This window comes from Papio anubis, chromosome 4 (genome assembly GCF_008728515.1).
Source record: "Papio anubis isolate 15944 chromosome 4, Panubis1.0, whole genome shotgun sequence".
In the NCBI taxonomy this organism is placed as follows: Eukaryota; Metazoa; Chordata; class Mammalia; order Primates; family Cercopithecidae; genus Papio; species Papio anubis.
The window spans coordinates 53,202,353-53,267,529 of record NC_044979.1 but is presented as its reverse complement, the minus strand read 5'-3'; the positions used below and the strand labels follow the sequence as shown (position 1 = coordinate 53,267,529).

Here is a 65,177-nt window from a genome sequence, read left to right as displayed (position 1 = left end):
CATCATGCCAGGCTAATTTTTTTGATGGGGTTTTGCCTGTTGGCCTGGAACTCCTGATCTCAAGTGATTTGCCTGCCTAGGCCTCTCAAAGTGCTGAGATTATAGGCATAAGCCACCACCCCCTGCCCAATTTGTTTTTGTTTTTTTGTTTTTTTACACAGTGAAATATACTATTACCAGCCGGGCACAGTGGCTCAGGCCTGTAATCCCAGCACTTTGGGAGGCTGAGGTGGGCAGATCACGAGGTCGGGAGTTCAAGACCAGCCTGGCCAACATGGTGAAACCCCCATCTCTACTAAAAATACAAAAATTAGCCGGGTGTGGTGGTGGACGCCTGTAATCCCAGTTACTTGGGAGGCTGAAGTAGACAATTGCTTGAACCCAGGAGGCAGAGGTTACAGTGAGCCGAGATCATGCCATTGCACTCCAACCTGGGTGACAGAGCAAGACTCTGTCTCAAAAAAAAAAAAAAAAAAAAAAGACCAAGATGTCTTTCAGTAGCTGAATAAACTGTGCTATATCCAAACAATGGAATATTTTTTGGTGTCAAAAAGAAATGATCCTAGCAAGCCATGAAAAGACATGGAGGAAACTTAAATGAATATTTTTTATTTAATTTATTTATTTTGAGATATAAATAAGTAAGGTGATCCACCCACCTCGGCCTCCCAAAGTACTGGGATTACAGGCATGAGCCACCATGCCTGGCCTTAAATGCATATTACTAAGTGAAAGAAACCAATCTGGGCCAGGCATGGTGGCTCAGGCCTATAATCACAGCATGTTGTGAGGCTGAGGCAGGTGGATCACTTGAGGTGAGGAATTTGAGACCAGCCTGGCCAACATGGTGAAACCCCATCTCTACCAAAAATACAAAAAATTAGCCGGGCGTGGTGGCACACACCTGTAATCCCAGCTATGTGGTAGGCTGAGGCAGGAGAATTGCTTGAACCTGGGAGGTAGAGGTTGGGGTGAGTCGGGGTCATGCTATTGCACTCCAGCCTGGGTGACAGAGCAAGACTGTCTAGAAAAAAACAAACAAACAAAACAAAACAAAATACCAAATCTGAAAAGGACACTCGCTATATGAATCCAACTAAATGACAAAATGACATTCTAAAACAGGTGAAACTATATAAGACAGTAATAAAATTAGTGGTTGCCAGGGGTTAGGAGAAAGGGAAGGATGAATAGGCGGAGCACAGAGAATTTTTAGGGAAGTGAAACTATTCTGTATGATACTGTAATGGTGGCTGCATGTCATGATACATTTGTCCAAGCCCATAAAATCTACAACAGGGGTCCCCAGTCCCACAAGCCGTGGACCGGTACCAGTCAGTGTGGCCTTTTGGGAACCAGGCTGCGCTGCAGCATTCCCGCCTGAGCTCTGACTCCTGTCAGATCAGCAGTGGGATTAGATTCTGATAGGAGCGAGAGCCCTATTGTGAATCGCACATGTGAGGGATCTGGGTTGCGTGCACCTTGTGAGAATCTAATGCCTGACAATCTGAGGTGGAACAGTTCATCCTGAAACCCATTCCTATCCCCTAGTCCAAGGAAAAAATGTCTTCCATGAAACCAGTCCCGGTGCCAAAAAGGTTGGGGACTGCTGATCTATAACACTAAGAGTAATGTAAACTATGGACTCTGGGTGATAATGTGTCACTGTAGGTTCATCAGTTATCACAAATGTACCACTTTGGTGGGAGAGAGGCTATGCACATGTGAGGTCAGGAGATATATGGGAAATTTCTATACCTTCCTCTCAATTTTGCTGTAACCTAAAACTGCTCTAAAAAAGCAAAGCCTCGAAAAAAAAAATCTCTGAGAGGCTGGGCGCGGTGGCTCACGCCTGTAATCCCAGCACTTTGGAAGGCTGAGGCGGGTGGATCACGAGGCTAAGAAATCGAGACCATCCCGGCCAACATGATGAAACCCCGTCTCTACTAAAAATGCAAAAATTAACTGGGTGTGGTGGCACGCGCCTATAGTCCCAGCTACTCAGGAGGCTAAGGCAGGAGAATCGCTTGAACCCGGGAGGCGGAGGTTGCAGTGAGCTGAGATCTCGCCACTGCACTCCAGCCTGGTGAAAGAGTGAGATTCCGTCTAAAAAAAAAATCTCTGAGAGTACAGCCCAACTCTTCATAAACAGATTTAAAGGAAAGATTTTTCACATTTCTTTGGCCATTAGACAAGGCTTACTCGTTTTGCATTTCAGCCAAAACTGCCTAGAACAAAGTACAAGTGAAACATGCATTTTTAGTTTTCTGTTTTCCAAAATGGGCAACCCTTTATTGGTTTTTGATTAAAATAACACAGAGGTGTTCAAAATCTCTTCCTAGTACCAACTTCTTCTAATAAACATGTAACAGTTGAATGTTCTCTTCAACTTCAAAATTCCATTCTAACATGTCCATTATGTATAACATACAGTATCCTGCTTTTAACTCCACCTCACACTACAGATTGCTAGGTGCCTATCACACACACTTTGTCTCTTCTTTCATCCTTATTATTGCCCACTATGCTGTCCACTTCGGATGCCTTTCTCCATGCCCCAGATAGTAGTTCACTGTTTTCTTTTTTTTTTTTTTTTTGAGACGGAGTCTGGCTCTGTCGCCCAGGCTGGAGTGCAGTGGCCAGATCTCAGCTCACTGCAAGCTCCGCCTCCCGGGTTCCCGCCATTCTCCTGCCTCAGCCTCCCAAGTAGCTGGGACCACAGGCGCCGCCACCTCGCCCGGCTAATTTTTTGTGTTTTTATTAGAGACGGGGTTTCGCCGTGTTAGCCAGGATGGTCTCGATCTCCTGACCTTGTGATCCGCCCGTCTCAGCCTCCCAAAGTGCTGGGATTACAGGCTTGAGCCACCGCGCCCGGCCCTTAGTTCACTGTTTTCTGTGCTCCCTCAGTCATTGCAAACATTTCTGTTGTCAAAACTGTACATTTAATCTTAAATTATTTATTTCCCTGTCTATTTCCTTTATCAGAAAGATTTTTCAGAAGCCAAAATTTGGGTTTAGGACATTCTTTTTTCTCCTTTAATTTTATTTTTAATTATTATCAGAGTTATACATGTTGCAATTTAGAGTCAAATAATTCTGTAGAAACTTCATAAGGTTTGCAATGAAGCAGCAGGGACTATATTCCCACTTCAGCCCTCACCTGTTTCTATCTTCTCAAAGGCAGTCATTTCACTTCTTTTTTTTTTTTTTTTTTTTTTGAGACTGAGTCTCACTCTGCTGCCCAGGCTGGAGTGCAATGGCATGATCTTGGCTCACTGCAACCTCTGCCTCCCACATTCAAGCTATTCTCCTGCCTCAGCCTCCCAATTAGCTAGGACAACAGGCATGTGCTACCATGCCTGGCTAAGTTTTGTATTTTTAGTAGAGATGGAGTTTCGCTATGCTGGCCAGGCTGGTCTTGAACTCTGGACCTCAGGTGATCCCCCCTGCCTTGGCCTCCCAAAGTGCAGCGATTACAGGTGTGAGCCACTGCGCCCGGCCCATTTCATCTCTTTAATTATTTTGATATTTATCTTAATCTCTCCATATAATGTGTTTATATTGTTATTTCTTGATTTTTCAGTTTTAGACATTATTTACTGACTTCACTTAATGGAAAATAAAGACTTAGCTCTCTTTTCTTCCCCTCTCTCCAACAAACTTTCCATCCCTTGTATTGTACTTTTTTTGGATTTATGTTGACTTCATTATGACTAGGTAAATATTATTCACATTTTAGGCAAATAAGAAACTATGATTATTTCTCCTCTGTACCACTTTTGTTTTTCCACTAGTTAATAATGATTTTATTTTAGTTTACTATTCATCACTAGACCAAGCCCAAACTCCTCAATGATTGTGTAAATCTCCCCTTTCCAGAGGTTTAGATGAGGTGTTCTATTAGTTTCATCTTTCTGAAGCAGTCTCTTGTGGAACCTTCTGGCCGATGCCAATCTATGCCTATTGCACAGTTGTTCTCAGGGCATCTCTGTTCCTGTGTTGCATCTTTCTGTTTCCTATATCCTATGTCGTCTTTATTTTTGGTTTACTCTCTTATTTTAGTGGAGTACAACCTTCAGTAGCTTCCTGAGAAAGGAGAAATAAATGAAAGCTTGCTGGGCACCGTGGCTCACGCCTGTGATCCCACTTTGGGAGGCCGAGGCAGGCAGATCACCTGAGGTCAGGAGTTTGAGACTAGCCTGATCATGGCAAAACCGTATCTCTATTAAAAATACAAAAACTAGGCCGGGCGCGGTGGTTCAAGCCTGTAATCCCAGCACTTTGGGAGGCCGAGGCGGGTGGATCACGAGGTCAGGAGATCGAGACCATCCTGGTTAACATGGTGAAACCCCGTCTCTACTAAAAAGACAAAAAACTAGCCGGGCGAGGTGGCGGGCGCCTGTAGTCCCAGCTACTCGGAGGCTGAGGCGGGAGAATGGCGTGAACCCGGGAGGCGGAGCTTGCAGTGAGCCGAGATCGTGCCATTGCACGCACTCCAGTCTGGGCGACACAGCGAGACTCCGTCTCAAAAAAAAAAAAAAAAATACAAAAACTAGCTTGGCATGGTGGTGGGCACCTGTAATTCCAACTACTCAGGAGGCTGAGGCAGGAGAATCTCTTGAACCCGGGATGCAGAGGTTGCAGTGAGCCGAGATCGTGCCATTGCACTCCAGCCTGGGTGACAGAGTGAGACTCTGTCTCAAATAAATACATAAATAAATAAATAAATAAAAAGCTTTTTTTTTTTTTTGAGATCTTTAATGTCTATTTTTATTCTTGACTACAAGAGTGGTAAAAAAAAAAAAAACCCACATTTTTATTCTAACTTCACATTTGATTCATAGTTCACTAAGTACAGAATTCTACTTTTTGGCCAGGCATGGTGGCTCACACCTGTAATCCAGCAATTTGGGAGGCCAAGGCAGGCAGATCACTTGAGGTCATGAGTTTGAGACCAGCCTGGCCAACATGGTGAAACCCCATCTCTACTAAAAATACAAAAATTAGCCAGATGTGATGGCGCACACCTGTAGTCCCAGCTACTTGGGAGGCTGAGACAGGAGAATCGCTTGAACCTGGGAGGCAGAAGTTGCAGTGAGCTAAGATCTTGCCAATAAACTCCAGCCTGGGTGACAGAGTGAGACTCTGTCTCAAAATAAAAACAAAGTGTGGGAAGATAAATGTTGATAAATATTCTAGGAAAAACAGCAAAAAAAAAAAAAAAAAAAAAAAAAAAAAAAAAAGGCTGGGCATGGTGGCTCACCCCTATAATCCCAGCACTTTGGGAGGCTGAGGCGAGCAGATCACCTGAGGTCAGGAGTTCGAGACCAGCCTGGCCAATGTGATGAAACCCCATCTCTAATAAAAATACAAAAATTCGCCGGGCATGATAGCAGGCACCTGTAATCCTGGCTACTAGGGAGGCTGAGGAGAAGAATCGCTTGAACCCCAGAGGCGGAGGTTGCAGTGAGCCAAGATTGTGCCACTGCACTCCAGCCTGGGCAACAGAATGAAACTCTGTCTCAAAGAAATAAACAAACAAACAAATAAATAAATAATAAAAGGAGCACTCACTTGTGAAAATGGGGAGGATAAAAATAAATAAATAAAATAAAAAGAGCATTCAGAGATCAAAAAATATGACAGCAGAAATTAAAAGCCTCCTGGGTTCAAGCAATTCTCGTGCCTCAGCCTACTAAGCAGCTGGGACTATAGGTGCATGTGCCACCATGGCCAGCTAATATTTTGTGTTTTTAGTAGTTACACATTGTATACCTGTATCAAAACATCACATGTCAGACGGCTGGGCAGCCATGGCATCCTATATCGATGAACACGACTGTGAGCCATCGGACCCTCGAGCAGGAGACTCAAACCAACATGGTGCTGGAGCTCGCAAGGTCAATTTTCAATAGGATGGACTTTGAAGACTTGGGGTTGGTAGTAGATTGGGATCACCACCTGCCTCCACCAGCTACCAATACTGTGGTTGAGAACCTCCCTATGGCAGTTATCAGAGGCTCTCAGTCTGAGCTCAAGTGCCCCATGTGTATTTTGGAATTTGAGGAGGAGGAGACTGCCATTGAGAGGCTTCCCATCACCTCTTCCATTCCAGCTGCATTCTGCCCTGGGCCGCAAGAGCAAAACTCCATCTCAAAACAAAACAAAACAAAAACAAACAAACGACAACAAAAAAATGTGCACGATAAATACATACGATTATGTTCCCATAATAAATAATTTTAAAAATCGTATCCTTTTCTTGTTTTATGCTTGCAATAGTTATTTGTAGCTCAGGGTATCGATTATATATCTCTGTGCACATGCATTTGATTTTTCTTCTCACCGTGTGGTTTCTGTTTCCGCTGGGGGTTGCTTTTTTCCCCCTTGTTTGTTTTGGTCTCTATGGTACTCTTTCCCTGTTTATTTGTTTATGAGGCTGTCAAGTCCACAGGTCCTCTAACACCCCTTGCTGCTAGGTAGCTCCCTTTCCTCATCCCTAGGAAAAGACAGGGTTTTGGGCAAAACACATGTTAGATGCTCTGTTCTCTTCATTTAGCTCCCAGACGCTTATAACCACCTCTACACCCTCTAGGCAGGAAATTAGAAGCTCATCTCTAGGGACTCTGAACAACCTTTAAAGAAATATCTGAAGATACTGATATTCATTGGAAACCCCCAACTAAATATTCGAACCAAATAACCCTGCACCGAAGCTCCTAGTCAACAAGCCCCTACACTCTCAGAACATCTGGATATTGTCTAAAATAGAAATTTAAATGATTCATAATGAATTTAAGGCGTTGGGAGAGGGATATCTTAAAGTTCCATCTCTGGAGCGCCTTGGGGGCGGGTGCCAGCTTCCTGAGCGGCCGTTCCGACCTCCGGCCAGGAGGCGGAGGAAAAGAGCAGGGCCGGCGGCTGCGCGGGCAGAGCCTCTCTGGGCTGAGAGGAAGAAACCAGCGAGACATAGAGAGGAAGTCGCGGTGGCGCTCAGTCCTACGGCCTCCGAGACTGAGGAGGTCAGTGTGTCGCTGGCCTTAGGCAGGCTCCACAGGCCACGCTGGCTGCGAATGGAGCCCAGGACTCGCGTGGAGGCGAGATGCTGCCAGCCGGCGAGATCGGCGCCTCTCCTGCAGCCCCGGTGAGACGGCCCTGGCGTCCCTGGGAGGGGACATTGGTGGCCTACTGAGGTGGCACAGACCTCCCGGGGAAGATAGTCCCGGTGAGGTGACCCTGTAATCTTGTGAAGGTGCTTCCCGCAGCTTAGATTAGAGGCCCTTGCAAGACCTCCTAGAGGAGGCGGTAGTCCCAGTGAGGTGGCTTTGGCGGCCCTGGTGAGATGACAGATTTCTCTAGGGAGGTGGCCCTAGTGGGCAGGCAGGGTAACTCCAGGTCCTGCGGAGGTGACACAGACCTCCTGGGAAGGTGGCAGTGGTGGCACCAGGGAAGTGGCACTTTGGGGTACCTGATTGAGACGGCCCTGGCCACTCAGAAGAGGGGAGAGCGTCTGGAACCTCTCTGGCCTCCAGTTGGTGCCCTTTGGGAGCCCCGTATGCTTTCCATCCACGACTTTAATCTTAATGTGCTTGTCACACCTGTTCTCCTTTTAGTGCTGCTCTGAAAGTGGTGACGAAAGGAAGAACCTCGAGGAGAAAAGTAAGCCAGCTGCAAACACCTAAGCTCTTTCTTCCCAGCTATCCCTCCCAAACCCAGCCTTCTAGGGTCTGCAACAGAGAAAGGTTCTTTGCCTATCTTTTAGATGCAGTATCGTTTTGTGCGCAATATGCTTATATGGTAATACTGATGACCATGTTACACATATTTTTGTCTTTCTAAAATTGTAAAATATGGGATGCTCGGGAGAAGAGCACTTCCCGATCCATACCTAGTACAGGGACTGGAGTGTTTTCGCTGGAAGTCTGCCTATTATACGGGACTCAGAATGGGGCCTGCCTGTCATTTTAATGAAACATCAACTTATTAAGCATCAGGAATTTGGAGGGGCCCATGATCTAGGACAGATGACCACCACCTTAATTGGGTTCAAAGGAGGCAAATGATAATTGTTTAGTTCGCTTTCAGTAAATTTCACCCTCAGTAAATTGGCAGTTTAAAATTGCTCTGGGAAGAGCACAACGGATAACTTGGGTTCTGGATCTTGGACTGGACAGGAAAGGAGGAAAAGGTCAGTACCACCATTTCCTCCCTAGTACAGGAGTATATGTCAGGGATGTGGACTTTTGCCATTTTACTTTAATGGCAGGTTATTGCCAATCAAGGCCTCTTTAGGTACCTTTGAAGTAACATTTTTTGGGAGAGGAAGGGGAAAAGCATGTGATAGCTCTGCTATTGGAATATTTGGTTCTTTTGACTGTGGCAAATAGTTGGGAATGAGTATTAGTAAGAAAAATGGTGCCCACCTTACCACATGGCCCTTAGGAGTAAGATTTGCCCTTAACATTGGCGGCTAGTAGAGTCCGCCTCAGAAAGAAGACTCTAAGCGGTCCATAGCACATGACTGTCGTAACTGCCACATCTCAGCTCCTTTTTCTTGAAGGATTTGAGAGTGCCTTGTATCTCTCAGTTAAACCCTTCCCTTTCCACTTTCGCCTCATTCAGATGCCTGGAAAGTAGTCGGATGCCTACTGAGCTGTCATTTTAATAAAATAATAGATGTAGACTATCATATCAAGGACTTTGTCCTTGTTCCTCTTTCCACGGCTCAGTCAAACTGCTTTGCAATTAGGAGTGCTCTTTACAAAAAATAGAAAAAGAGACACATAAAAACCTCCCAAACCACTGGTGTGTCATTTTGAAGAATGTCATTTTGCTAAGAATGTACTATGCCACATTTGAATGGTTACACATCAAGGGTGTAATTTTTTTTTTTTTTTTTTGAGACCTAGTCTCACTCTGTCTCCCAGGCTGGAGTGCAGCGGTGCGATCTCGGCTCGCTGCAAGCTCCACCTCTGGGTTCAAGTAATTCCCCTGCCTCAGCCTCCTTAGTAGCTGGGATTACAGGTGCCTGCCACCACACTGGCTAATTTTTGTATTTTTAGTAGAGGCAGGGTTTCACCACGTTGGTTAGGCTGGTCTCCAACTCCTGACCTCAGGTAATCCACCCTCCTCGGCCTTCCAAAGTTCTGGGATTATGGGCATGAGCCACTGCGCCCGGCGGGTGTAATTTTTTTAAAAAGTGAAGGTAGAGTTTCCTCCCTAAGGTACAGCAACTGTAGCATTCACAAATATTTCCTGCCTCCATTTGTCTGCAGATAACCACATAACTCACTTGTTTTATTTAAGATTAAAAAAAGGCATTTTGAGTTCTGTACATAATAGTAGATTATTATACATTACCATTATATATCAATGTATAATATAATTAATATATAATAATATAATTTATATTAATATAATTAATACAAACTATATAATTTGTATTATGTAGTCCCATTTATAACCTTGAGATGTAGGCTGGGGCAAATGTTACCATTTGTTTTCTAGTTGGAAAATTGAGGCATAGTGTTATGTTAATATTGCCTCTCCTACCCAATTTAGAATTGACAATTTAAAATTGCTCTGGGAAGAGCACAACAGATAGCTTGGGTTCTGGATCTTGGACTGGACAGGAAAGGGGAAAAAGGTCAGTACCACCTCCTGATTCTCACAGCATGTGAAAAATCTTTTAATTCAATTCATATAAGTTAAACAAAGGAAATTTTGTTTGTTAGGGTGTAGGGGTGGAGAGAGGAACATACTCTGTATAGAACACATTGGTATATGTCAGGCCTCTGAGCCCAAGCTAAGCCATCATATCCCTTATGACCAGATGGCCTGAAGCAACTGAAGATCCACAGAAGTGAAAATAGCTTAACTGATGACATTCCACCATTGTGATTTGTTTCTGCCCCACCCTAACTGATCAGTGTTCTTTATAATGTCCCCCACCCTTAAGAGTTTCTTTGTAATTCTCCTCACCTTTGAGAATGACTTGTGAGATCCACCCCCTGCCCCCAAAACATTGCTCTTAACTCCACCACCTATCCCAAAACCTATAAGAACCAATGATAATCCCACCACCCTTTTCTGACTCTCTTTTCGGACTCAGCCCGCCTGCACGCAGGTGAAATAAACAGCCATGTTGCTCGCACAAAGCCTGTTTGGTGGTCTCTTCACATGGACACGTGAAACAGTATACTGTTAATCTTTACATAAATAGTTGAACAATATCTGACATTTACATTTTGCACTTAGGCATATCATTATTTAGATATTAATATTAGTAAGTCCAATATGTACTGGACTTATTAAATGTCACAAAACAGGTAGTTTATTTGCCATGGAAAGAATCTCACTTCATACTATTTAGTGGTTGCATTAGTCATTCATTTTGATTTTTGTTCTGTCATATTTTCTTTTTTCTGTTTCTGACAAAGATATCTTCGTACAATGACCTTTGAAGCTTAAAAACAATTTTTTTTTTTTTTTTTTTTTTGAGGCAGAGCCTCACTTTGTCGCCCAGGCGTGATCTCGGCTCATTGCAACCTCTGCCTCCTGTGTTCAAGCGATTCTTCTGCCCCAGCCTCCCGAGTAGCTGGGACTACAGGTGTGAACCACCATGCCCAGCTAATTTTTGTATTTTTAGTAGAGACGGGTTTTCACCATATTGGCCAGGCTGGTCTTGAACTTCTGACTTCGTGATCTGCCTGCCTCAACCTCCCAAAGTGCTGGGATTACAGGCATGAGCCACCGTGCCCAGCTAAAACCTTTTTACTTTTTTTTTTTTTTTTTTTTTTAAAGAGATGAAGTCTCACTCTGCAGTCCAGGCTGGAGTGTAGTGGTGCAATCATGGCTCACTGCAGCCTCGATCTCCCTGGCTGCTCAAGCAATCCTCCCACCTCAGCCCACCTGAGACTACAGGTGCGTGCCACCATGCCTGGCTAATTTTGTTAGATGAAGTCTTGCTTTGTTGCCCAGGCTGGTCTAGAACTGCTGGGCTCAAGTGATCCTCCTGCCTTGGCTTCCCACAGTGCTGGGATTACAGGTGTGAGCCACTGCGCCTGGCTTTTTAAAAAACATTTTAAAACAAGAGTCTTCCTTTTGATGTTGCTCTAGACCATACTACTGGTTCCTTACACATTTCAAAAAGGTATTACGCCTTGTCTATTGACACCTGTGATTACTGGGTCGCACTTTAGGAATTTTTCCTTTAATACTTCCCTCAGCTCTTAAGCATTTTACAGTAGTTGGTTGATAGAGTGCTTTAGAGCTATTCATCTGGGCATTTGTATGTGTGTGTTGTTCTTTAAATTATTAACTTTGTTTTGTTTTGGTTTTGTTTTTTGATACAGAGTCTCTGTCTCTCAGGCTGGAGTGCAGTGGCATGATCTTGGCTCACTGCAACCTCTGCCTCTTGGGTTCAAGGGATTCTCGTGCCTCAGCCTCCCGAATAGCTGGGACTACAGGCCTGTGCCCCCATGCCTGGCTAATTTTTGTATTTTTAGTAGAGACAGAGTTTTGCCACGTTTGCCAGGCTAGTCTCGAACTCCTGGCCTCAGGTGATGCACCTGCCTCAGCCTCCCAAAGTGCTGGGATCACAGGTGTGAGTCACCATGCCTGGCAAAATTATTAACTTTTGAAGGTAGATACACTGCTTTTACATGTTTTACATTTTCTTTAACTCCATAGTACATAATGGCGTTGAGTAATTGTTATTCTTTTGTTTTAGGTGACATAAATGTTACAGTTCTTATTGGAAGTAAACAAGTCAGTGAAGGTACAGATAATGGTGATCTCCCTTCTTATGTGTCTGCATTCATAGAAAAGGAAGTTGGAAATGACCTTAAATCTTTAAAGAAACTTGATAAACTCATAGAACAGAGGACAGTAAGTAAAATGCAGTTAGAAGAACAGGTAAGTATTGAAACTCACTGAAATAATTATCAATGGTATACTTTTTACAATATAATGTCTATTATATATAGAATTTTAAAGATACAGAATGTGATAAATAGTCTATTGTAAACTGTTTAAAAGGACTTAAGAACCTACAATATACTACCTATTTTACAAATTAGGTAAAAGACAAAGTTCCTACTGATATAGTTTGTCTTGAAAACATATTGAGACCTAACATTTTATATAGATTTTCACAGAGTGACTTTTTTTTTCCTTTCATTCTGTTTCTAGTGAACATACAGTGACTTTTTTTTTTGAGGCAGAGTGTTGCTCTGTCGCCCAGGCTGGAGTGCAGTGGCCGGATCTCAGCTCACTGCAAGCTCCGCTTCCCGGGTTTACGCCATTCTCCTGCCTCCGCCTCTGGAGTAGCTGGGACCACAGGCGCCCGCCACCTCGCCCAGCTAGTTTTTTTGTATTTTTTAGTAGAGACGGGGTTTCACCATGTTAGCCAGGATGGTCTCGATCTCCTGACCTCGTGATCCACCCGTCTCAGCCTCCCAAAGTGCCAGGATTACAGGCTTGAGCCACCGCACCCGGCTTCATACAGTGACTTTTAAATTGCTTTTACAAGCAAATAATTTCATGGCATGTAAAAAAATATATACCATGGTGTAAACACCATCATTTCAATTTTTTTTTTTTTTTGAGATGGAGTTTTGTTGCCCAGGCTGGAGTGCAATGGTGCCTCTCGGCTCACTGCAACCTCCGCCTCCCGGGTTCAAGCAGTTCTCCTGACTTAGCTTCCCATGTGGCTGGGATTACAGGCATGTGTCACTCTGCCTGCCTAATTTTGTATTTTAGGTAGAGACGGGGTTTCAACATGTTGGCAAGGCTGGTCTTGAACTCCTGACCTCAGGTGATCCACCTGCCTTGGCCTCCCTTAGTTCTGGGATTATAAATGTGAGCCACTGTACCTGACCACATTTCAAATTTTAATAAATACACACATAGGAAGAAGTATAAAGTGAAAAGAAGTATAACATAATGGTTATTTCTGGGTGGTTGGTTGACAAGTGATGTATTTAAAAAATATTTCTAGGCCTGGCACAGTAGCTCACACCTGTAATCCCAGCACTTTGGGAGGCTGAGACGGGTGGATCACCTGAGGTCAGGAGTTTGAGACCAGCCCGACCCACATGGTGAAACCCCGTCTCTGCTAAAAGTACAACAAAAAAAATTAGCCAGGTGCGGTGGCAGGCACCTGTAATCCCAGCTACTCGGGAGGCTGAGGCAGGAGAATTGCTTGAACCCAGGAGGCGGAGGTTGCCGTGAGCTGAGATCGCGCCATCTCACTCCAGCCTAGGCAACAAAAGCGACACTCCGTCTCAAAAATATATATTTCTATGTATTTATAGGTTTTTTTTCTTTTACAATGAACATACCACTTAAAATAATTTTTTAAAACCCAATGAGTATAAGCTTAAACAAAAAAATAAGTAGTCCCGTCTACTTGGAATGGTGTGTTTGTCAAAGATAAACATTTTTTTCTTTTTTTTTGAGACGGAGTCTGAATCTGTCGCCCAGGCTGGAGTGCAATGGCATAATCTCGGCTCACTGCAACCTCCGCCTCCCGGGTTCAAGCGATTCTCCTGCCTCGGCCTCCTGAGTAGCTGGGACTACAGGCACGTGCCACCATGTCCAGCTAATTTTTGTATTTTTGGTAGAGACAGGGTTTCACCATTTTGGCCAGGATGGTTTTGATTCCTTGACCTGGTGATCTGCCCACCTTGGTCTCCCAAAGTGCTGGGATTACAGGCGTGAGCCACTGCACCCGGCCAACATAAAACATTTTTATTGGGCTGGACGCAGTGGCTCACGCCTGTAATCCCAGCACTTTGGGAGGCCGAGACAGACGGATCATGAGGTCGAGATCGAGACCATCCTCGCTAACACAGTGAAACCCCGTCTCTACTAAAAACACAAAAAAATTAGCTGGGTGCAGTGGCAGGCGCCTGTAGTCCCAGCTACATGGGAGGCTGAGGCAGGAGAATGGCGTGAACCCAGGAGGCAGAGGTTGCAGTGAGCTGAGATTGCGCCACTGCACTCCAGCCTGGGCGACAGAGCGAGACTCCGTCTCAAAAAAAAATTTTTTTTATCATATAGCTACTAAATTAGGTTAAGAAAATTCTGTGTGGGTTATTTCCAGCTTTTTGATCATCTTATGTTCTCCCGTCCCTATTACCTTAGGCCTCCACAGCTTCCTGTCTTCCCACCACAACTACTGCTAGTCTTCAAGTTTAGCCTAGCTTTGTCTGCCTTTTCACTCCTGCAGGCAGGTTGTGTGGACCCAGTTGGAGGAAGTCATACAACCGAGTAGGTTGGTGCCAACCTATGTGTGTGGTCTGTCACCCTGGCTGAGTATTCAGCCCCACCAGCAATCCTTCCATGGGAAGGTCAGCTCCTCTGCTACTCCCCTCAGCTGTTCTTTCAGATTCTCTTTGAGACATCTACCCAACCTGTCCATTTTGCCCTTTCCTTTTCCCAAGCAGAAAAAAATAGAGGCCTAGCATGAATTTAGTGGCATTGAATTCAGTCTGTTGAAGTCTATCCCACAATCCACAAATTTATATGTAGTCATTTTTAACCTCCTCATTCAGCAGAGGATCATTCTAAGGCAGACCTTATACCCCAGGTTCTGTCTGCCACCTCAGTGAACTTGTGTCACTCTTATAATTTTACCCTGTGTTCATCAACCAGTCCTATCCCTTCAGCGTGTGCATATGGACAGGTCTTTTCTATAAAACCTTAACAAACAAACGAAAAAACCTGTGATCTTTTAGCAGGTATTAGTTCTTTCCTTTGATTGTCAGGCTTCAGAAGGTAACCTTTGTTATCTATGTCTACTTTTTAATTTGCCATTCATATTTGACCCACTGTAGTCAGGCTTGTTTCCGTAATGACCACAGAAACTTTTACTGAAGTTCCTTATTGAACCTTAAATTCAGCATGTCCAAAACTGTACTGATCCATTTTTTAGAGACATGTCTGTCTTGGTTAGATAATGGCACACTATCTGCCTGTCACCCAGACCTGAAGCCTAGGAGTCCTAGATTCCTTCTTATCATTCTCTATCTCTGTCACCAAGTCATCTGAGTTCTGCCTCAACATCTCTGGTGTCCATCCCATCTTTCCCACTCTTCTTTTTTTTTTTTTTTTTTTTTTGAGTAGGAGTTCCTGCTGCCCAGGCTGGAGTGCAATGGCACGATCTCGGCTCACTGCAACCTCCACCTCCCGGGTTCAAGCGATTCTCCTGCTTCAGGCTCCCAAGTAACTGGGATTATAGGCATGTGCCACCACGCCTGGCTAATTTTGTATTTTTAGTAGAGGTGGGGTTTCTCTATGTTGGGAAGGCTGGTCTCGAACTCCCGACCTCAGGTGATCCGCCCGAAAGTGGATCTTGGCCTTCCAAAGTGCTGGGATTACAGGCGTGAGCCACTGCGCCCGACCCCATCTTTCCCACTCTTGCTGATACCATCTTAGTTTAGGCAGGTTGGGAGCTTTGTAGAAATGCAGAATCTCAGTCTTACTTCAGACTTACTGTGTCTGAATCTGTATTATAAGATCTCTAGGTGATTAATGTGCACATTCATTAAATGTAGCCTGTCCATTTTATTGCATTAATCCCACTGTTGAAATTATTTGCTTACAACTCTCTTGTATACCAAAGGGATCTTAAGGACGGATGCTGTGTCTTGTTTGTCTAAATATTTCTAGCGCAGTGCCTGGTACAGAATAAGTATCTAATCACTGTTGATTGAAATTATTCTATGATGTTCTTTGTATTTGCTGATGACTAGTATTTGTATATGTTTTCCCATATACTATAAGAAAAATTCATTTAGTAAATGCCATTTTCTGTCTTCTTCTTTTTTTTTGAGATGGAGTCTTGCTCTGTTGCCCAGGCTGGAGTGTGGTGGTGTGATCTCAGCTCACTGCAACCTCCGCCTTCTGGGTTCAAGTGATTCTTCTGCCTCAGCCTCCCAAATAGCTGGGATGACAGGCATGCGTAACCATACTCAGCTCATTTTTGTATTTGTATTTATTTTACTTTATTTTATTTTTTGAGACAGAGTCTCACTGTGTCACCCAGGCTGGAGTGCAGTGGCGGGATCTCAGCTCACCAACCTCCGCCTCCTGGGTTTACCAATTCTCCTGCCTTAGCCTCCTGAGTAGCTGGGATTACAGGCATGTGCTACCACACCCGGCTAGTTTTTGTATTTTTAGTAGAGACAGGGTTTCACCATTTTGGCAAGGCTGGTCTCAAACTACTTACCTCAAGTAATCCACCAGCTTTTGCCTCCCAAAGTGCTAGGATTACAGGCATGAAACACTGTGCTTGGCCGAATTTTTGTATTTTCAGTAGAGACAGGGTTTCACCATGTTGGCCCGGCTGGTCTCGAACTTCTGACCTCCAGTGACTTGCCCGCCTCGGCCTCCCAAAGTGCTCGGATTACAGGCGTGAGCCACCGCACCTGGCCAGTAAATGCCATTTCTAAAGGCATTGCCTGGATATCGTCTCATCAAGTCAGTGGTTCTTAGCCTGGCCTTAATTCAGAATCACCTGGGGGTGTTGGCAAAATATAGATGCCCAGCCTGTTAGAATGAGATCTTTGTTTCCATTTTTTTTTTGAGATGGAGTCTCGCTCTGTCACTCAGGCTGGAGGGCAGTGATGCAATCTCAGCCCACTGCAACCTCTGCCTCCTGGGTTTAAGAAATTCTCTGCCTCAGCCTCCCAAATAGCTGGGATTACAGTCGTGTGCCACCATGCTCAGCTAATTTTTTTTATTTTTTAGTAGAGACAAGATTTCCCCATCTTGGCCAGGCTGGTCTTGAAATCCTGACCTTGTGATCCACCCACCTTGGCCTCCCAAAGTGCTGGGATTACAGGCGTAAGCCTCCGTGCCTGGTCTGCAGTGTTTTTGTTTTTGTTTTTGTTTTTTCTTTGAGGAGTCTCGCTCAGAGTGACAGACACCCAGGCTGGATGGAGTGTGGTGGTGCAATCTCGGCTCACTGCAACCACCTCCTCCTGGTTCAAGTGATTCTCCTGCCTTAGCCTCTCTAGTAGCTGAGGTTACAGGTGTGTGTCACCACGCCTGGCTAGTTTTTGTATTTTTAGTAGAGATGGGGTTTCACCATCTTGGCCAGGCTGGTCTCGAACTTCTTTTTTTTTTTTTTTTTTTTGAGGCGGAGTCTCGCTCTGTCGCCCAGGCTGGAGTGCAGTGGCGCGATCTCGGCTCACTGCAAGCTCCGCCTCCCGGGTTTACGCCATTCTCCTGCCTCAGCCTCCCGAGTAGCTGGGACTACAGGCGCCGCCACCACGCCCGGCTAGTTTTTTGTATTTTTAGTAGAGACGGGGTTTCACTGTGTTAGCCAGGATGGTCTCGATCTCCTGACCTCGTGATCCGCCCGTCTCGGCCTCCCAAAGTGCTGGAATTACAGGCTTGAGCCACCGCGCCCGGCCTGGTCTCGAACTTCTGACCTCAAATGATCCGCCCGTCTCGGCCTCCCAAAGTGCTGGGATTACAGGCGTGAGCCACCATGCCCAGCCCTTGGTTTGCTTTGAAGGAAAATATTTAGTAGGTAGAGCATGTATTAATAAATTTTCTCAGCTGGGCGCGGTGGCTCACGCCTGTAATCCCAGCACTTTGGGAGGCTGGGGTGGGCAGATCACGAGGTCAGGAGTTTGAGACCAGCCTGACCAACATGGTGAAACCCTGTCTCTGCTAAAAATACAAAAATTAGCCGAGCGTGATGGCACACACCTATAATTCCTGCTACTTAGGAGGCTGAGGCAGGAGAATCACTTGAACCCAGGAGGCGGAGGTTGCAGTGAACTGAGATCATGCCACTGAACTCCAGCCTGGGCGACAGAGCGAGACTCTGTCTCAAAAAATAAAATAAAGTAAGTTTTCTCTAGCTGGATCCTCTGCTGAGCCTATGGAGGTAGACCTCTAGATGCTTACTGGAGGCCAGTGTATTAGGTCCCTTCCTATACATGTATGTATGCATATATTTTTAATTTAATTTTTATTTTTTTGCTTCACTTATTGTTTTCAACACAAAGGCATACTTCTTCCTGATATTTATATGTGTATAAAACAGCATTTTATGTTTGGGTTTGATTGGTACAGGATGAAGAAATCAAACTTTTTTTTTGAAGGTGTTGATGGATGATTTTCAGTTCTGTTACAACAAATGTGTATTTTGAAGGGAATGAACTAAGAAAAAAGGTTACATACAGACTGGGCAACATAGTGAGACTTTGTTTCTATTTAAAGAAAAAAAAAAGAAAAGCCAGGTGTAGTGGTGTATACATGTAGTCCCATCTACTGGGGAGGTTGAGGTGGGAGGATTGTTTGAACCCAGGCAGTCAAGGCTGCAGTGAGCTATGATGGCACCACTGCACTCCAGCCTGGGCAACAGAGTGAGATCCCCTCTCAAAAAAAAAAAAAAATTATGAAAATTTTATCTGATTGCTGCTATTCTTTCTTTCTTTTTAAAAATTGTGGTCAGGTACTTACAATTTCATCAGAAATTCCTAAAAGAATTCAAAGTGCCTTAAAAAATGCAGAAGAATCAAAGCGATTTCTTAATCAGTTTCTGGAGCAGGAAACTCATCTCTTCAGCGCCATTAACAGTCATTTGCTGACTGCACAACCCTGGATGGACGATCTTGGAGCCATGATTAGCCAAATTGAAGAGATCGAACGTCATCTTGCTTACCTTAAATGGATTTCACAGATTGAAGAACTAAGGTAAAATGGGCCTCTTTGTTCTCGTAATTACTATTTTCCTTTGAGGCTTCTGTCTTAGAGAGTACACGTGTGCCATTAAATAATTGAGTTAAAGATTATAATAATATAATTTTACCAGTTGTTATGAAAATAGCGTTATGATAATGATTCTTTTCCTTTATTGTGAGTGAACATAAACTTTTCAGGGAGTTTAATTAGCATTTGGAAGAAGGTAATGTAAGTACGTTACACTTTTAAGTCTTTTTTTTTTTTTGAGATGGAGTCTTGCTCTGTCACCCAGGCTGGAGTGCAGTGGTGCCATCTTGGCTCACTGCAAACTTCACCTCCTGGATTCACGCCATTCTCCTGTCTCAGCCTCCTGAGTAGCTGGGACTGCAGGCGCCCGCCACCATGCCTGGCTAATTTTTTTTTTTTTTGCATTTTTAGTAGAGACGGGGTTTCATCGTGTTAGCCAGGATGATCTCGATCTCCTGACCTCGCAATCTGCCAGCCTCAGCCTCCCAAAGTGCTGGGATTACAGGCGTGAGCTACCGCGCCCAACCAAACTTTTAAGTCTTACAGTTGGATTATGAATACATGATAAAAACTATTCTTTGTAATGCCGAATTAATAAAACACACAGTTTGGTAATAGGTATTCCTATTTAATTTTTAGAACTGGTCAGTTAATGAAATGAATTGCTTTCTTTATAATTTGAATATTTTTCAGTGGGAATCATAAGAGCTACACAGTATTCTTGGATGAATAACAAGAGTTCTGCTACCTCTGGGTGGGAAAAACAAAAAAGGAAGTAAGGCTTGACCTTAGTTCTTGTTGAGTTGAGCACCTATCACTGGTGGTTAGCTGTATCTAGTTTTGCCTTTCAAACAACCTGAAGTAGCATTTCCACCTAGATTAGTAGATGATAAGGTCCCCCCATCCTTGTGTTGTTTTAACTAGTACTTGCTGCGCAGCTGTCAGCAACCATTAATGTTCCCTGGAAAACCTAAGGGAGAAAAGTCATCCAAGAGTCTTAATGTCGTGTTTCAAATGTATCATAGTTAATAAACCTAATATTATTTTGTTATGGATATGTTATGTATTTCTTTTTCTTGCATATATTTCCCAAAATTAAAAAAAATTTACCCATCAGTGTAATATAGAAATCTTTGTTTTTAGGCCGGGTTGGGTGGCTCACACCTGTAATCCCAGCACTTTTGGAGGCCGAGGTGGGCAGATCATGAGGTCAGGAGTTGGAGACCAGCCTGACCAACATGGTGAAACCTTGTCTCTACTAAAAATTAAAAAAAAAAAAAAAAATTAGCCAGGCATGGTGGCGCACGCCTGTAATCCCAGCTACTCGGGAGGCTGAGGCAGGGGAATTGCTTGAACTCGGGAGGCAGAGGTTGCAGAGAGCTGAGATTGCACCATTGCACTCCAGCCTGGGCAGCAAGAGTGAAACTCCGTCTCAAAAAAAAAAAAAAAACACTTTGTTTTGCATATAGGGGGGGTTTTACATATAAAGTGATATGCCTAAGATTGTAGTGTTGATTCCAGAAATTGATTAAAAAGCTTACTTTTTAAAGCATCTCATTCTTGTTTAGGTAAATTATTTGCAGTGAAGGAATTTTAAACCTTGCTTTATTTTACTGCATTTCTCCTTGTCCCTCAGAAAGGAAATACCAGCAAGGGGCAATGTTAATAACTTTATTAAGTAAAATACGTTATTTGAAATCCTCATTCTTGTAGTAGCCAGAGTAATAGATTAACTAAAATAGGGGTATGGTTATTGGTAACCTTTTCTTTTTTCTTCTGTTTTAAAAAATTATTTTATTTATCTTATTATTATTATTTTTTTTCTAAGACGTAATCTTCCTCTGTCGCACAGGCTGGAGTGCAGTGGCACAATCTCAGCTCATTGCAACCTCTGCCTCCCGGGTTCAAGCGACTCTCCTGCCTCGGCCTCCCGAGTAGGTGGGACTACAGGCATATGCCATCACGCCTGGCTAATTTTTGTATTTTTAGTAGAGATAGGGTTTCACCATGTTGGCTAGGCTGGTCTCGAACTCCTGACCTCAAGTGATATGCTTGCCTTGGCCTCCAAAAGTGCTGGGATTACAGGCGTGAGCCACTGCACCTGGCCTTGATAAACTTTTCAGGTATCTGAATTGTTTATAAGGGAAATATGCCGAGGGATTTGTATTAGAAATAGGGATCAAATTCATAAGCAGGTAAAGCACATTTATTTTTCTCTCTTTAATACTGTGCTATTTCCCTGAGGTCTTTTATGATGATATTTTCATTTCCAGCTTTCCTTTAGAGCTTCTGGGATTTTTCTCATCTCTACATTTCTTTATAATGGCCTGTTTTTATTCTGATGTACATCGTCCTTTTTTTAAAGTAGTTCCTTCTTGCTAGAATTAGCATCCTTATATTAGCTGTTTCTTGGATACTATAGCATAGCACTATCACTCTGAGTGAACCTTGTTTCTCTAGCTTTTCCTATGCTGTAAATGTCATTAATGCTTTAGTGTTGTGAGGAAATCTATTTCATTCCTTCCTTGAAAGCGGTACTCCTGCCAGGCGTGGTGGCTTATGCCTATAGTCCTAGTACTTTGAGAGGCTGAGGTGGGCAGATCGCTTGAGCTCTGAATTTCATGACCAGTGTGGGCAACATGGCAAAACCCCATCTCTGTTAAAAGAAAAGAAAAAAAAAGGCCAGGCGTGGTAGCTCACGCCTGTAATCCCAGCACTTTGGGAGGCCAAGGCGGGTGGATCACAAGGTCGAGATCGAGACCATCCTGGCTAACACGGTGAAACCCCGTCTCTACTAAAAATACAAAAAACAAATTAGCTGGGTGTGGTGGCGGGCACGTGTAGTCCCAGCTACTCTGGAGGCTGAGGCAGGAGAAGGGCGTGAACCTGGGAGGCGGAGCTTGCAGTGAGCTGAGATCCGGCCACTGCACTCCAGCCTGGGCGACAGAGCGAGACTCCGTCTCAAAAAAGAAAAAAAAAATTAGCCAGGCTTGGTGGTGAGGACCCATAGTCCGTGATTGTACCACTGCACTGCAGCCTAGGTGACAGAGTGAGACTGTCTCAAAAAAAAAAAAAAAAAAAAAAAAAAAAAGCAGTACTCTTATATTCTGTGTTTGTACATTTGAAATTCTTCTGTAATATTTGTGTATTTCTTTTTTTTTGTTGTTGTTGAGATGGAGTCTCACTCTGTTGCTGAGGCTGGAGTGCAGCGGCACCGTGTCAGCTCACTGCAACCTCTGTCTTCTGGGTTCAAGCAATTCTCCTGCCTCAGCCTCCCGAGTAGCTGGGATTACAGATGCCCACCACCACGCCCGGCTAGTTTTTATATTTTTAGTAGAGATGGGGGTGGGGGTTCACCAAGTTGGCCAGGCTGGTCTCAAACTCCTGACCTCAGGTGATCCACTCATCTTGGCCTCCCAAAGTGCTGGGATTACAGGCATGCGCCATTGCGCCCGGCCTCCTTTTCTTTCTTTTTTTCTTTTTTTTTTTTGAGACGGAGTATCACTCTGTTGCCAGGCTGGAGTGCAGTGGTGCCATCTTGGTTCACTGCAACCTCCGCCTCCCGGGTTCAAGCAATTCTCCTGCCTCAGCCTCCTGAGTAGCTGGGATTACAGGCATGTGCCACCATGCCCAGCTAATTTTTGTATTTTTAGTAGAGATGGGGTTTTACCATGTTGGCCAGGATGGTCTCGATCTCTTGACCTCGTGATCCGCCTGCCTCGGCCTCCCGAAGTGCTGGGATTACAGGGGTGAGCCACCATGCCCTACCTGGAATTATATTTCTTTGAAGTGGGAAATCAAGTTCAGCTGGGCAAAGTCGGTAACAATTGAAGACCATCATACTTGACCTTACCAGATGCTACCACATTATTCCCTTGGATTAAGATACTGAAGACTTCTGTAAAAGGCATATTTGTCAGAAATGAGGGGTGCCCAAAGGAAGATGACACAAAACAGGCCTTTCAGGAGTAGTAGGAAGGGAAAGGTCCCGGGAGGTGTCCTGAACATAGGCTGAGGCTGCTGCTCATAGAAGAATGCAGAAGTAGTAGAGGACTATAGGCTCCTGGGGAGGCCTTGGTAAAAGGCCTCAGGGTGGTGCTTTGTTAAAAAACAAAGGCTACCTTAGGGTGGTACTTCATTCTCCCTTGGATGTAACTTTATATAAAACATGAAGAAAAAGCACTTTTTCCAAATTTAAAATTATTCTGAGCAATCTGTTCTTTAAATTTGCTTTAGGCTGGGCACGGTAACTCACGTCTGTAATCTCAGCACTTTGGGAGGCCGAGGCAGGTGGATCATTTGAGGTCAGGAGTTCAAGACCAGCTTGGCCAACACGGTGAAACCCTGTCTCTACTAAAAATACAAAAATGTTAGCCAGGCGTGGGGGTGCATACCTGTAATCCTAGCTACTGTGGAGGCTGAGGCTTGTTTGAACCCAGGAGACAGAAGTTGCATTGAGCCAAGATCTTCCCACTGCACTCCAGCCTGGGCAACAGAGTGAGACTCTTTGTCTCAAAAGAAAAAAAAATTGCTTTACTTTGTTTACAGTGACAACATTCAGCAATATCTGATGACCAATAATGTACCGGAGGCAGCCTCCACTCTAGTGTCTATGGCAGAACTTGACATCAAGCTTCAGGAATCATCCTGTACTCATCTTCTTGGTTTCATGAGAGCCACAGTTAAATTCTGGCATAAAATTCTCAAGGACAAGCTTACAAGGTAGGGAATTTACCCATATTTTGTGGTAATTGCTTTCCGATGGGTATTTGGTGATCGTTTGGTGATGTACTGAAATGTATGTGTTGCTTTTCTATTGCAGTGATTTTGAGGAAATTTTAGCACAGCTTCATTGGCCATTCATTGCACCCCCTCAATCACAAACTGTTGGCTTAAGTCGACCTGCCAGTGCCCCGGAGATGTACAGTTACCTGGAGACACTGTTTTGTCAGCTTTTGAAACTACAAACCTCGTATCTTTGTTGCAGTTGAAAACTTACTAAAATTTCTTTTTTCTAGAATGGGTTTGTGGCTGGAGAGTAAAACTTTTTCAAAGTGGCCAAGAAAGCCAAATAAGAATCCTGTGTTTGGACTTGGTCTGTAAGTATCCACTGAGTGGTGGACTATACTCTTGCAAAGTGAATTGCGTGTGGGTGTGAGGGCTGTAAGGAAGAGTTCCGAGATACATGACTGATCCTAGTTCATAGCACAAAAAGGTCTCTTGGGGCAATAGAACAAATGGGCAATTGGGAGGAAACCTTAGTAACATAGCGTGAATTTAATCAAATGATACTTGAATTTTTTTTGTTACTATTTTAGGAAAGATTTATAGATTAATTCTGATACCATTTTTGTGCTTTTTTTTTTTTTTTTTTTTTTGGAGATGGAGTTTCGCTCTTGTTGCCCAGGCTGGAATGAAGTGGTGTGATCTTGGCTCACTGCAACCTCCACCTCCCAGGTTCAAGTGATTCTTCTGCCTCAGCCTCCCGAGTAGCTGGGATTACAGGCTTGCACCACCATGCCTGGCTAATTTTGTATTTTTAGTAGAGACAGGGTTTTTCCATGTTGGTCAGGCTGGCCTCGAACTCCTGACCTCAGGTGATCCACCCGCCTCACCCTCCCAAAGTGCTGGGATTACAGGTGAGAACCACTGCACCTGGCCCTTTTTTTTTTTTTGGATACAGAGTCTTGCTCTGTTGCCCAGGCTGGAGTGCAGTGGTGCGATCTCAGCTTACTGCAAGCTCCGCTTTCTGGGTTCACGCCATTCTCCTGCCTCAGCCTCCCGAGTGGCTGGAACTACAGGCACCCACCACAACGCCCGGCTAATTTTTTTTATTTTTAGTAGAATCAGGGTTTCACTGTGTTAGCCAGGATGGTCTCGATCTCCTGACCTTGTGATCTGCCCGCCTCAGCCTCCCAAAGTGCTGGGATTATAGGCGTGAGCCACTGCGCCTGGCCGTACCTGGCCCATTTGTGTGCTTTTTTTAAAGACATGGTCTCACTTTGTCACCCAGGCTGAAGTGCAGTGGTGCAGTCACGGCTCACTGCAGCCTTGACCACCCAGGCTCAATTGATTCTCCCACCTCTTCTTCCTGAGTAACTGGGACTACAGGCAAGTGCCACCATGCCCAGCTAATTTTTGTAGAGACAGGGTTTTGTCTATTGCCCAGGCACATCTCAGATTCCTGTGAAGGGGCCCAAGTGATTCGCCTACTTCAGCCTCCCAAAGTGCTGGTATTACAGGCATGAGTCACTATCATCATGCCTGGCTTTTTGTGACTTTTAACTGAATGTAAATTCAATATAAAGTTATATTACATATTATTTGCATCATAATTAACTCTACTGAGTATCTGATACATTTGTTGAAAAAATTTATTGTGTATGTATACATACATATGTGTGTGTGGATATTAGGTATGCTTTTGATTCTTTTTCCTTGACTTGATTATGTCAGAGATGAATTACTTACTGAGCCAAAGCAACTTCCAGAAAAATACTCTCTTCCTGCCTCCCCTTCTGTCATCCTGCCCATCCAGATTATGCTGACTCCTCTTCAGAAGAGGTTCAGGTATCACTTCAGAGGGAACCGGCAGACTAATGTGTTAAGCAAGGTGTGTTTTGCCAGCTCTTGTCCTTGGTTTTTATTAGTAACAAATGTTAGAGTTTCTATACTTTTGCTGGTTTAAGTTAAAATCTGACTCTTTACATTTCTGTTTTTTTTTCTAAAGGGCTAAATTCCTGTTTTGTCACTGCTCTTCATACATACAATTGAGGAGTTGTGTTCATATACTGTAGGAAAATATGGTATTTCTGCTCTTGGGCATCAGATGTTGCTGAATTATCATTGCAAAACAAATAAAAAAAGCAAGGCAAATATTAAGCACTTGGTATTTCTTTTTTTTTTTTTTTTTGAGTCAGAGTCTCTGTCGCCCAGGCTGGAGTGCAGTGGCGTGATCTCAGCTCACTGCAGTCTCCACCTCCCAGGTTCAAGCAATTCTCCTGCCTCAGCCTCCCAAGTAGCTGGGACTACAGGCACATGCCACCATGCTGGGCTAATTTTTGTAATTTTAGTAGAGATGTGTTTCACCATATTTGTCAGGCTGGTCTGGAACTTCTGACCTTAGGTGATCCACCTACCTCAGCCTCCCAAAGTGCTGGAATTACAGGCGTGAGCCACCGCGCCTGGCATGCACTTGGTATTTCTGCCCTTAAACCTGTATAAAACATGTAGTTTTTGTAATGCAGACTAGCAGATTTTTTCTTAATTTACTTTTTGAAAATAAAAACCATAAGAAAATAATATTGAAATTATTTTCAAATGCTATTTCAAAAAATAATTTTTAGGCCATTAGTTCTTTGTAATACTCATGATTTTACATATTATTGAAGTGTTAGGTTTTATTATTATTTTTTTTTGAGACGGAGTCTTGCTCTGTCGCCCAGGCTGGAGCGCAGTGGCTGGATCTCAGCTCACTGCAAGCACCGCCTCCTGGGTTTATGCCATTCTCCTGCCTCAGCCTCCTGAGTAGCTGGGACTACAGGCACCCGCCACCTCGCCTGGCTAGTTTTTTGTGTTTTTAGTAGAGACGGGGTTTCACTGTGTTAGCCAGGATGCTCTCGATCTCCTGACCTCGTGATCCGCCCGTCTTGGCCTCCCAAAGTGCTGGGATTACAGGCTTGAGCCACCGCGCCCGGCCGAAGTGTTAGATTTTAAATATATATGGCGTTGTAAATTTATGAGTTTATTGACTTAAGTCACATTATTGAAATTTGTTGGGAGTACACTGGCAAACATTTGATTATTAAGCCTTTCAGTAGTTTAAAATTCAGAGTAGAAATTGTGCTCTTACATACAGGAATTTTCAACTAATTTTGTAAGTGTTGTGCATATACAATTAAATAGACTCATGTAATTGTAACTTTCTAATTGGAATGACTTACGAATTCAAACTATTTTCCTCCTTCCTTAGCCAGAATGGTACTTGGCTCAAGTACTTATGTGGATTGGAAACCATACTCAATTTTTGGATGAAAAGATTCAGCCAATATTAGACAAAGTAGGCTCTTTGGTAAATGCAAGGGTAAGAGACTCAGTCGTGTTTCTGTTTTAGAACTGTTTGTGTGCATGGATAACTTTTTATTTACATACCTCATGTTTGTGTATTTTTTTAGCTTGAATTTTCTCGGGGCCTTATGATGCTGGTTCTTGAGAAGTTAGCCACGGATATTCCTTGTCTGCTGTATGATGACAATCTCTTCTGTCATTTGGTGGATGAAGTACTGTTGTTTGAGAGGGAGCTACACAGTGTTCATGGCTATCCTGGCGCTTTTGCTAGTTGTATGCATATTCTGTCAGAGGAAACCTGTTTTCAGAGATGGTTGACAGTGGAGAGAAAATGTAAGTGCTGATGTAGCCAGAGGGTGGGGAGATATGTCTGTTTCTGTGAATATACATTTTTGAATACTTTTCTTCTCCAGTTCTGAGTAGGACTAGAGCCATCTGAAATTTTCTTTGTCAGGGTTTTCAGTTTCCTTCAGAGATAATATTTTCTTTACTTCACATGAAACTTCCATTTTTCCTGGAATTACACTCTACATGTTTCTAGAGTGGAATAGTCAAGCCAGTGGGGTGTTTAATTGTTTTATAGATTTTATCATAGAATTTTTCATTTTATTTATTTATTTTGGGACAGACTCTTGCTCTGTGGCCCAGGATAAAAGTGCAGTAGTTCGAGCTCAGCTCATTGCAATCTCCACCCCCTGGGTTCAAGGGATTCTTCTGTCTCAGCCTCCTGAGTAGTTGGGATTACAGGCACGCACTACCATGCCTGGCTAATTTTTCTATTTTTAAGGAGTGACAGGGTTGCAACATGTTGGCCAGGCTGGTATGGAACTCCTGACTTCAAGTATTCCGCCTGCCTTGGCCTCCCAAAGTATCAGAGTATTTTGTTTTTTTACTTTTTTATTTTTGAGATAGGGTCTTACTTTGTCACCCAGGCTAGAGTGGAGTGGGCTGATCATGGCTTAGTGCAGCCTCGACCTCCGGGGCTCAGGTGATCCTCCTGCCTCAGCCACCCCAGTAGCTGGGACTATAGGTGTATGCAAACCGTGCCTGGCTACTTTTTGTATTTTTTGTAGAGTTGGGGTTTCGCTATGTTGCCCAGGCTGGTTGTGAACTCCTAGACTTAAGCAATCCTCCCACCTTGGCCTCCCAGAGTGCTGGGATTACTGGTGTGAGCCACTGTGCCTGGCCAATAGAATCTTTCTGACTGTAGCTTATCTAGTCAACATAACTATTTTCAAAATTTGGGGGTGGGAGTAAAGTATCCTGTTTAAAGCATTAAGTAAGTTAAATTTAGTACAACTAATGGGAGATTATAGGTTTGTTTATTTTTTATAGAAAAGCCATCATTCCTAAAAAATTACAAGTTGAATAATTAGGAATGACTGTAACTACTTAATCAACATAATCGTTTTGTCTGCTTATCAGTTGCTCTTCAAAAAATGGACTCAATGCTTTCATCAGAAGCTGCCTGGGTATCGCAATATAAGGATATCACTGATGTGGATGAAATGAAAGTTCCAGATTGTGCAGAAACTTTTATGACTCTACTCTTGGTTATAACTGGTAAGTATAAGTCTTTTAAGATATGACTTTGTTTTAAAAGTACTGTTTTCACATGGTACTTTTTAAAATAGCTCAGTAGACTGGGTGCAGTGGCTCATGCCTGTAATCCCAGCACTTTGAGAGGCTGACGCAGGCAGATTGCTTGAGCCCAGGAGTTCGAGAACAGCCTGGGGTACATGGTGAAACCTGCTCTCTTCCAAAAAGTACAGAAATTAGTCAGGTGTGGTGATACATGCCTGTAGTCCCAGCTACTTGGTAGGCTGAGGTGGGAGGATTGTTTGAGCATGGCAGGTAGACGTTGCAGTGAGCCACGATCGCGTCACTGCAGTCCAGCCTTGGTGACAGAGTGAGACTCCGTCAATAAAGTAATCAATAAATAAGCGGCTCAGCAAATTAATATTATATGATGGTTGTTATCTTCAAATTCAGTTTCTATATTGGTAGAAAGCTAACACAATATTCTAACTTTGGGGTTTTTATTAATTTAAGGATTTAAACATTGGTATACATGAAGGAAAACTTCCTGAATAATTATACAAAAACAATTAAATAAGAATTAATTTTATTATCCAAACTGTCTTGCTGTTGGGCTTTTTAGGTGTCTTCAGTAAATGGTGATTGGCCTGTATTTTTAATATTTTCTTGATCTTGATTTATCAAAGATTGCAGAAGAGAGTAAAATAATGAAGTAATTTTAAGGATTGGAGTAGTAATAGGAACTTTTGTTATAGTGCAGGGATTCTCTGGCTGGAGGGTAGCCTAGCATCCTCTGGCCCTCACTGGTCTTTAGCCAATCACGCTGCCCCCTTGTGGGCCTGCTTGTTGTCCAGGTGCCACTGGACCCTCATTGCCACCATCCTTGGCCCTCTTCACCTTCATAGACCACCAGCCTGTCCATTTCTTAGGCTTGTCTGATAACCTGAAGAAGTATCATTCCAGCCCAGTCAGTAATTAGTTTTGTTTTTTTTTTTTTGAAACGGAGTCTCACTCTGTCACCAGGCTGGAGTGCAGTGGTGTGATCTCGGCTCACTGCAACCTCTGCTGCCTGGATTCAATCAATTCTCCTGTCTCTGCCTCCCGAGTAGCTGGGATTATAGGCGCCTGCAGCCACGCCCAACTAATTTTCGTATTTTTAGTAGAGACAGGGTTTCACCATCTTAGCCAGGCTGGTCTTGAACTCCTGACCTTGTGATCCACCTGCCTTGGCCTCCCAAAGTGCTGGGATTACAGGCGTGAGCCACCGTGCCCAGCCATAATTCCGTATTTTTAACTATAAGAAAAATATGAAAAACACTAAGACAAAAAAATTAAGGAAAATTCATGTGTCTCTTAAAAACTTTTTATTCAGAAAATTTTCAAACATACCCAAAAGTAGGATAATATGATGAACTCTCAGGTACCCATTACCAAAGTTTAAAGCAATTATCACTTTTCTGTTATATTTTACTCCTCAATTTTTTTTTTTTTCTGGAGTATTTTAAAGAAAATTTCAGACCTCTCATCATGTCAATTGTAAATTTATTTTATTTATTTATTTATTTTTTTAAGACGAATTTCACTCTTGTCACCCAGGCTGGAGTGCAGTGGCGCGATCCCAGCTCACTGCAATCTCTGCCTCCCAGATTCACACCATTCTCCTGCCTCAGCCTCCTGAGTAGCTGGGACTACAGGCACCCACCACCACGCCCAGTTAATTTTTTTGTATTTTTGGTAGAGATGGGGTTTCACCGTGTTAGCCAAGATGGTCGCAAGCCAAGATGGTCTTGATCTCCTGACCTCGTGATCCGCCCACCTCAGCCTCCCAAAGTGCTGGGATTATAGGTGTGAGCCACTGCGCCTGGCCAACTGCCTATAAATTCTTAAATGTGTATCTTTTAATTTATCCAAGTTCTTTCTTTTTAAAAAAAAAAAACAAAAAACTGTTTATTTGTTGAACAAACTGTCTTTTTTTTTTTTTTTTTTCCTGAGACAGAGTCTCACTCTGTTTCCCAGGCTGGAATGCAGTAGTGCCATCTTGGCTCACTGCAACCTCCACCTCCCAAGTTCAAGCAATTCTCCTGCCTCAGAGTCTGAGTAGCTGGGATTACAAGCACATGCCACTACCGCCCGGCTAATTTTTTTAGTTTTAGTAGAGATGGAGTTTCGCCATGTTGCCCAGGCTAGTCTTGAACTCCTGACCTCAGGTGATCCACCTGCCTTGGCCTCCCAAAGTGCTGGGATTACAGGTGTGAGCCACCGCACCTGGCCAAAACTGTCATTTTTATATATAATTTTCTCATTTGCCTTTTAAAAAAACTTGAGGCATACTTTACATACAGATCTGTAATATGCAGATCTTATGTGTACTGTTGAATGAGTTTTGGCAAACATATACTTTTGAAACTCATATCCTTAAGAGAGCTCAGAAGTAAATCCGCATTTGACTGGTCAATTGATTTTTGACAAAAGCACTGAAGCAGGACAGTAGGGAAAACTTGTAAGTATATCATAGATGGTACCAAAACCTTCATATGTCTTAATAACTTTTTCCACAGACAGGTATAAAAATCTTCCCACAGCTTCCCGAAAGCTACAGTTCCTGGAGTTACAGAAGGACTTAGTAGATGATTTTAGGATACGATTAACACAGGTGATGAAAGAAGAGACTAGAGCTTCCCTTGGCTTTCGATACTGTGCAATTCTTAATGCTGTGAACTACATCTCAACAGTACTAGCAGATTGGGCTGACAATGTTGTGAGTTAATATGCTTTTATATTAAGTAATATATTACTAGCTCAAACTATTTTATTAATACTTTGCGAAATGTTTAATCTATTGCAAGCAAAATAAACATGCTAGACAGAACCATAGTGCCATAATTAGAAGGTACAATTAAAATACACATTTTTCTCAATCAAATCTCAAGTACTGAAATAATCCTGATATTTTAATGTTTTTAATCATTGGATAAGCAAGCCTTTCGTGAAATAATTGTTTATAGAGTGAACCATACTTGGAAATATTCATGTGTGGTAATTGCAGTCACAGGAAAAGCTAAGATTAAATAATGATGTCAAAAGCAATCCAGGACTTTAAGGAAAATGAAAGAATAACGTTTAGTACCTCTTGAATGTCTTGAAAACATGACAAATTATAAAGAGTCATGAAAATAGGAAGAAACATTTAAAGTTTTAATTGTTTCATACATTAAAAATCTATTTGGCTGGGTGCAGTGGCTCAAGCTCTTAATCCCAGCACTTTAGGAGGGTGAGATGGGAGAATACTTGACTCCAGAAGTTGGAGACCAACCTGGGCAACATAGGGAGACCTCATTTCTCCAAAAAATAAAAAATAATATAAAATTAGCTAGGTGTGGTGACGTATGCCTGTAGTCCAAGCTACTTGGGACTGAGGTGGGACGATCACTTGAACCCAGGAATTCTTGACCAGCCTGCGCAACATAGTGAGACACAATCTCTAGAAAACATGAAAATATAAAAATAAGAAACTAACATTTTGTGTATCATATTTTCAAATATATGCATGAGTAAATAGAACAGGAAAATGAACTTCAGTGTGGCGACCACTCAGCCTCTTTTTTTTTGAGACAGAGTTTTGCTCTTGTTGCCCAGGCTGGAGTGCAGTGGTGTAATCTCAGCTCACTGCAACCTCTGTCTCCTGAGTTCAAGGGATTAACCTGCCTCAGCCTCCTGAGTAGCTGGGATAACAAGTGCTCGCCATCACGCTGGGCTAATTTTTTTTTTTTTTTAGTAGAGACGAGGTTTCACCATGTTGGCCAGGCTGGTCTTGAACTCCTGACCTCAGGTGATCCACCCGCCTCGGCCTCCCAAAGTGCTGGGATTACAGGCATCAGCCACCATGTCCGGCTCACTCAACTTCTTACACCAATTTGGTTTTATTTAAACCTCTCTTCTGCCACCCCATACCTAATTATTTTGAAGCAGATCTCAGATATCATATTTCATGGTAATATTTTTATATAGAGATATATATTAGTATGTATCTCTAAAAGGTAAGAACTCCTGAAGAAAAAAAAACACAGGCCGGGCGCGGTGGCTCAAGCCTGTAATCCCAGCACTTTGGGAGGCCGAGACGGGCGGATCACGAGGTCAGGAGATCGAGACCATCCTGGCGAACACGGTGAAACCCCGTCTCTACTGAAAATACGAAAAACTAGCCGGGCGAGGTGGCGGGCGCCTGTAGTCCCAGCTACTCGGGAGGCTGAGGCAGGAGAATGGCATAAACCCGGGAGGCGGAGCTTGCAGTGAGCTGCGATCCGGTCACTGCACTGCAGCCTGGGCGACAGAGCGAGACTCCGTCTCAAAAAAAAAAAAAAAACAAAACTATGATTGTATCTGAAAAAATCAACTGATTTATTGGAGGGTATATTTTAAATAAATCCATAAATAAAAACCTTGGGTCCAGTTAACAAATACCATAAGACCTTTTCTTCCAGATTCTACCAACCCTTCCCTTCTCCATGCGGATTCTGACATGATTTGGTCTGCCTAATTATTATTAATCAAACCTACTGACACATTTGATCTGCCTTACTATAATTATTAAGTAGTAATTTATTTTTACTCTTTTTATTAATTCAAGGAATATCCTGGCTGTCAGGACTTTTGGTAACCAGATTTTCCAATAGATGCTTCCAAACAAAAGTCTAATTAGCCTTTATAACCTCGCCACAGACAGATGAATTCTTTTAGATGTTTTAGATATTAACATCATCTCAGAGGACCTTCAGAACTCCCTTCTTGAACAGGGTACCCTTAGGTTAAGAATCATTGTTCGGCCGGGCGCAGTGGCTCAAGCCTGTAATCCCAGCACTTTGGGAGGCCGAGACGGGCGGATCACTAGGTCAGGAGATCGAGACCATCCTAGCTAACATGGTGAAACCCCGTCTCTACTAAAAATACAAAAAAAAAAAACTAGCCGGGCGAGGTGGCGGGCGCCTGTAGTTCCAGCTGCTCGGGAGGCTGAGGCAGGCTGAGGCGGGAGAATGGCGTGAACCCGGGAGGCGGAGCTTGCAGTGAGCTGAGATCTGGCCACCGCACTCCAGCCTGGGCGGCGGAGCGAGACTCCGTCTCAAAAAAAAAAAAAAAAGACTCATTGTTCAAAATCAACTTAGGTTTATACCAATTTAGGTGTCCCATAAAGTAAATTTCGTGACAGAACGCATAAACAGAGAACTAGGATGACCATGAAATGTTAAAGTAGAATAGACATTAAATATTAAAGAAACTAACTGTACTGAATAAATCTGATGACTATGAAAATTTTAATATGAAATATTAAAAATGTAAAAAATTGTGTCATAAAATGAAAACAGGAAGGTAAACAAGACAAATGCAATTTTCACTAAAGACAAAAATATACTATTAGAATGTGATAGGTAAAGTGAGAATTAAAAAATTGTAAAGTTAAATAATTAGATTGATTAACTGAAGGTTGGTGATAAATTCCACAGTATAATAGGGAAAAACGGCCGGGCGCGGTGGCTCAAGCCTGTAATCCCAGCACTTTGGGAGGCCGAGACGGGTGGATCACAAGGTCAGGAGATCGAGACCATCCTGGCTAATCCGGTGAAACCCCGTCTCTACTAAAAAATACAAAAAACTAGCCAGGTGAGGTGGCGGGCGCCTGTAGTCCCAGCTGCTCGGGAGGCTGAGGCAGGAGAATGGCGTAAACCCGGGAGGCGGAGCTTGCAGTGAGCTGAGATGCGGCCACTGCACTCCAGCCTGGGCGACAGAGCCAGACTCCGTCTCAAAAAAAAAAAAAAAAAAAATAGGGAAAAATACAATTTTCAAGTGTGTCCAGATGAGTCACAAAGATGGACAAGGTAAATTAATTTAAAATTTCTGTACGTTATCAAATCTTAATGCAATAAAACAAGAAATAAAAGCAGAAATGAAATATATTCAAACATGGACATGTGAAAACATTAAATGCCTGGATTAGGAAGGAAGTCTTGAAAACATGACATTTTAAATTATGAATTTGGGAAAAAAATTGTAGTATACCAATTAACGCACTATATAGTACATTTTGTTATATGTAGAACAAAAATGTATGGTTACTTCTAAAGCATTGTATAGAAGAAAATGTATTCCTCATAATACCTATTTTAATGTGAAAGAAAAAGCCAAACAAAACCGTTTTTGTTTTAAATCCAGGGTAATAAGCCAAATAAATAGGGGGCAAAAATAAATACAATAAATATACTAATCATAGATATAAACAAGATAAAAACCTGATAAATACAATCATAGTTTATGCTTATCTGTACTCTGTCTGGGACTTACTAATTAGTTAAAGCTTTTTTCCTATAAAGATGTTAACTGAAATCCATGTGCATAATATCATTCTGCTGAGCAAGGAAAATAATTATTTCATAGTATGATTATAAGATAGAGGGTAATCAATTTGTTTATAAAGTCAGCTAATCAGGCTGGGAGTGGTGGCTCATGCCTGTAATCCCAGCCCTTTGGGAGGCCAAGCGTGTGGATCACCTGAGGTCAGGAGTTCGAGACCAGCCTGGCCAACATGGTGAAACCCTGTCTCTACTAAAAATACAAAAATTAGCCGGGCGTGGTGGCACATGCCTGTAGTCCCAGCTACTCAGAAGGCTGAGGCAGGAGAACCACTTGAACCCGTGAGGCAGAGGTTGCAGTGAGCTGAGAATACGCCATTGCACTCCAGCCTAGGCAACAAGAGCGAAACTCCATCTCAAAAAAAAAATAAAGTCAGCTAATCAGCATACATGCATTCATTTTGTATTTTTATGTGTTGTGTTTCTAATTTAAGTAAGTATTCTCTCAGCACCCCCACAGCTCCATTTTCTGCTAAGCATTTTTAGTAATATGAAACAAATTGTTATTCTTGACTCTTGTGCCAGAATTTTTTCTTCAATGAAATCATTTGTAGAACATCATCAGCTGCTTTACTTGGTGCTATAGTCTGTTAAGAAAGATGACTGGGCACGATGTCTCACACCCGTAAGCCCAACACTGTGAGCCAAGGTGGGCTGATCGCTTAAGCCCAGGAGTTTGAGACCAGCCTGGGCATTATGGCGAGACCTCATCTCTACAAAAAATACAAAAAATTAGCCAAGCATGATGGTGTACCCCTGCAGTCCTAGCTGCTTGGGAGGCTAAGGTGGGAAGATCACTCGAACCCAGGAGTTGGAGACCAGCCTGGGCAGCATAGGGAGACCCTGTCTCTACATAAAATTAAAAAAAAAAAAAATTAACTGGGCGTGGCAGGCATGCCCTGTGGTCCCAGCTACTTGGGAGGCTGGGGTGGGAAGATTGCTTGAGCCCGGGAGGTTGAGACTACAGTGAGCCTTCATCACACCACTGCACTCCAGCCTGGGCAACAGACGGAGACCCTGTCTCCTCCCACAAAAAAAAGAAAGATGAATTAGCCATCATCCCTACCCTTAGAAAACGTATAATCTCATGCTGAATTAACTAGGTCCTCTGTCAGCAGAGAAATAATCAAATTTCAGAGTTGATTGTTCAAGTTGTGAATGAATTGTGTACTAGCATGGTTATTATGGTACAAATCTGACCAAGTGCGGTGGCTCATGCCTGTAATCCCAGCACTTTGGGAGGCTGAGGCGGGTGGATCACCTGAGGTCAGGAGTTTGAGGCCAGCCTGGCCAAGATGGTGAAACCCCACTAAAATTAAAAATACAAAAAATTAGCTAGCATACCAGGAGTGCCTCTGTAGTCTCAGCTACTTGGGAGGCTGAGACAGGAGAATTGCGTGTACTTGGGAGATGGAGGTTGCTGTGAGTCGAGATTGTGCCACTGCATCTAGAGCCTCGGGTGACAGAGCAAGACTCCCCCAGTCCCCAAAAAAAAAAAAAAATAGCTGGTGGCGGCCTGTAATCCCAGCTACTACTCAGGAGGTTGAGGCAGGAGAATGCTTGAACCGGAGGTTGCAGTAAGCCAAGATTAAGCCATTGTGACCTACAGCTCAAGGGACAAGAGCAAACCCACTTCAAAAAACTATATGGTGCAAATTCCCTGTCTTAAACCGTACCTAATCATATTCACAGGCCTTCAGCCAGTGAATACTGTATAAGTAAAAATTATTAAAACTTTGTATTGCGTAATTAGAAAAAGGAAAAAGAATGAACAGGATTCACTTTCCATTTGTTTCAGGTTCTCTACCGATAACTGTCTGCTGGTTACCAGATTGTGCCAAGGCTGAAATAAGCAGCCATGCAGAATTAGGAATTTTTCCGTTGTAGATGACAGATACCAGATTCAAACTGGCCTAAGTTGGGGTGTGGGGTGAGATATGGGAGGTGAGGAATTTAACTTTCTGAAAGGATTAGGCGTGGCTGTTCTAAAGTTGTCCATTTCTGGTTTTGCTCTGAGGCAGGCTCTGGACATGTGGCCACAGGTGGTTCCAGGCTCATGTGGTCCTTCTGCAATCTCAAAAGAAGAGTGCTGCTTCTCTGATACAAGATGCCTCTCATATGTCCATCTCTGAACAATCACTAGTGCAGGCAGGGCATGGTATTACCAAGTTAAGTGTGCATCCCTGGCACCAAAGGATAGGGCTGACACCACCTAAATTGTCTCAGATTAGGGAAGAAGTGGTTCCCCAAAGGAAAATTGGGGTACTGTTAAAAGAAGGGGAAAAATTGCTGGCCATGTAAAAGTAGTTGATGCCCATGACACATTGCCATGCAAAAAGATAGGGGGCGGAAGGAGAGAGGGAGATGGGGGGAGACAAAGATAGAGATGATCTAAGTTCATGTTGGGTAGTCTGAATTTTAATAGTAAATGTATAAAAAAAAATTAACCACAAGATTTTATGGTTTGTTCGTTATCCATGAAATCTTTGGGAGAGTTCTAAATGGCTTTTGGTTTTTAAAATTTTGTGTAGTTTTATTTCAAGAACTTTAAAAGAAAAGCAACTGAAAATTCTTAAGAAAACATTTCAAGTGTAGCCAAATGTTTTTTGTTTTGGTGTTTTTTTTGAGAAAGGGTCTCACTTTGTCACCCAGGCTGGATTGCAGTGGTGTGATCTTGGCTCACTCCAACTTCTGCCTCCCAGGTTCAAGTGATTCTCCTGCCTCAGCCTCCCGAGTAGCTGGGATTACAGGTGTGCGCCACCATGCCCAACTAATTTTTGTATTTTTAGTAGAGATGGGGTTTCACCATGTTGGTCAGGCTGATCTCAAACCTCAGACCTCAAGTGATCTGCCTCCCCGGCCTCCCAAAGTGTTGGGTTTACAGGCGTGAGCCACCGTGCCTGGCCATCAAGGCTAGCCAAATGTTTGATGACCTTAATATGGCTTATTATGCTGTGTTCATGGCCTAATGCTATTCAGAGTTTAAAAAAAAATAACCTTGGCAAGGTGATTTATTTAGTCCTCTGTTAATTGTATTTTGGAAAAATAAAATTTCAGACCTTTATAGTTAATTTTATGCTTAAATGCTTAATGATAGTGTCATTTAAAAATTATTTTTAATTTTATTTAAAACAAGGCCAGGCACAGTGGCTCACACCTGTAATTTCAGCACTTTGGGAAGCCAAAGCGAGCGGATCACCTGAGGTCAGGAGTTCGAGATCAGCGTGGCCTACATGGTGAAACCCCATCTCTACTAAAAATACAAAAATTAGCCAGGTGTGGTGGCACTCGCCTGTAGTCCCAGCTACTCGGGAGACTAACGCAGGAGAATCACTTGAACCAGGGAGGTGGAGGTTGCAGTGAGCCGAGATCGCGCCATTGCACTCCAGCCTGAGGGACAGAGCGAGACTCCATCTCAAAAAATAAAAAAACAAGTAGATAGTGTCATTTTTTTTTTGTTTTTTGAGACAGGGTTTTGCTCTTGTTGCCCAGGCTAGAGTACAGTGGCACGATCTTGGCTCACTGCAACCTCTGCCTCCTAGATTCAAGCAATTCTCCTGTCTCAGCCTCCTGAGTAGCTGGGATTATAGGCGCCCGCCACCATGCCCAGGTAATTTTTGTATTTTTAGTAGAGATGGGGTTTCACTATGTTGGCCAGACTGGTCTCGAACTCCTGACCTCAGGTGATCCACCTGTCCGGCCTCCCAGAGTGCTGAGATTACAGGCATGAGCCACCACGCCCGGCTGATAGTGTCATTTTTTTTTTTTGTTAAGTTCGTGATTACCATACACAGAAGTTGAAAGAGAAAAATATTTTTCACTATATGTAATCCATGTGATACGAAATTCAAAAGCCACAAAACTGTATATATTGAAACTATATATAGTGAAAATAAGTCTTAATTCTAATCTTCCCTAAAGCCAATCACTTTGATCAATTTCTTATACATATTACTAAAGCTGTTTATATAAATACTGGTGTGTGTATGTCAACATGTGGTAACATACTATGCAGACTCTTCTGCTTTTTCTGGTTAATATGTCTTGAGATTGTTCCATTTCAAAACAGTTTAACATTGACTAGTGGGAATGTAACATAGTACAGTTGCTGTGGAAAACAGTATGGCAGTTCCTCAAACTGTCTTTTTGTTTTCTGAGATGAGATCTTGTTCTTTCACCCAGGCTACAGTGCAGTGGCCCAATCTCGGCTCACTACAAGCTCTGCCTCCTGGGCTCCAGCAATCTTCCCATCTCAGCCTCTTGAGTAGCGGGGACTACAGGTCTGTGGCTACCACACTCAGCTAATATTTTTTTTCTAGAGATAAGGTCTCACTATAAAATGATTCTCTGGCCTTAGCCTCGTAAAGTGCTGGCACTACAGGCATGAGCTACCATGCGCAGCCTTTCAAACTGTTAACACATAGACTTACCATAAGATCCAGCAATTCCACTCTTCAGTATATACCAAGAGAAATGAAACATATGTCCACATAAAAACTTGTACTGCCGGGCGTGGTGGCTTATGCCTGTAATCCCAGCCCTTTGGGAGGCTGAGGTGGGCAGATCATGAGGTCAGGAGTTTGAGACCAGTCTGACCAATATGGTGAAACACCATCTCTATGAAAATTACAAAAAAAAAAAAATTAGCCGGACGTGATGGTACACACCTGTAATCCCAGGTACTCAGGAGGCTGAGGCAGGAGAATTGCTTGAACCCAGGAGGTAGAGGTAGAGGTTGCAGTTAGCCGAGGCACGATCTCAGCTCACTGCAACCTCTGCCCTCCAGGTTCACGCAATTCAGCCTCCTGAGTAGCTAGGATTACAGGCACATGCCACTATGCCCAGCTAATTTTTGTATTTTTAGTAGAGATGGGGTGTCACAATGTTGGAATGTTGGCCAGGCTGGTTTTGAACTCCTGACCTCAGGTGATCCACCCACCTTGGCCTCCCAAAGTACTGGGATTACAGGCGTGAGCCACCGTGCCCAGCTGAATTATACATTTTAAATGGGTGAATTGTATGATATATGAATTCTCTTTCAAGCTGTTTTTAAAAAAAAGTATGTTAATGTGTTAACATGTTTTTGCTTTCAGTTCTTTCTACAACTTCAACAGGCTGCACTGGAGGTGTTTGCAGAGAATAATACTCTGAGTAAATTGCAGCTGGGACAGCTAGCCTCTATGGAGAGCTCCGTCTTTGATGACATGATTAACCTCTTAGAGCGTTTAAAGCATGATATGTTGACCCGTCAAGTAGACCATGTTTTTAGAGAAGTTAAAGATGCTGCAAAATTGTATAAAAAAGAAAGGTATGTCGTCTATGTAAGTCAGCTCTTAATACCAGTTTGGTAAAAGTTAAAGATGGTATATGTGGTCAGATTTCCAAGGTGTCTAGATAGAACCTGGTTTGGCCTTATGTACTTTAAACTTCATTGTTGGAAATCTTTCTAAAATGTGTTCTTGGACTTTTTTTTTTTTTTTTCCAAGACAGTCCTACTCTGTCACCCAGGCTGGAGTGCAGTTGCATGATCTCGGCTCATTGCAGCCTCCACCTTAGAGGTCAAGTGATCTTCCCACCTCAGCCTCCCAAGTAGCTGGGACTACAGGCATGCACCACCACACCTGGCTAATTTTTGTAGTTTTAGTGGAGACCTGGTTTCACATTTTGGCAGGCTGATCTCCAACTCCTGACCTCAGGCAATCCACTGCCTCGGCCTCCCAATGTGCTAGGATTACAGGTGTGAGCCATCACACCTGGCTCGCTGACATTCTTAATCAGAATAAACTGGTTATAATTTAGCTGTTTGTAAATATATTAATAGGATAGTGTGTGATATGGGGTTGAATAGCCTAACCTGTCTCCCATTTTGCAAAGTAAAGTCACCTGTGGTACTCTGCATACTTTTGTTGTGGTTTATCCCACTACCATTCACTGTGAACACCTGTGTTACTTTCATCCTTGATAGCAAGCAGTATCTTTTTGTCCTAGTGTAGTCCCTGCCACACAGAGTGCCAAAAATTTGTTATTCGTCCTGATTTTACTAAAAATCAGAGCATAATATTAGCTGATGTCTTAATTAAAATGCTAAAATCAGGTTGGGTGCAGTGGCTCACACCTGTAATCCCAGCACTTTGGGACGCCAAGGCAGGCAGATCACTTGAGAGCAGGAATTAGAAACTAGCCTGGCCAACGTGGTGAAACTCTGTCTCTACTAAAAATAAAAAGATTAGCTGGGCGTGGTGGTGGGCACCTGTAATCCCAGCTACTTGGGAGGCTGAGACACGAGAATTGCTTGAACCCTCTGGCTCTAGCCTGGCCAACAGAGCGAGACTCTGTCTCAAAAAAAAAAAAACCAAAAACCAAAACAAAACAAAAACTACATAAAATGCAAAAATTAAGTGACATTTAAATTGTAATTGCTTTGTATTGGTAATCCCCATATTAAAATTTGGGGATATTTCCAAAATATCCCCATATTAAAGAGTATTTGAGAGTAAAAATATAAAATACAGGTACATTTATTTTCTGATAGAGCTTTTAATGTTGGACTGTGTATTTTTTCTTATCCAAAATGCCCTAGAACACTTCCTCCAATTTAAAATGATTTAAAAACCTTAAAAATACAAACCAATGAAAATTTTTTGGTAAAAATGTGTTTTTTCCAGATGGTTGTCCTTGCCATCTCAGTCAGAGCAGGCAGTGATGTCCCTGTCCAGTTCGGCTTGCCCCTTACTGCTGACTTTACGAGACCATTTACTTCAGTTGGAGCAGCAGCTTTGTTTCTCCTTATTTAAAATTTTCTGGCAAATGCTTGTAGAGAAGCTGGATGTATACATCTACCAAGAAGTAAGTAAGAATAGACTGTCTTTGGGCTGTGATAATAAAGACAAGCATTAAATGAATTATTCTTTGTTTCAGATAATTCTTGCTAATCACTTCAATGAAGGAGGAGCAGCCCAGCTGCAGTTTGATATGACTCGGAATCTTTTCCCTTTGTTTTCTCACTATTGCAAGAGACCAGAAAATTATTTTAAACAGTAAGCTCAACATTTAACAATTAATATTAATGCATCAAATTGTTACAGGAGGCTAACTCCTTTTAACTTTAGGGTTCTGGAGATGTTTGGGTGGGATAAGATCAGTTGAAGTTTTAAAACATTGTCTACTGTATGTTTACAGCACAATGGGGAAACCAAAATGATAGATGTGACCCGTGACCTCAAAAGGTTTCAGAACTAGATATAAATTATATACTGGGTTTTGTTTTCTAGTATTTGGTTTAATGCTTCTAGTTGCTTGGTTACTGGAGGAATAAATCGAAAATGAAAAAAAGTTGTGCCCTATTCACTAAATATAAGAAATTACAGGGCCGGGTGCAGTGGCTCACGCCTGTAATCACAACACTTTGGGAGGCCGAGACGGGCGGATCACGAGGTCAGGAGATTGAGACCATCCTGGCTAACATGATGATACCCCATCTCTACTAAAAATACAAAAAAAAAAAAAAAATTAGCCAGGCATGGTAGCGGGTGCCTGTAGTTCCAGCTACTCGGGAGGCTGAGGCAGGAGAATGGCGTGAACCTGGGAGGCGGAGCTTGCAGTGAGCTGAGATTGCACCACTGCACTCCAGCCTGGGCAACAGAGCAAGACTGTGTCTCAAAAAAACAACAACAAAAAAAATTACAAATATGTTTAATACCTAATAGGCCAGGCCTGAAAGAAATTTGTTTCCTTAAACATTTGACATTAATTTTGGTTCTAACTGTAATTATAGTTTGAAAATTTGTTGATATAAAATTTAAATTACAGGCCAGGCATAGTAGCCCACACCTGTAATCCCAGTACTTTGGGAGGCAGAGGTGGGAGAATTGCTTGAGGCCAGGTGTTTGAGACCAGCCTGGGCAACATAGCAAGACTCCATCTCTACAAAAAGTATTAAAATGAACAAACAAAAAGCCAGATGTGGTGGTATGGACCTGTAGTCCTAGCTACTTGGGAGACTGAGGCTGTAGTGAGCTATGATCATGCAATGGCACTCCAGCCTAGGTGACAGAGCAAGATGATGTCTCAAAAAAAAAAAAGTAAAATTTAAACTGTTTGGGTTTTGTGAGGTTATAAAGCATTCCTTTTAAACTTGTAAAATGAAAGCTTATGTTTACATGTTTCATATGACAGTTTTTAAAATTTAATGTTCTTTCTGCTGCCTTCATTTTATCCCTTATTTTTGTCTTTTCCCATATTCTAATCTACCTAAAGTTATAGCCATATTTAATATAGTATTAATATCAAGTATTGTATTTAGGGAAATAATGGATACATATTGAAATAGGGATCCTATTACCTTAATCTAAAGAAATAGAAACTCTGCACCTGTGTAGTCTTACCATGTTAAAAGAACCAAATAATAAATCCATAAGTATTTTTATAGAGAACATGTGGACCAGCAGTACAGAGCAGCTGTTTAGGATTCTCAAAATTGTTATAATATGGTTGATGCGGCCGGGCGCGGTGGCTCAAGCCTGTAATCCCAGCACTTTGGGAGGCCGAGACGGGTGGATCACAAGGTCAGGAGATCGAGACCATCCTGGCTAACACGGTGAAACCCCGTCTCTACTAAAAAAAAAAAACAAAAAAATTAGCCGGGCAAGGTGGCGGGCGCCTGTAGTCCCAGCTACTCGGGAGGCTGAGGTAGGAGAATGGCAGGAGCCCGGGAGGCGGAGCTTGCAGTGAGCCGAGATCGCGCCACTGCACTCTAGCCCGGGCGACAGAGCGAGACTCCGTCTCAAAAAAAAAAAAAAAAATATGGTTGATGCAGATAATGGAGATCTCATTTCCCTCCTTTGTTTTCCCTAAACAGCATAAAAGAAGCCTGTATTGTTTTGAATTTGAACGTCGGTTCTGCACTACTCCTGAGAGATGTACTGCAGTCAACTTCAGGGCAACTTCCTGCCACAGCAGCATTAAATGAAGTTGGAATTTACAAACTGGCTCAACAAGATGTTGAGATTCTACTTAATTTGAGGACAAATTGGCCTAATACTGGAAAATAATGTCTTTCAGAAAAACGTTTTCTTGGTTTTTGTTTTTAAGAGGAAGCCAATTGGATTTCAAGTGATACGATGAAATTCTGAATTAATGAAACTGGAAAACTTTATAGGATTAATTATCTTGGATTTATGGCGTTATTAAAATGCTGACCATATTTCCTTCATCCTCTTGTTCCTAAGGAAACAAAAACAGAAAACGAAACAATGAAAACTCATTCTATTTACAAGTATAAATGCTGAGTATGTCTGTTGAAGACAAGAGCAGAGATATTAAATTATAACCAACTTTCAATTTCCTGTGCTAATTAAGGAAAATTCTGTTGTGGATAATCAAACATAGCCAATAAATTTTTTTTAAACTCACTTTAGAATGCATATTTTAATTGAGGCACCTGTATCTAGTTTGGGAATTCACTATATTTCCTTAAGAAAACTGGCAGGGCACAGTGTCTCATTCCTGTAATCCTAGCACTTTGGGAGACTGAGGTAGGAGGATCGCTTGAGGCAGGAGTGCAAAACCAGCCTGGCCAACATGTCAAGACCCTGATTGCATGTCTGTAGTTCTAGCTACTTGGGAGGCTGAGGTGGGAGGATAACTTGAGCCCAGGAGGTCAAGACTACAGTGAGCTGTGATTGTGACACTACACTGCAGCCTGGGCAAGTGAACAAGACCCTGTCTCTAAAAAAAAAAAAAAAAAAAAAACCACATTGTGAGATGGTGAATAAGATAGGATTGTTCTTCTTTCTTACAAATGTCCTTCTATTTTAAATGCTTCCTAGTTTCATTCTGTCTGACAGTGGGCAACCTTTTCTTTCTGGATGAAACATTTCAGGCCATGGCACTCTGACTCAAACATTCCCACGTGGTAGGGAATGTAATTAAACATTATTATTTATGTAACTGATGAGACAAAAATCTCAAGTTTCTTTTTTCTTGTAACTTTTCCTTGACCTTGGGCTGTATTCAGTAATAGCTTCTTAACTAATAAAATCTCAGAGTAAAACTTCTTAAAAAATTGAGCTAGATTCCCTGGAAACTTTCTACAACTATTAAATTTTATTCCAGTGGTTTTTCTCTGACTTAGCAGTGATTTAATCCTGTAATATCTCAAAATCTAAAATTAGGCTGGGTGCGGTGGCTCACGCTTGTAATCCCAGTACTTTGGGAGGCCAAGGCGGGTGGATCACCTGAGGTCAGGAGTTTGAGACCAGCCTGACCAACATGGAGAAACCCTGTCTCTGCTGAAAATACGAAATTAGCCAGGCGTGGTGGCGCATGCCTGTAATCCCAGCTACTCAGAAGGCTGAGGCAGGAGAATCGCTTGAACCTGGGAGGCGGAGGTTGCCATGAGCCGAGATCACACCACTGCACTCCAGCCTGGGCAAAAGAGTGAAACTCTGTCTCAAAAAAAAAAAAAAAAAAATTTAAAATTATCAGACTAACATGCAGCCTATGCTACTGATAAACATTGACTTTGTGATAATTTTGAGGAAATATTTTGAGCTAAATTGTATTAGTATGTATTTTATAGATAGAGTTTCCAGCTAGTGTGTTGAGCTCAAAGTGTCTCTGTTAGTTGTCCCAGCATAGTGGTGATTCTTCACCTCATCCTTTGAGAATTGCTGGGGCTTCCTATTTAGAATGGAGCTGGCTGGGCGCAGCCCGTTACATGCCTGTAATCCCAGCACTTTGGGAGGCCGAGGCAGTGGATCACTTGAGGTCAGGAGTTCGAGATCAGCCTGGCCAACATGGTGAAACCCTGACTCTACTAAAATTACAAAAGTTTGGGCCTGGTGATGCGCATCTGTAAGCCCAGCTATTGGGAAGCTGAGGCAGGAGAATCGCTGGAAGCTGGGAGGTGGAGTTGCAGTGAGCTGAGATACTGCCACTGCACTCCAGCCTGGGCAACAGAGCGAGACTCCATCTCAGAAAAAAAAAAAAAAAAAAAAAAAAAGAATGAAGCTACCTCCGGAGCTTCCTCTCTAACCCCAGCATTTTCCCCTCCTATTCCCGAGCTTAGAGACTTTACTGTCAGCCTTCCCTGTCCTCACTTTCCAGTCAGCTGAAAGTTTCAAGGGAACAAAATATTTCTTTCAAAAGATAGGAACCTATTTTAAAAGGCGTTATGTTTCAAAATCATGCCACCTTATTAAAATATTTGTCACTTAAAAATAAACTTACACTTCCTCCTTGAATTTATCCAAAGTTATTATATGTCCATCATCTTTTAAATCTTCATCTTCAGTGCATAGACCCAGAGTTTTTAGGGCTGTAAAATAATGAGAAGAAATTAAGTGAGAATTTTACAAAGTGAGAAGTATTTTCTGCTAGAAAAAAATTATGGAATGACCACAAACTATTACCTCAATTTGTAGAATGTACTGACCTTCTTTATACTGCACAAATGATATAGTGCCTCTGCCTGAGGAGTCCATCATCTCAAACATGGCCACAATGTTAGAGTTATCCATAAAGAAAGGAAATGCTACGCCTGTTACTTTTGCAATTCTCAGTCGTTCCAATAGAGATATTAAATATTCTCTTGGTTTTTCTGCAAAAGAATAGTTCCAGCTCTTTCTGATACAAAATTAAAATATGTCGCAAATAGAAGTAGTCATTTAACAATTATTAAACAGCTATAGCAAAGGCACTGTACTAGGCACTGGGGACACAAGCCTTACTTTTCATGAAACAGTCCAGCAAGAAGGTAAGACATTGAATACTTAAATAATTACATATACAAATGCCCTATCTCAGATGATTGAATACAGAGACTGGACCTGGGCATTTTTTAGAAAAACTCCCCAAGTGACTGTAAGTTGCAGACAGGGTTGAAAACCAAAAAGATAGAGGGAACAGCATAATGCAGGGAAGAAGTTGGCCACCTAAAGAATTGATAAGATATAAATAATAGGCCGGGCATGGTGGCTCATGCCTGTAATCTCAGCACTTTGGGAGGCTGAGGAGGGTGGATCACCTGAGGTTGGGAGTTTGAGACCAGCCTCACCAACATGGAGGAATCTCATCTCTACTAAAAATGCAAAGTTAGCCAGGCATGGTGGCGCATGCCTGTAATCCCAGCTACTCCGGAGGCTGAGGCAGGAGAATCACTTGAACCTGGGAGGCGGAGGTTGCAGTGAGCCAATATCACGCCATTGCACTCCAGCCTGGGAAACAGAGCGAGACTCTGTCTCAAAAAAAAAAAAAAGATTTTCTAAAATATATATATATATACACACACATATATATAATAAAAACAGACTGATAAATATGGTCCTGTAATTAGGAAGCATATGTATTCATTTCTAACATAAAAGCAATTTGGATAAATATTCTGTAGTTTAAGCAATTTTAAAAATGAAAAATCAAGATCAACTCACTTTTCAGAAATAGTGCAGAACAATCATGATGAAGCCAAAAGGAGTAGTGATAGAGCAGTATGGATGGTATATACCACTCCTGTTGCTTGATCATTTTATCATTTCAATCTTAAGCTTTACTCTTACTTTTTTTTTTTAAGTTAGAGACAGGATCTTGCTATGTTGCCCAGACCAGTCTCGAGCTCCTGGGCTCAAGCAGTCCTCCCATCTCGGCCTCCCAAAACGTTGGGATTTATAGGCATGAGCCACGATGCTTGGCCAATTCATGTTTTCTTTAAAAAATTTAAGTTACGGCTGGGCGTGGTGGCTCACGCCTGTAATCCCAGCACTTTGGGAGGCTGAGGCAGGAGGATCAGGAGGTCAGGAGATCGAGACCATCCTGGCTAACACAGTGAAACCCTGTCTCTACTAAAAATACAAAAAATTAGCCTGGTGTGGTGGCGGGCGCCTGTAGTCCCAGCTACTTGGGAGGCTGAAGAAGGAGCAGGAGAATAAGTGAATCCGGGAGGCAGAGCTTACCTGCAATGAGCTGAGATCGCCTGCACTCAAGCGTGAGTGACAGAGCAAAGATTTCATCACCAAAAAAAAGTTAAGTTACATCATTACTGAGAATTTCATGTTTATAAAAGTAGAAAAAGTAAAATGAGACGGTAGCCCGGTGGCTCAAAGCCCTGTAATCCCTTTGGGAGGCCGAGGCCAGGATCCTGAGTCAGGGAGGTCGAGACCACAGTGAAACCCGTCTCTACTAAAATAAGAGCGGTGGTGGTGGGCGCCTGTAGTTAACTACTCAGGAGGCTGAGGCAGGAGAGTCGTGAACCGGGAAGCGGAGCTTGCAGTGAGCGAATCGCCCTGCACTCCAGCCAGGCGACAGCCATGAACTCCGTCTCAAAAAAAAAAGAAAAGTAAAATGAACCCATCACCAACTTCAACTGTTAAAATGTGTGGCCAGGCCAGAAGCGATTGAAGCTCAAACCTGTAATCCCAGCACTTTGGGAAGCCAAGGCAGATTGAATCCGAGGTCAGGAGGTCGGGGTGTCCACAAGCAACTGCAGTGAAACCCGTCTCTACCAAAAAAATACAAAAACTAGCGAGGTGGTGGGTGCCTGTAGTCAGCCGGGAGGCTGAGGCAGGAGAATGGGCGTAAACCGGGGCGGAGCTTGCGGTGAGCTGAGATCCACTGCGCAGCCTGGGGAATGAAGCGAGACTCCGTCTCAAAAAAAAAAAAAAATGTGTGGCCAATCTTAATTCACTATAGCCCTATCCACATCAGTTTGTGAGTAACAAAGTTAATCTTGTTTGTGCCCTAACTGAAGAGAACTGACCATTAACAGCATAAATGATAGCCCAAACCATCTCAGTTAGGTCATTTTATGCAATTCTGACTGAAAAGGTTAAGCAAACTTTCCACTCAATCAGTACTAAAACCAATGCACCAGATCAGCTGCAGACAAAAGACAGCTTTCAATGGAAAATTTTAAACGTGGGCTCAAGATCCTGAAGCAGTTCTTCAAAGAATTGTTAACAGGAGATGAAACATGGTTCTACAGTGTCATCCTAAAGACAAACTCAATCAAAGCAATGGCTACCAAGAGGTGACATGGTCCAGTCAAAGCACAAGTTGACCAGTCAAGAGCAAAGGTCATGGCAACAGTTTTTTGGGATGCTCAAGGCATTTTGCTTGTTGATTTTTTGGAGTCCCAAAGAATGATAGCATCTGCTTATTATGAGAATGTTTTGAGAAAGCCAAAGCTTTAGTTTAAAAAAGCCCAGGAAAATTTCATGAGAAAGTCCTTCTCTACCACAACAATGCTCCTGCTCATTCCTCTTGTGGAACAGGGCAATTTTACAAGAGTTTCCATGGGAAATCATTAGCATCCACCTTACAGTTCTGATTTAGCTCCTTTTGACTTTTTTGTTTCCTGATCTTAAAAAAATCTTTAAAGGGCACCCATTTTTCTTTATGATGTAAAAGAGACTGCACTGACGTTGTTAAATTCCCAGGGCCCTCAGAGTTCTTCAGGGATGGACTAAATGGCTGGTATCATTGTTTACAAAAGTATCTTGAATTTGATAGAGCTTATGTTGAGAAATAATTTTTAGTCTTTTAATTCCATTTTTCCATGAACTTTTTGAAGTCCCCTTATATGTATTTTTTCATGGTGAGAACACTGATAATCTACTCTTTCAGCAATTTTCAAATACATATTATTAACTGTAGTCACCATAATAATACAGTAGGTCTCTTGAACTTATTCCTCTTCTGTCTGAAATTTTGTGTCCTTTGGCCAACATCTCCCCAATGCCCCCGCCCTCTGGCTCTTGAGCATCATTTTCCTCTTTTTGAGTTTGACTTTTTCAGATTCCACATATAATTAAGATCACGAGGTACTCTTCTGTGCCTGATTTACTTAATGTCTTCTAGGCTCATCCATGTTGTTGCAAATGACAGGATATTCGTCTTTTTTGTAAGACTGAATAGTATGTCATTGTGTATATATCACATTTTCTTCATTCATTCATCCATGGACACTTAGGCTGATTCTATATAGTGGCTATTGTGAATAGTGCTGTGATGAATACGAGTGCAAGGTATTTCTTCAACATACTGATTTCATTTCCTGTGGATATATACCCAGTGGTGGGAACGCCAGATAAGTTCTATGTTTACATTTTTGAGAAACCACCATATTGTTTTCCATAATGGTTGTACTAATTCACAATCTCACCAGTGGTGTACAAGGGTTCCCTTTTCTCCACATCCCTGCCAACACTTGAAATCTTTCATCTTTTGTTAGTGTTTTAGGGATGGGGTCTCATTATGTTGCTCAGGCTGGTCTTGAACTCCTGGACCCAAGTGATCCTCCTGCCTCGGCCTCCTGAGCAGCTGGGACTACAGGCACAGCCATCATGCCCGCCATCTTTGTTTCTGATAATAGCGTTTCTAACAGGTGTGAGATGGTATCTCATTGTGGTTTTATTTTGTATTCCCTTGGTTAGTGATACTGAGCATTTTTTCATATACCTGTTGGCCATTTCTATATCTTCTATGGAAAAATGTCTATTTATGTCCTTTGCCCATTAAAATTTTTTTTTGAGGCTGCTCGAAAAGCCTGTAATCCCAGCACTTTTGGGAGGCCGAAGGGTGGATCACGAGGTCAGGAGATCGACTATCCTGGCTAACATGGTGAAACCCTGCCCTCTACTGAAAATACAAAAACTAGCCGGGCGTGGTGGCGGGCGCTTCGTAGTCTCAGCTACTTGGGAGGCTGAGGCGGGAGAATGGCGTGAACCCGGGAGGCAGAGCTTGCAGTGAGCCGAGATCAGCCACTGCACTCCAGCCTGGGAGCACAGCCGGTGACCGCTCCTCAAAGTGCAATTTTTTTTTTTTTACTATTGAGTTATTACATGTTTTGGATATTGACCCTTTATCAGACATATAGTTTGCAAATATATTCTCCCATTCCATAGGTTGTCTCTTCACTCAGGTTATGTTTTTAAATCTTTTAATTTATAGGTTTCCACTCCATCTTTTTCATCCCTGGGAATTTATGTGTTGAAACCAGAAGTAGACTTTCAAGTCTAATATTGTGCCTTGCTGGTACAAATATGCTCTAGCAATAAATAGGCTAGTAAAGGCAGTCACATTTTGTATGAAATCTTCTGTTTCTTCTTCCTGGACCATATATCAAATTCAGAAACTGGAAAAAGACCAAGTTTGAATTTCAACTCACTACATTTCATTTTAAGGCTTGAATAAGTAAATAATGCTAATAGAACTTGGTGTACCACTTTGATGAAAATCCAAACCAGGCTTATTGTGTATCCTTTAGGCTGCATGGGATGTTACAATGTTTATGTTTGGAGACTACAATGTATACTCTACCTGCTTTTAAAAATTTTTTGAAAATGATCACAACATAAATATATATAATAAAGACAGAACCTTTTTAAAACATGAAAGGCAGAGCCAAATGTTACTAACCACCTATGTTACATAAATGTCAGCAGATATAAAAAAACAATTCTTCAAGGGATACAACATTCAGGTTCAACTTCTTAATCATAATAGCTAATTGACCACCTATGTTACATAAAATGTCAGCTGATATAAAAAACAATCCTTCAAGGGACACAACGTTCAGGTCCAACATCTTAATCATGATAGCTAACTGAACCCTTACTATATGCCTGGTACTATGCGAAGCATTTTCTATGGATCACTTCATTCACTTCTCACAACAGTCGCTTGTTCAAGGCCACACAGCCAGTATGAATCCAGGCAACGTGCTTCTAAAGCTTGCAGACTTTACCATACTCTACTAAAATGGAAGCATCTTCAATGGTGAAATTTAGTTAGTCATGATGGTCTCCATTGAGTTTTTTTCTCAATAGTTTTCAAATTCATTTTACTCTACCAATCCCACAGCAATCTCTCTCATTTGGGTTACTATTGATATAATTGTCTAATTTTATTAAAGCCATCCCTAAAAATTCATATTCCCTCCTTATATAGCATAGAATTGTCACTGGAAAATGGCAGCATGGCCAGCAACTGTGTGTGTGTGTATATATATACACATACACACACACCCATATGTACACACATATATATACAGTATATATATACACACATATACACAGTATATATAAAAATATATATACTCTATTAGTATGTTTAAATGCTGCTGATAAAGACATACCTGAGGCTGAGTAATTTATACAGGAAAAAGGGTCTAATGGACTTACAGTTCCACATGGCTGGGAAGGCCTCACAGTCATGGTGGAAGGCACGGAGGAGCAAGTCACATCTTACATGAATGGCAGCAGGCAAAGAGAGACCTTGCGCAGGGAAACTCCCGTTTTTTTTTTCTTTTTGAGACGGAGTCTCACTCTGTCGCCCAGGCTGGAGTGCAATGGCGCAGTCTTGGCTCACTGCAAGCTCCACCTCCCAGGTTCACGCCATTCTCCTGCCTCAGGCTTCTGAGTAGCTGGGACTACAGGCACCCGCCACCATGCCTGGCTAATTTTTTTGTATATTTTTAGTAGAGACTGGGTTTCACTGTGTTAGCCAGGATGGTCTCGATCTCCTGACCTCACAATCTGCCCACCTCGGCCTCCCAAAGTGCTGGGATTACAGGTGTGAGTCACTGCACCCAGCTGGAAACTCCCATTTTTAAAACCATCAGATCAGGTCAGGCACAGTGGCTTACACCTGTAATTTCAGCACTTTGGGAGGCCAAGGCAGGTGGATCACCTGAGGTCAGGAGTTCAAGACGAGCCTGGCCACCATGGTGAAACCCTGTCTCTACTTCAAAGAAAAGAAAAAAAAAAAAATTAGCCAGGCGTGGTGGTGCGTGCCTGTAATCCCAGCTACTCAGGAGGCTAAGGCAGGAGAATCGCTTGAACCCTGGAGGCAGGGGATGCAGTGAGCCAAGATCGCGCCATTGCACTTTAGCCTGGGCAACAAAAGTGAAACTTCATCTCAAAAAAAAAAACAAAAAAACAAAAAAACAAAAAAACAAAAACGTGGCCATCAGATCTCGTGAGACTTACTCACTATCACAAGAACAGCACAGGAGAGACTCGGCCCCATGACTCAATTACCTCCCACTGGGTCCCTCACTCAATGTGTGGGAATTCAAGACGAGATTTGGGCAGGGATACAGCCAAACCGTATCTCATATATATATATATATACACACACACACACACATTGTTTTGAGATGAAGCCTCACTTTGTCATCCAGGCTGGAGTGCAGTGGTGCAATCTTGGCTTACTGCAACCTTTGCCTCCCAGGTTCAAGCGATTCTCCTGCCTCAGCCTCCCAAGTAGCTGGGATTACAGGCATCTGCCACCATGCCCAGCTAATTTTTGTAACACCCAGCAATTGTATTTCCCAATATACCCTAGCTGAGGCAAGGTTTTCCTACCAAATTATTTCAGGTCAGGTCAGGTCTTGCTGTTAAGTGACTTATGAAACTGTTGGTTTTCAGAGCTTTCAGAATTTTGGAATTGAGAACGGGGGACTGTGTACCTGTTTCCTCAATAGTAATTGCCCAATCAAACTGTCTAGTCTTATTTTCTGCAATTCCCCTGTAATTCCAAGGTTTTCAAATTGGGACACATGTCATAATACCAGGGGCTTCACAAAGACACAGGATAAAGCTAATGTGTCTTTCTAAGCATCAATCATACCTTGGTGAGTAATATAAAACATTTATATCAAGAAATAGGTATATCTACAGAAGAACAGATCTCATTAATTTTTAGGACAAAACAAATGACTTCAAAGAAACTTCTTATGCCACATCAGGCTAAGGTCCCAGACACTGAATGGACAAGTCCTCTCTCCTCTGTCATTAGGAGGACTCAGGCAGGAAACTTCAACAGCACTGCATACATACTCTGCATGCCAGCCCACCCCTTCTTTAGCTTCATTACCTTCTTATTCTGGCTCAGTGTTTCATACCTATGGTTTCCTCTCCCCAACTGTGGTGTTCATAAAGATTTTTTTTTTTTTTGAGACAGAGTCTCACTCTGTCACCCAGGTTGGAGTGCAGTGGCCGGATCTCAGCTCACTGCAAGCTCCGCCTCCTGGGTTTAGGCCATTCTCCTGCCTCAGCCTCCCAAGTAGCTGGGACTACAGGCGCCCGCCACCTCACCTGGCTAGTTTTTTGTATTTTTTTAGTAGAGACGGGGTTTCACTGTGTTAGCCAGGATGCTCTCGATCTCCTGACCTCGTGATCCGCCCGTCTCAGCCTCCCAAAGTGCTGGGATTACAGGCTTGAGCCACCGCGCCCGGCTTATAAAGATGTTTTAAGGAATCTTCCTCCTCCTCCTCCTCCTCCTCCTCCTCCTGGGATTACAGGCGTGAACCACCACACCCGGCCGGAATTCTCATTATTAAAGATGGTACCCGGCCAGGCGCAGTGGCTTACGCCTGTAATCCAAGCACTTTAGGAGGTCGAGGAGAGAGGATCACTTGAGGTCAAGAGTTCCAGACCAGCCTGGACAACATGGCAAAACCCCATCTCTACTGAAAATACAAAAATTAGCTGGGCCTGGTGTTTTGCACCTGTAATCCCAGCTACTCTGGAGGCTGAGGTGTGAGAGTCGCTTGAACCCTGGAGGCAGAGGTTGCAGTGAGCTGAGATGTGCCATTGTACCCTAGCCTGGGCGACAGGGCAAGGGTCTGTCTTAAAAAAAGAAAAGAGGCCGGGCGCGGTGGCTCAAGCCTGTAATCCCAGCACTTTGGGAGGCTGAGGCGAGTGGATCACGAGGTCAGGAGATCGAGACTATCCTGGCTAACATGGTGAAACCCCATCTCTACTAAAAATACAAAAAAAACTAGTCGGGCGTGGTGGCGGGCGCCTGTAGTCTCAGCTACTTGGGAGGCTGAGGTGGGAGAATGGCGTGAACCCGGGAGGCGGAGCTTGCAGTGAGCCGAGATCACGCCACTGCACTCCAGCCTGGGAGCACAGCGAGACTCCGTCTCAAAAAAAAAAAAAAAAAAAGAAAAGAAAAAAAGTGGTATCCATGTCTCAATTTTAAAAAACAGCTACACTATTTATGTGATAGGTATATAATTAATGTATGAGTATTCCCAGACTTCCCTTCCACTAAGGAGAATTTTGTCTTTATCTGCTTAGGTTCTTTTCCCCTGATAATGCCTTCTACTGGAAAATTCTGGTTTTGCCAGATGGGTTCAAGGCTTTTTGTGCTGGAGGAAAAAAAGAATCTTCAAGATGCTAAATTGGTTGACATAATAAAGAACTGAGAAAACCACGCAAGATAGGGAGGAGACAGAAAAGGTGGACGGGCTGAGTGTCATGGATTTGGAACCTGACAGGCTCTGCTGCTGCTGTGGAGAATACAGCTGGGAACAAGGAGGAAGGACTTTTGAGTGGTTTTACTGTGGATTATGAGTTAAAATCTTTTTGATTCCTTTCAAATTACTCTTGATTGCTGGAATGACTGTGCTTCTTTGAGTGGGATTCTGTGTTGTGACCGAGATGGCCAAATGGAGGCCTCTGTTTGTGTGGATTATAAGTGTTTGAGATTCTCAGAGACTATCAGAAAGTTCATGTAGATCAGGTAAGTGGGCTCATGCTGAAACTCAGAAAAATTAATTTTTCATTCAGTTGACCCATTGGCTGCCATAGTGCTTTTGTCTTTTTAATTTTTTTTTTTTTCTTCTTGAGGCAGAGTCTCGTTCTGTCACCCAGGCTGGAGTGCAGTGGCACAATCTCAGCTCACTGCAACCTCTGCCTCTGTGTTCAAGCAATTCTCCTGCCTCAGCCTCCCGAATAACTGATTACAAGCATGTGCCACCACACCTGGCTAATTTTGTATTTTTAGTAGAGACAGCATTTCACACTGCCACGACATCTGGATAATTTTGTGTTTTTAGTAGAGAGAGTTTTTCACCACATTGGCCAGGCTGGTCTCGAACTCCTGACCTCAAGTGATCTACCTGCCTCGGCCTCCCAAAGTGCTGGGATTATAGGTGTGAGCCACCATGCCTAGCCTGTCTTTTTAATTTTAAATTGTTTTTGTTGTTCATATCATGTTTAAGATACCCATATTAAGGATAATCGAATGTTCCAGTTGGCCTGGGACAGTCCTAGTTTACCATGTTGTCCTGGAATAATTATTAATAGTACCTATTTTCACTCAAAATATCCCTAGTTTGGATGATAACTCATATAGTCATCTTACCCATAAAGAACCACTAATGAAGACAGGAAATGTAAGTGTAAGTCAGTGAGGAGCATCAAAATAACAATTTGGTAAATTCTCAAGAGAATCTGCAGATTCATAAATTGCATTCTTCTGATAAAAATTATACAACACATCAAGATGTGAAGAAAATTAGAGAATCAAGCCAAGATGTCCAATATCCAATAATTCCAGAACGATATAGGTAAGGAAAATAAGAAAAATACTTCCTAGACCTGAAAGAAAAATGTCTCCAAATTTAATAAGACAATAAAGTACCTAGAGCACAATACATTAACAGCAACAACAACAAAACCATTCCAAGGCATATCAATATTTAGGACACCAGAGATAAGATAAAAAGACAACCCTAAAAAGTTTCCAGAAAGAATAAACTTGCCTCATACCCAGATCAAGAATCTGATGTCATATGACATCAGAATTCTTCAGAGCAACATGAGAAATTAGAAGACAATGGAACAATGCCTCAAAAATTCCGAGGGCAGTATGTTCCAACTTAAAATTGTATCTACTCTTATTTTATGAGACAGAGTCTCGCTCTGTTGCCCAGGCTGGAGTGCAACAGTGAAATCTCAGCTCACTGTAACCTCCACTTCCCAGATGCAAGTGATTCTCCTGCCATAGTCTCCTGAGTAGCTAGGACTACAGGCGTATGCCACTATGCCTGGCTAATTTTTGTATTTTTAGTAGAGACGGGGTTTTACCATGTTGGCCAGGCTGGTCTCAAACTCCTGACCTCAAGTGATCTGCCTGCCTCGGCCTCTCAAAGTGTTGGGAGGCATGAGCCTCCATGTGCAGCCTCCACTCTATTAAAGTTTTGAATGTAGGAATTCATATTTTTATATATGTGTGTTCCCAAAATCTTTACCCCTCAAAGCATGCTCTCTCAGGAAGCCACTAAAGGATATGCTCCACCAGAAGAAAGGGGTAAAGCAAGAATGAGGGATTGCTGGCCATGCCATAAAACAAGCTCTGAACACTAGAGAGGTGAGGAGTCGTCTTAGGATCAGAGTGAGGCGAAGCCGTGAATAACTACTGTGTAGCAATCAGTCCAGACTGGAGCAGGAAGACACAGAGCTGGGGTTACGGGGATTGGGTGGTGGGGGTGAGGGGTGGGGGTAATTACTCAGTGAATGCAAATGTAATGAGAGGAGAGCTGTACTGTGGCAAAAGAGGGTATGGATGAATTAGTGATGATCACACAAATTTAAGCCAAAAATTTAAATATATTATTAACCAGGGAAAACAACAAGGGAAATATAATCAGCGTAGTATAAGGATTATAGATACTTGCCTAATAATATTAAAAATTCTGAATACTGAGGATATCAAAATTGTGATCTAAATTTATCTGGAAGATGGGTGTGAGTGGGAACAGGTGTATGAGGTGTGTGTTTAAGATAGCCGCGGCCGGGCGCGGTGGCTCAAGCCTGTAATCCCAGCACTTTGGGAGGCCGAGACGGGCGGATCACAAGGTCAGGAGATCGAGACCATCCTGGCTAACCCGGTGAAACCCCGTCTCTACTAAAAAATACAAAAAACTAGCCGGGCGAGGTGGCGGGCGCCTGTAGTCCCAGCTACTCTGGAGGCTGAGGCAGGAGAATGGCGTGAACCCGGGAGGCGGAGCTTGCAGTGAGCTGAGATCCGGCCACTGCACTCCAGCCTGGGCGACAGAGCGAGACTCCGTCTCAAAAAAAAAAAAAAAAAAAAAAGATAGCCGCATTTTCATCTTCCACAGCATAAAGCTAGTATCTAACCTAGAGGGAAAAACATTCAGCAGCAGCAATATAGGTCTGTTATTTAGAAATCTCAAGATAAATAGCAAAGAATATTGCTAGAAGAGTTGAAATTATTTTGTGCAGAAGCTGGGGATGGAGACAGGAATGCTGTTGTTATTATAAGCTTTGGAGTACTTTTCAATTTTTAAACCCCATACATCCACTTCAGTAGAAATGAAACTTAAAAATAAATGTTGACAAACATTTTTATGTAATGAATGTAACATATCCCTTTGTTATGATGAAGAACATTAACATTTGTGTTTAAGAATTTTTTTTTTGAGATGGTGTCTTACTCTGTCACCCGGCCTGAGTAGCAATCTCGGCTCAATGCAACCTCCACCTCCCAGGTTCATATGATCCTCCCACATCAGCCGCTTGAGTAGCTGGGATTATAGGCACACACCACCATGTGCAGCTAATTTTGTATTTTTGGTAGAGATGGGGTTTCCCCATGTTGCCCAGGCTGGTCTATGAACTCCTGAAGTCAAGTGATCTACAGCCTCCCAGAGTGTTGGGATTACAGGTGTGAGTCACTGTGCATTGGCCCATCATTTGTCTTAATATATAATATTAGGCTGGAGTGCAGTGGCACAATCATGGCTCACTGCAGCCTCGAACTCCCAGGCTCAAGCGAGACTCCCATCTCAGCCTCCTGAGTAGCTGGCACCACAGGCATGCACCACCATGCCCCAGATAATTTTTTTACTTTTAGTAGAGGAGCAGTCCCAGCTGTGTTGCCCAGGCTGGTTTAAGAACTCCTGGGCTCAAGTGTTGGGATTACAGGCGTGAGCCACTGCCCCCAAGGAGCTTCATAAGTAGCTAGGATTACAGGCATGCACTACCACACCCAGCTAATTTTGTGTATTTTTAGTAGAGAGGAGGTTTCACCATGTTGGCCAGGCTGGTCTCAAACACCCGACCTCAAGTGATTCGCCCACTTCGGCCTCCCAAAGTGCTGGGATTACAGGCCTGAGCCACTGCACCCGGCCTATTTTTCTATTTATTTATTTATTTTTTTTTTTGAGATGGAATCTTGCTCTGTCACCCAGGCTGGAGTGCAGTGGTGCCATCTCGTGCCCAGCCTTGTTTTGTTTTAATACTTTAAAACAACTAGCAAGAACTTTATCATCCTATACATGATATTGGTTGGGTGTTTTTTGGCACAGTTGGAATGTTTGGTATTTCCATTTCCTTAAGAAGCAAATGGACAATTTTGGCATTTTGGACGCTCCATATGGAGGTCAGCAAATTACAATTCTGCACCCTGGGGAGGACACAAAACCATTTTCACCTTAATGTAACTTTTAAATGATACAGCACTCCTAAATTACAAAAGGATGCAAATTTTGTAGGGGGTTCAGATGTGTAAAAAAATGTTAGGAGAAGCGATCTCCTCTAGAATATCTATCCTACCCTATCAATTGTTTTGTTGCCAGATTCAAAACTTTGGCCGCACACGGTGGCTCATGCCTATAATCCCAGCACTTTGAGAGGCCGAGGCGTGCAGATCACGTGAGGTCAGGAGTTCGAGACCAGCCTGACCAACATGATGAAACGCTGTCACTACTAAAAATACAAAAATTAGCCCGGCGTGGTGGCGGGCGCCTGTAACCTCAGCCATTCAGGAGGCTGAGGCAGGAGAATCACTTGAACCCGGGAGGTGAAGGTTGCAGTGAAACAAGCTCAGGCCATTGTACTCCAGCCTGAGGGACTGTTTTATTGAAGGCCACAGAGTTTATCAACAGCAGAAGGGCTCACGTGGCTGGGAGGCAGTGGAAAGCGAGTGTGTGAGAGGGGGTTTCGTGAGGGAAGCAAGTCCCGCGTGGAGGGATGGCTGTAACGGGGCATAGGGGCCCTTACCCGGCCGAAAGAATAAGAGGGCACTGGTGAGGTAGCTCACCAGCTCCTTGATCTGATGCCTTTCCAAATACTCCGCGGCTTGGAGCTCCCTGTTGCTGGTCTCCATCGGTTCGCGTCCCGCTGTTGCTAGGCGACTGCCTGGCGTCCCGGCCGTGCGACTCCGCCTCCCTCTCCCTGGCGCGGTCACGTGACGCCTCTGACTCCCCTGTGGCTGCGACCCGGACCTGGAATTTCTAGTGCTCAACATTCAGGGCAAGCCTGGGGAATGTAGCAGGGCAGAGAGGGCAGGTGAGGTGTGGACCAACGTCACCGTCCGGGATCCAGGCTGAGGGCTGGGCCCAAGTGCCTTTTTCCGTTTCTCTTTCTAGCACCTAGCTCGGTACTTGTTGATCCAATGATTAACAAGGCTTGACGTGCTGGCATCACAACTCAGCATGAGCTAATAACAGAAGGAACTTGTGCAATTTTGAGGGTGCCCAGTGGAGAGTTCTAAGTGGCATCTTCGGTGTGAGCGGCCTGCAGGCATGGCGCTGGCCACCAGGCAGGAAGGTCTTGGCCTGTTGGCTCGACTGGGTTGTGGGCCACAGAGCAGCCTGGATCCTGAGCTTCAACCCGTTTGCTGGAGCTGGTCTTAGGAGAGGGAGACCACCTGACAGATTTATTTATTTATTTATTTATTCATTCATTCAGAGACAGATTTTCGCTCTTGTTGCCCAGGCTGGAGTACAATGGTGCGATCTTGGCTCACTGCAATCTCCACCTCCCAGGTTCAAGAGATTCTCCTGCCTCAGCCTCCCAAGTAGCTGGGATTACAGGCATGCATCACTATACCCTGCTAATTTTTTTGTATTTTTTAGTAGAGATGGGGTTTCACCACCTTGGCCAGGCTGGTCTAGAATTCCTATCCTCAAGTGATCCACCCACCTTGGCCTCCCAGAGTGCTGGGATTACAGGCGTGAGCCACTGTGCCTGGCCCTGACAGTTGTTTTCAGGGAGGGTCACTGAGTAAGGTGGGATGCAAGTAGCTAGGAGGGCCTCTACTCAAGCATGGGAAGACCTGAGAAACTAAAACTCTGGGCTGGGCCATCTGTCCTTGAGGGCCTGTGCCCACGTCCTTCACCCAAGAGTTAGCCCAGAAGCAGCACTTCAAGAAAGGGAATGACAAATGGTCAGTGAACATGTGAAAATATTCTAAGCCTCTTTGACAATCCAGTAAACAAAACTACAAGAAAATACCATTTCACATCTACCAGACGGATAAAGATTATGAAGTTGAACAATATCAAGTGCTGGCAAAGACGTCCACAATTAGTGAGATGGTCAGTGATCTTGGGAGCATAAATTGGAACATCCACTTTGGAAAACGGTTTAGAATTATCTTGGTAATTTAAACATGTTTCTACACTCTGACCCAGAAATTCCACTCCAAGAGCAGCTCTTGTCAATGTCCACCAGGAGACATGTACAAGAATGTTTATAGCGGCACCATTCATAATAGAAATCACTGACAACAGACCAAATACCAAGAGAAAAATGGATTTTAAAAACTATGGTATAAAGCCGGAAGCAGTGGTTCACGCCTGTAATCCCAGCACTTTGGGAGGCTGAGGCAGGCGGATCACAACGTCAGTAGATCAAGACCATCCTGGCTAACAAGGTGAAACTCTGAGTCTACTAAAAATAAAAAAATATCAGCCGGGTGTGGTGGCACATGCCTGTAGTCCCAGCTACTCGGGAGGGCGTAACAGGAGAATCGCTTGAACCCGGGAGGCGGAGGTTGCAGTGAGCTGAGATTGCGCCACTGCACTCCAGCGTGACCACAGAGCGAGACTCAATCCTAAAAAAAACAAAAAAACTATGGTATATTACACATGAATACTATGAACCACTTCAACAGTCAGTTGTAGCTACTTGCAACAATATAGGCGAATTTCAAAAACATTGCTTCAAGAGAATGTATACTATATGAATCAATTTAAAGTTTAAGAACATACCAAACTGAATATATTGTTTACAGATTCAAACATATGTAAGAAATCTATCAAGAAACACAAGAGAATGGTAAACACAAAGTTCAGCACAATGTTTGCCTTGGAGGTGGGAGAAAAGGGAATGGGTTTAGGGAGGAATATCCCGAGGACTGCAGGATTCATTCTAATATGATTTTTCTTTAATTGAGGGGTGGGTTCACAGGTGTTCATCTGATTATGATTCTTTATACCCTATATATGTATTTTACAAAATTTTATCTGTTCAGCATTTAGTAAAAATAATTTTTCAGCAGTTGAAAGCTATTATCCTTAGCAAATTAACACAGGAACAGAAAACCAAATACCACATGTTCTCACAAGTGGGAGTTAAATGATAAGAACACATTGACATAAAGAAGGAAACGACAGACACTGGGGTCTACTTGAGCGGGGAGGGTGGGAGGAGGGAGAGGAGCAGGAAAAATAACTACAGGGTACTGGCTTAATACCCACGTGATGAAATAATATGTACAACAAATCCCCTTGATATCTGCTTCCCTACAAAACAGACCTTCACATGTACCCCCAAACCTAAAATTAAAGTTAAAAAAAAATAGAGTGGAAAGAGGGGATAAAAAATGAATGCTGGGAGACTGAACCAAGTCTGAAACAGAAAGTAGCCATGTGAACATGCAACCAGAAAGTGGGCACCGTATCTCCAGAGGGCAGGCCCACCTTGAGAATGCTGAGCTATCTGGCAGGCCAGAAAAGCTCTGATCATCTGGGAGAACTAGAGGAGATTTTAGGGCTGTTTGGGTCCTTGGCGCAACTTTGAACAGAGAGAAGGGGTAATGCTCTTGTCCCCAAAATCTAGAGGAGGTGTTCTGAGGAGGGAAAGACTTACTCTCTGAAAAGACTTGAAAGGTGTGTGCCCAGGGCAAGGTGAGGTGCCTTATCCTGTAATCCCATCACTTTGGGAGGCCAAGGCAGGAAGATTGCTTGAGCCTGAGTTTGAGACTAGCCTGTAATGCAGGATTTTCTTCTCGGTCACTTTGCAAGCCAGAGACCTCTAGCCTGTGATTCCCTACCCAGGCCTCACTCTCCTGCAGCAGGAGACGGCCTGCCCACTCGGCCCACCCAGGCTGAGTCTGGCCTGTGCTCCAGTCCTGGAGTTCTTATCCTGAACCTGGGAAGAATGAAGATGCGCTGAGAATAGAAGAGTGAGCAAGGCAGGGAGTTTTATTGAGTGACAGAATAGCTCTCAGCGGAGAGGGGATCCGGGGGCTGTGGGGGGCAGGTTGGTCCTCCACCCCAACAGTCAGGTAGTTTCTCCCTGTGCTGCTGGGTCTGGGGCCTTTTATGGACTCAGAATGGGGAGTATGTGCGAGTTGGTGTGTGAATATGCAAAAAAGGTTAAAGACACCACTCAAAGGTAGGCACGACAATGTAGAAAACCAATCAGGAAAGGGTAGGTATATAATAGGTGAAGGGTGAGGATCAGTCAGAGGAAAACATGCCAAATGGGAAGACAAGTTCTCAGTCTGGTCTGAGGATTTAACTTGTAGCTTGGCTTTCAGGCTTTAAACTGTCTTTGGCTTGGAGGTGGGGTTTCACAACTGACTTACCCCTATGTGCCCAGGCATAAAATGGCTACCTCCTGTTGCTATCACCTAGCCAACATGCAAAACCCCATCTCTACCAAAAATACAAACATTAGCCAGCTGTGGTGGCACACACCTGTAGTCCCAGCTACTCAAGAAGCTGAGTCATGAGACTCATTTGAACCTGGGAGGTGGAGGTTGAAGTGAGCTGAGATTGCGCCACTGTACTCCAGCCTGGGCAACAAAGCAAGCCTCTGTCTCAGAAACAAAACAAACAAAACACTATGTGCCCAAATCTGCGCCACTGGCTTGGGTTTGTAAGAAGGGTCTTTCAGAAGGATGTTGGAGGCTGTTCTACAAACTTTTTAATAGCAGAATACTTAAAAAAAAAATCATATGTGGAATCTCTTCCCATTACCCCTGTCCCCAAATACATACACAATAGATAAAAGAACACTATCCTGGAATTCACATAGAATAAGATCACATTTTCATGTTTTATTTTTTTGAGACTGAGTCTGTCACCCAGGCTGGAATGCAACGGTGCCATCTCGGCTTACTGCAACCTCCCCCTCCCAGGTTCAAGCGATTTTCCCACCTCAGCCTCCCAAGTGTCTGGGATTACAGGCACCTGCCATCATGCCCAGCTAATTTTTGTATTTTTGTATCTTTCTTACAGAAGCATGGCTGGCTGCCTGCGTGATCATAGTGACAGAGTTAACTGGAGCCTGGGGAGCTCTGACGCAGGGACAGAACTAAGCTGACAAAGTTGATGCATTGCTCTGGTGCCTGTGGATCCAAGGGCCCTCTCTGAAGCCTGGTTCCTGATGGGTTCCGGGGAGTTTGAAAACTACTGATGTGGGCCGGGCGCGGTGGCTCACGCCTGTAATCCGTGCACTTTGGGAGGCTGAGGCGGGCGGATCACGAGGTCAGGAGATCGAGACCATCCTGGCTAACACGGTGAAACCCCGTCTCTACTAAAAAATACAAAAAATTAGCCGGGCGCGGTGGCGGGCACCTGTAGTCCCAGCTACTCGGGAGGCTGAGGCAGGAGAATGGCGCGAACCCGGGAGGCGGAGCTTGCAGTGAGCCGAGATGGTGCCACTGCACTCCAGCCTGGGTGACAAAGTGAAGACTCCGCCTCAAAAAAAAAAAAAAAAAAAGAAAACTACTGATGTGGACATTATTCTTCAGTGTTTTTGTTTGTTTGATCCACTCCTCTGGGGACTTGCTTTACTTTCAGTGGTAGAAGGGGGAGTAAAGCATAAACACGAAGACCCAAATGATGCGCCCCTCCTTCAAATTCTGGCTAAGCGCTTGATCCTGGAGGGTTGATCAAAGCTGTATGATCACTCAGGAAAGCGGCTCTGGCTCTGCTTCGCGGCCAGTACAGCAGAGGCCTGACGATGACAACAGGGATGAGAAATGGAGGGGGAGCCTGCAGCAGTGACAGTGACTATGAGAAGCAGGAGACCACAGGCCTGGGGAGGAGGACACGAGTCACAGCAGACAGAGGGGGCTGCTTTACCGTCTGCTGTCATGATATCCTTCGACTTGCCCAAGGCCAGAGTGGCCTAAACAAAACAAAGTGGAAAAAATGTCAGGAACATTCCTTAATAAGGGAGAGAAGACAAAGTCCTGGTCCCCTGCATATAGTGGTTTCTACTCAGTGCTATGAAGCACAAGACATTTGGTCTTCTCCTTGAGAACGTCATATATTATTTTTCTGAGACAGTCTTGCTCTGTCGCCCAGGCTGGAGTGCAGTGGTACCACCTCGGCTCACTGCAACCTCAGCCTCCCGAGTAGCTGGGACTACAGGCATATACCACCACACCCAGCTAATTTTTGTATTTTTTTTTTGTAGAGATGGGGTTTCTCCATATTGCCTAGGCTGGTTTCAAACTCCTAAGCTCAAGTGATCTGCCCGCCTTGGCCTCCCAAAGTGCTGGTATTACAGGTGTGAGCCACTGCACCTGGCCTATTTTTTATTTTTATTGAGACAGGGTCTTGCTCTGTCACCCAGGTTGGAATACAGTGGTGTGATCACAACTCACTGC

At 43.2% G+C, this 65,177-nt stretch overlaps 2 protein-coding genes across 2 annotated transcripts; one reads left to right on the top strand and one right to left on the bottom strand.

Moving 5' to 3' along the window:
• Positions 1 to 6,764: 6,764 nt before the first annotated feature.
• Positions 6,765 to 44,149, top strand: RINT1 (RAD50 interactor 1). The gene is given in 16 exon segments (XM_003896446.5): positions 6,765 to 7,104; positions 7,107 to 7,144; positions 7,614 to 7,659; positions 11,732 to 11,916; positions 18,476 to 18,717; positions 23,281 to 23,454; positions 23,555 to 23,704; positions 25,189 to 25,345; positions 26,705 to 26,815; positions 26,907 to 27,132; positions 28,225 to 28,362; positions 30,897 to 31,096; positions 39,833 to 40,047; positions 41,405 to 41,585; positions 41,658 to 41,776; positions 43,597 to 44,149. Coding segments are annotated over 16 exon segments (2,700 nt in total). The 5' UTR covers positions 6,765 to 6,779; the 3' UTR covers positions 43,790 to 44,149.
• EFCAB10 (EF-hand calcium binding domain 10) lies at positions 43,855 to 59,731 on the bottom strand. Its single transcript, XM_009203622.4, has 4 exons — positions 59,549 to 59,731; positions 46,174 to 46,338; positions 45,969 to 46,056; positions 43,855 to 43,961 (listed from the first exon to the last, which is right to left on the bottom strand). Exons 1-4 carry the CDS (start codon positions 59,652 to 59,654, stop codon positions 43,925 to 43,927), a joined length of 396 nt encoding a protein of 131 aa, XP_009201886.2. The 5' UTR covers positions 59,655 to 59,731; the 3' UTR covers positions 43,855 to 43,924.
• Positions 59,732 to 65,177: the final 5,446 nt, after the last annotated feature.

What these genes read in the sequence shown, in the direction of transcription:
- EFCAB10 (XM_009203622.4), bottom strand. Translation starts at nt 59,654, where the DNA reads ATGGAGACCAGCAACAGGGAGCTCCAAGCCGCGGAGTATTTGGAAAGG. An exon ending in CCTCTTATTCTTTCGGCCGG is followed by an intron (nt 46,339 to 59,548) that starts GTAAGGGCCCCT and finishes ATTCTTTTGCAG; the next exon opens with AAAAACCAAGAGAATATTTA. An exon ending in GATAAATTCAAGGAGGAAGT is followed by an intron (nt 43,962 to 45,968) that starts GTAAGTTTATTT and finishes TTGTTTCCTTAG; the next exon opens with GAACAAGAGGATGAAGGAAA.